Source organism: Leiobunum rupestre, chromosome 2 (genome assembly GCF_980474605.1).
Source record: "Leiobunum rupestre chromosome 2, qqLeiRupe1.1.hap1, whole genome shotgun sequence".
NCBI classification, from domain to species: domain Eukaryota; kingdom Metazoa; phylum Arthropoda; class Arachnida; order Opiliones; family Sclerosomatidae; genus Leiobunum; species Leiobunum rupestre.
Window position 1 is genome coordinate 48,699,877 of NC_143385.1, and position 58,776 is coordinate 48,758,652.

Consider the following 58,776-nt stretch of genomic DNA (forward strand, 5'->3'; position numbering starts at 1 on the left):
ACGTGCTGTTAGCGAGAGATCAAAGTTGGCCGTGCGTAAAGTTTCATATTACCAAACATTTGTCTCCTTCCGCGTTAAAAAAATAGTGCTATTTCACCCCCACTGTCATCCCCTTACGAGGCTGATGGATCCCTTTAAATATGTTTACACAAAGTATTTAGAAAGTTATTATAGGGATTATTTAATGTTATGAAAACGGTAAATTTAGAACATGGACATGGTAATGTTTTTACGGGGGGGGGGTAGTTTTATTTAGTCTCAAAATAAGAGGGGTGCCAAAAATCCCCCTTGCCCGGGTGAGAAAAATGTCTTAAGCCGGCCCTGCCTTGCATATTGCATTTGAAGGGACGTGCAAGTTTGGGTAATGGGGTTATGCGTACGCGCTCAACCCCTATGCAACAAAATCTATAAACAATGCCCGTAATAAAGGTGGTAATCGTACCGCTATCTGTATAGGTGAAGTCACTTTATTTAGTTTGCGATATCTGCAATTAAAATTCGTAAATAGTTAAGTTAAATTTTAATATTAATAAAAAAACTAGATCTGATCTGATCCAATAAATTATAAATATCCCTTAGAGATAGCTGATAGACCCTCTTACCTATTATCTGCACATTAAAAAGATATCTGAACAGACAAAAACTGTTTTTATATATTGTTTAAAAGGATTTTTGGATAGTTAAAAAAGTCTTGGAATTTTTTAACTACGGTCGGTAAAGATAAAGTAACATCAGGTTTCTTTAAAAAAATAAGTGGTCGATAAATTACCAAAAAATGTAGAGGTCAAGGTCAATTGACTGAATCTGATTAAAACCATATTATAGATATCATAGTGCCACAGAGACTCGTGCTAGCGCGCAAACAGCGTAGACAATATTCAGATATAGATGGCGATAGAATCACTACTTTTTACATTGTAACTCTCCCATGATCAGACATAAGTGACCCATGTTTTCACTTTCCTTTATTACTTAAATAACGTAGTAGTCCTTTAATAAGCTATCCGACACAACGACTAAAACGTATTAACACTCGCAAAATAACCAATCTGATAATTACGGATAGGTATTGATCCAACTTTCAATCTGAAAAGGAAATCTGATCGGCGTAGATAATGACTTCAAAATCCGAATCCGATATCTGAACTGGCTTACAAAAATCTGTTTTCGTCGGATCACAGATCAGATCTCTGATTTTGGTTTAAAGCACTAGAAAGTAATTTAGGAAAATGCGTCGTTGTAAATATCGCGAACGAGGCCCCTCGCGTAGAGCTTTTCAGCTTTGCGCGTCCACTGATGAAGTTCAACTAACAAATTTTTGTTAGTTATAGGCATCACCCCGCGATAAAGCTATTTGGATCAAACGGCGCCAGTTAAGGTTAATATCAAACGTGTTTCGACCAAAGTTTTTTTTACTTATTAAATAAATTATTTTTGTTAAATACTGTTATAAAGTCCCGTAAACCGCTTTTGTCGAAAAACGATGACTAGTATATCAAATAACAAAATACTAGAGCGGCGACTAGACGTGATCTTAAGATACCACGAGTAACAAAATCAATAGTTCTTTCTATAAAGTAACATGGCCTTCTTGTTTTAATGTAGCTCTTACGTCACTGTATTTACCTTCTCCAACACTACGAGCGCGCGCTCGCATCACGAGGAGCTTCCTATTTTCTAACGCGCGTGCAAATCGCGCTTGCTAAAATAATTCTACCAAAGCCAAGTCTTGTGACGTAAGAGCAACATGTTATACTTCTACTTTTAACAAGTTGGATAAGCGTAAAAAATTTATAGAAATAACTATTAACTATTGAGGTCCAAAAATCTATAATATCCTAAAGTTACAAACCGTAGATACTAACTCAGCTGCTTTACTAAACAAATTATTCTTGATAAAATTCAGTTAATTGATGTTAATAATCTATTGTATAAATTATTATAATTATTATCATACGCTAATTTGAACAGATTTGCTCAACCTAACTAATGATTAACTATTTTTAAATACAAATGTTCTATTAAACTAAACATTTATTCTACCCGACACAAGCGGTGCTTAATGGGTGGGCCTGAAATATTATGTATCTAACATTTTCTGTCAAACCAAAAATTAAAATACGAAAATTAAATAAAGTTTCCGTACATAAATTTAAGGTAAACGTAATTTAATTTTATGTTATAAAACGGATTGGAAGAATATGTAGGATTGTGCAATCACGGTCTGATGAAAAACTTAAGCATTGCACTAGTTTCAAATAGCGTTAATAAAATACGAAATATCACACGTTGAAATTACAATTGTACCCTTTTTCCGCAACAGTTTGAAGGATCAGAATTAAAAAAAGCTTTTTAAATGTACACATTTCTAACTGATAAATATGAATATCAGTTTGCGAAAAGGAGATACTCAGATGCTATTATTTTCGAACATGTATAGAATATATTTTTTCATTTACATTTATATAAACAGTTTAATATTTTATTTCATTTCATCTAGGAAGTTTTCTTCTAAAACTGCGGTAGCTTTGATTTTCCCCAGAGTTTTTTCAAATTTAGTCTTGATTTATGAGACATTCTTTCCCATTTTTGCAATAGCATTTGAAGTCCAATACATTTTGGTAGAATTCGAGTATTTCCTGGTCTGATTAATTCTGATCTTCACGTTAATATCTGAATTCTATTGGACATTAAGGAAAGGTTTTTCCATTTCCATATTCAGTGTAACCCAAAATTATATTTGGAGCCCAATCCCGATTTCCTTGGTCTCGCATTTCGGCAGGTTCTCCTATAAGAAATATTTGTAATCTTAGCTTTTTACTTCTCCGTGGGTCTGTGGGTCTGTGGGTCTGTGGGTCTGTGGGTCTGTGGGTCTGTCAGGCCTGCGAACGCGTTCGCATTTTCGGTGCAAAATGTAATCACTGCGTACGCAGTTTCTCAAAGGGTTGGCAAAACCACCGTGTGACGGTGAGCCTTAACGGATGCATTTGCGGTTTGGTGTATTAGGTTTTTGTAATGTTTATGCGTAGGTTGTGAGTGTTGAATTTGTTGTGTTTGTGTTCTAATGGTTGTGCATGTTGAGTCTGTTGTGTTTATATGGGCGTTTTCTCTCCAACTTCTTCTTAATGACTTTGGGACGGACCGAGTGCTGAGTGTAATGCTACCTCTCAACGTCCAATGGCAGGGTTTCCACCAGTTGTACACGGTATTCGTCTTAGTATCAATTTGCGATCGCATAGGGCGGGATTTGAACCCGAGACCTCCTGATTGACAGGCGGACGTTCTACCACAGAACCACCGACACTTGTTACGCCTTATTGAAAATTAGACCTTCAACTTTATCAGAAGCGTATTTAATAGAGTACGAAATTTTGGTTTAATTGAAATAGAATTGAAATTGAAATTATTGCATCGAAGAAATTCTAATTTAGCGTTTCTCTATTGATTAAAAACAAATGCGCCACCCAGGTTTCGAACCCAGACCATTCGGCTTGGCAGTCGAGCGCTCTACCACAGAACCACCGATAGCTGCTTAGATTCAATTAAAATAAGACAGGCATCGTAAGCATAATAGGTAATAAAGTCTTTTTTTCTTAATGAATTTATGAAGGCCTAATCTGTTTTTTTTTAAAGGTTAAATCTTGTTTTAGCGCAGTCAGCCGAGATTAGAGGGTTAAAGGGTAGACCCTGTGGGTGGTCCACTTTGTTAGTTTTTTTTGTTATTTATTTACGGGTGTTCTTAACGACCTATATATAGTTGTGTTAATTCAAAGGAGATAATTTAACGTTAATTGCTTTAAGAGCTGGCGGTTAGTCAAGTGGCTCTCTGTGCTTTGTTGATGGTAAGGTTTTTGCTTCTAGTAAATATATTTGGTGTGGATATTTGGATATCTACGATTTCTAACGCAGTCAATGATTTCTTGGGTGTGCGAGTCATTATATGATATTGGAAATTGGACAGCATTGGTCTTTTTCATGCGGTATGTGTCACAACGTCAACTGGAAGTTGAAATAAAATGAGCGTTAAAGATGCGGCAAGTATTTCGTAAGCGAGAAAAATACAAATACCATCTGTAGATGTTTCTTTCATTAAAATTTGCTTAGTATTATATTCAACTGATAAACATGTACTGTAAAAAGGGTTAAATTCAATTGTGCATTGTTTTAGTGAATCTAACTTTCTGTTGTAACTACTTAATTTATAATATTCTGAATAAATTAAACTCGATTGTTTCGTCTCAATTATTTAAATTAAAATTAAAATTTTATACCGGGCAGGGTTTGAACCGAGAAATCGTTTTTCGTAAATAACTCTGAATTGCGGACATATCTTTGGGGGTCGTATCGAGAAATTAATACCACTAGGGACCATACTTCCGAGGAGAGGTATATTTTGGCTTGCCAACTTGTTTTACTCTGATATCGAAGCTAGCTTTAATTATTAAACTAACTCGTGGCGAAATGGACACTCTCGAATTTTAATCTTTTCTTTCAATACCTATATCCACCCAGTGGCGTCGCCAGAAATTCGTCAAGGGGAGGGAGCCGAAGTATGTGAATGTTAAGAGGGGGGTTGAAATTTAGTACAGTCAAAGGTATGCCCCAAGGGGGGGTCTGGACCCGGAAACTCCCCCTTGTCTACGCTACTGTCTACACCTTTACCTCATTATTTTTAAAAATGTAATTATACCTTGGTTTTATTATTTAATGATGGAACGCGATAAAAAGATGCTTTGCTTCCATCCGAGGGGCTGATCACTCCGAGTAATCGGTGTACAGAGCCGTACCTTTGACTGTACTAATGGGATTACACGTAATCTTTGAAGTCCCTGCCTTTGGCAGTGCTAATCAAAGCGTAATCCGGTGTACAGTCTTTCTAAGAGTGGGTAGCCCCTCGCTTCCATCTCGGTTTCCCCTTAAATTTTGACCATTTTCTGGGAAATAAGTATGATAGTAACTACTTTTATTCCAAGCTGCACGCTGTCAAATACAATTGCCAAAACTGTTTGTCCTCGGAGGCAAATTAAAAAATTTAGGGAATGACGTCACACACACGTTAATTGCTTGGGCCCCGCCTAATGTCACAGGTCTATGAATTTATGTGTTTAAAAATGATAGCTTTTGAGTCTCAATAGAGGTATTTCACTGCGAAACTATGAAACGTCACACTTGGGGGGGGGGGTAAAAACCTATGCTACTGCCATCTAAGTAAGCCTTCCAATTCCAGTTTATTTTTCTCAGTTGTAAGTTCGCCATCTTGTGAGGGATTTTTGTATGTTAGATCATAGGAAATGGGTAAAACTCATCATCATTGTTATGTGGCTAATTGTCAAGGGGGAAAAAGTATCAGGAAAAGAAGAATATGTACGGTTTTTTAAAATACCAGCCATTATATAAAACCAGGGTGTACAAACTGAAGAATTGGCGGCTAAAAAACAAAGCGTTTGGTTGGGAAAGCTAAGGCTTAACTCTATTGAAGATTTGAACCAAGTGAAAAATATGTTCAAGACATTTTTACTCAGGTATGTTAACTATATTCTTCAAAAATTATAATTTTTGGTCCTAGAAATATATATATATATATATATATATATATATATATATATATATATATATATATATATATATATATATATATATATAAATATATATATATATATATATATATATATATTGTAGGTACACCCTCAAAGCAAGGAGGATTAAGGGAAGGGGAGTTGTATTGAGGCGCCTCTTATGGCTGCATCCGTAGTCAGAGACTCAGAGAGCGTGAGACGCCCAGTGGGTGGGAGCGGGAGGAAAACGTATGTAAAATACCGGCTCGCGTTCCTGTTTTGAGCGCCCTCTAGTTCAAAACAATTGTTGAAGATTATTTCGGTTTTTATTTTGAGAATTTTGCTGCTTCGGTGTTTCGTCGTGAATACGCTAAAAATGTATGTCGACTAGATTTACTTAGTAAATAAAATTCGAATTTTTTTATCACGCGAAGATTAATATCATATTACTAAAGTAAGAGCATTTTCCATATAAAAAATATTTTGAGTTTTGCAAATTGTTTACTAATTTACGGCATCAGAAAAACAAACACCAAAGCAGCCGAATTCTCAAAATAAAAACCGAAATAACTTTCAACAGTTTTTTTGAACAAGAAGGCGCTCAAAACAGGAACGCGAGCCGGTATTTTACATACATTTTCCTCCCACTCCCACCCACTGGTCGTCTCACGCTCTCTGACTACGGATGCAGCCATAAGAGGCGCCTCAATACAACTCCCCTTCCCTTAATCCTCCTTGATATGATGAAGCCCATCCAGATTGTGTACCAAACTTGAATTTGGGTTATAAACCCAATCAATCATCCAACGATGTTGCGGATAGGCATGCAAAACCTCAGAGGCACAATAAATGAATGAATCGTTTTCAATGCGTAACACTGGTTTCTTCCAAACAAAAACTATCATTATGTAATCCAAATGCCGTATCAACACCCTTAGTGCGTGTGCTTCAAATTGGCACCTTAGTAAGGGCGCATATGCTTATAAACTCCCTAGTCTCGTAGGTTCAATTATCCGATTTTTGTTAGATCATAGCACTATTTCAAAATCTACATCTACATTCTCAGAAGAAGCTACACATTATTAAATTTCCCAAGAAGTTGGTATTTCTCCTTTCTCTGATGAAGTTGGGGCTCTGTGTTAATTTCCGATGAAGGGATAGGTTCATTAGCCTCCCCAAAAAACTACCGTAGTTCAGTTCCCAAAGGTAAAAATTTGAAAATCAGCATTGGCACGCAAACATTTTCTAGTTCTATAGATAAAAGCACTAAAATAGGCCAAGAATATGTTGAAATCAGTACACAAACTGAATTAGACCTAAAGGCTTTAACCGAAATTATTAATAAAATAAATAAAGAAATGGTACATGGCTCTACGCAAGCGGGGCCATGATTAGCGGAAGGTTCTTCTCAGACTATAATCAGGGTTTACGAAAGGTTTGAGCTAGAATATGCAGAAATTAAAAATAAAGAATCTTCCGAAGAAGTTTCGAAACCTATGGTCAAATTAGAAGCCAATAGTTTGCTTAACTCTTGTAGTGAAAACATAAAGCAATTGGTGTCCGAGCTTGACCCACTAGAAGACGAGTTAGGCCAACATAAATACACTTAATTTTATTTTAATGGGATAGAGGTAATTTAAAAGTAAAGTAGTTCACTGGTCTTGAGAAATTGGAAGTTTTACTGGTTAAAGAAGAAGTTTCACCATACTTATTTCAAAATTCAAAGTTGACCAATTTTCAGCAACTCGTTTTAACGATCATGAAGCTAAGACTAGCTCTAACAAACAAAGATTTAGTTTTTCAAAATGAAAATAGAACACTGCAATAACTGTCTCCACTCAGGGCACCGTACCGAATATCTGGTTAATGACAATATTAAGCAATTATACGGCCAAGCAGAGGGACTTAACATACTGTTTAAGTTTATTTTTTTTGCTGGTTACCTCGATTTTTTACAGTCCTTTTTATTTCGTGCCCCCCTATATGGGTGGGGGACAATAAATATTGCGTTTACTCTATAGTGGTACAAGTTGATTGTTAGCTAGTAGTGCCCGTAAAGGCGGGAGATAACCGTTCGACATTGTAGAGAGGTCTACGGGTAACCTCTCTGAAAGAGAATTGGCAGAGAAAACTGGAAATCAGTCACCTCGTAGTGGTCGCAAAGGCGCGCTTACCGCTCCAAATCCCGAAGAGTAGTATTGGTTAAACTATAAAAAAGTTCTGCGGAGAAAACGGAGAAAGATAAAATGCTAATAATAAGGTTAGCTGGTAGTGCTCGATCGTAAAGGCTCGAGGAAGGTGAATTTTCTGTTGGAAATCGTAGAGAGTCCGACGAAGTAAGCTCTCTGAATGAAAAGATGTGGAGAAAAAGAAAATGGAAAACAGTTACCTAGTAGTGTCGCGCTTACAGGTTCAAATCACACAGAGCGGTATCGGTTAACTTGAATTAGACGGCTCGTCCAATTAAATATGTACAAACACTGGGATAGCGTGATTAAAGGCCTGGTGTGGAACTTTCTTATCGAAGTCGTGTATGGCCAGAAGTAATAAAGAAGTGTGGCACTTACTTATCGAAGCCGTGTTTGGCCAGAAGTAATAAATGAGTGTGGCACTTACTTATCGAAGCCGTGTATGGTCAGAAGTAATAAAAGAGTGTGGCACTTTCTTATCAAAGCCGTGTAACAGGCATACTTCTCAACTCACCCCTACAACTCCTTAAAATTTTTGCATAACCTTTTGAAAATATTAGATTTAAACGACTAACTAATAGGCCTTAGCATAAAACGAGCGATTGCATCGAACACCACCATTCTATTTTTACTGAGAAGGCAAAGACATAACCCAGTGAGAGGCTAGTTCGATAGGGTTAAATTATTTGGCATCGGTATCGCTACTGCCATCTGGTTCCCAATAAGAACCATAATAATTTTTAAAAAAACTATTTTTAACCGTAAATATAAATTAAACTGTATCAAAAAATATAACGCGATTATATAACAAACTACAGAAGCTGCCTGTAAAATTTCCAGTTTATCAAAGCAACCGCAAGAAATGGGAACGCAGAGAATAGCGTTTACCCCAATGTTAATTTTCAATACATAAGCTGAAAGACATTTGAATTTTCCTCAAAGATTGATGAAGCCGATCTTATGTTAAAAACTTGACTAGCTTTATCGATAATGGACGGTTGATTGCAATCTTAGGATTTAATATTCTAATCATTACGTCGGAAGGAAAAACAAACGTCCGCGACAGGACTCGAACCTGCAATCTTCTGATTCGAAGTCAGACGCCTTATCCATTAGGAGCTCATCCTATATTTATGTTTGGCTCTTTCCAAATCCTTTGAGACTGATTATTCGCACGTTAAAAAGCTTAAACGGAAACACTAATTCCATCTGAGCCAAAGCGGTGTAACAAAGTGTTTGTATATTTTATCAACAAATCCTTTATTATGTACTACGCTATACAGTAAAGGCTTCGAATATTTCGAAATAAGGCTTAAACATAAAAAATATCGCGATACAGAAAGGTCGCGTAGGGCATCTGAGTTTAATTTTCTCCATTACAAATGTCTCAATTAAACAACAGTGGTCATACTTACCTGGCGTCGCTGCAGCCTTGATCAATGAGGAGGCGGGCTTGGACGAGAACCCATCATTGCACCGAGATGGGTTTGACTCCAACTTTCTTTTGCAAATTGCATTGGATGGGGCGTATAATTTGTGGTAGCGGGGTCCTGCGTACGCGCTCGACCCCAAACAATTCAATTGAAAAATAAAACCGCGTAATTGTTAAACTACATAGGGTCGTTTTAGAACGACCCAAAGACTATCTATTACATAGACTGGAAACTCACTACTCCGAAAAGGTGGTCAATTTTTTCGTAGCGCCACCAAGTACTCGCTGCGCGAACTAAAATAATTGAACCACTCTGCCATCTATCTGTCAGCCTTTTCAGATAGTCTTTAAATTAATTAGTAAAATTTGAAAAATGCTGTTACAACAACACTCATTTTTCATTGCATTATCTTATTTAATTATTTTGGAATATTCGACATTGTTCGAGGTTGTAGTTTTGTTTAGAAAGTAACCATGGTGACATTTACAGTCTTAATACTGCGATACGTTAATTAACCAAAAGTTTGCGCTGATTCAACTTGGTTCTCAAGATATTGAATATTGAAGAATTTACTCATTTATTCTATATAATTGTACACTTTAAAATGATATAAAATTGTGTAACTTTTAGATAACTTAAAGTGCATGCTTTTTTCCATTCTTATTTTTAAATTGTATAAAATTTTACAAAAATAAAACATTTATTATAAATTATATTTTGTGACAAAGATTTCTTCGATAGAACAAAATGGAAAGTTTTCAAATTGCTCTTTTTTTAGATATCCCACATGAGGATATCCAAGAATTCAACATTTATAACTGAAATATGCTTAAGCTCAACAAAACGCGCTTTACTTTACTAACTGGTACATCTTCCAGGATTTTGCTGCCCTCTGTCCCTGAACCACTACTAGCGCTAATTGAATAGATGGCTGCTTGTTGGGTTGTACTTGTACAATTAGTTTCGAAATTAAATAACCATTTTTAGTAATTGAAACGCAAAGATTAGGCATCTTGATATTTTTTTTTGAGTTTTCCTACTACGACTGCTCAAGTTTGGGATTGAGTTCTGGCCCCCCAAAATGGAGTACTCTCACATCTTTACATTTTGTTGAACATTTAACATGAGTGAGCATAGCTGTACTTGGATCACCACCATCGTATTTCTCTATTATTTCCCTCGGTTCTTTAGCCAGTAAGGGCCTTGTATGTTCGAAGCTTTGGTCTAACCAACAGGTCTGTTATGGCCTAAGAGTATAAATGTAGTAGTAAATATAAATACACTAAAATATTGAGAAATTTCAGTAGCATACTTCAGGAAGATCTTTAACTTTATGGCCTAAAATTCCAACGATATGTCTCACTAAACCCCATTTCTTTTCTTGACAAGCTTTTCCATAGAGATCTTTGACCAGATCTTTAAAAGTGACTGTTCGATCTTGTCCACTAATCCTGGTTTCAAGCTTTAAGACTAATGAATGAAAAAAATTATTGTAAATGTAAAAGACTTTTTAGATGAAATCAGTTTGTATCTCTTACTTGCTTAATCACCAAATAATGCAAAATACCTCCAGTTCTTCTGTTTCGCGAAACATGGTCATTAAATCCTCTTCCCCAAACATGTTCAACGATCGATCAGTCATGGTTTTCATTCTTCGATTAGCTGAAATCCAAGTTCAATCATCATCCAGATCAGCAGTGGGAGATGGACTCCAATCCCCGCTTGAGGAATAATACGAATCAGTCTGAAACAGAGGCAATCACCCTTTCTTGGGATTGTGGGACTCAATTGCCTTTAATTTTTTAAGATATACTAAAAAATAACTACCAGTGTCAATAATAGGAGTATTTTGGACCGAAACTAAAGGAACTTCAATGTTTAACCGACTGTTTAGATTACTCAGTTCTAAAATATTCATTAATTATTATTATAAATAATTTAATATAGAATACAATGGCATTGATTAAGTTTAAAAATATGTAGACTTGTACCAGTTTCTGTATTTATACTTTCATCAACCTTTCCGGACATGGATCTAGAATTTTCAATTTCACTTAAAACTTTCGTTCTTCGAATGCGAATTCTGGGTTTTCTCAAAACTACATAAAATGAAACTAAATTATTAATTGTTCGAATTATTTAAAATATACGATATTACAGTTATCGTTGTCTTTATCTGGCTTGTTCATGTGCGTAAATAGAGACTTTTGATTTTCAAAAAAGCATTCCATAATCTTCACAAGCGAAGGTGGTCGACACGTACTTTCATTTAACTTTATCCAAGAAGTAAATTCCTATCATAATGAAATATAAATGTTTTGTTTTGTTATGCTGAATAATTTTTTTGTTTATACCGGGTCCTCATCCATTAACATATTTGCCGTTGTTGGAAGGTCATTATTCAACAAATATTCATGGACCAAACTTTTTGATAGATTTAGTTGATATCTGGTAATGTTCTCTAAGGAAAAGGATTTATGATATTATTATCCATAATTAATAGATCAAGATTTTAATTGTACCTATTTGTTGTGGAGGTTTTCCATTTACTTCGTGGAACCCAGTTGTGCTGCTGAAAGGTTCATAATTTAAGCTGTCCAGTTTTCTTCGCGAAGGTGGTGAATTAATTGTTAATGAGTCTGCCTCTAAACTTCTTTTAAAACATGAATCATTGGTCAATAAACTTTCTTCAAATATTTGATTGTGTAGACCTGCAAAATATTACATTAATTAACCCATAATTAATGTATTTTTCAAATATACAACTAGGTCACCTGGTAAGTTTATGCTATTGTCTAAAGGTTTCAAAGGAGTTAGGTTTTTTGTACTGCAGGTTTGAGTCTCAAAGTTATCTTTTACTGATAAAGGTGATGTCAAAAATCCATCGCCAGTAAATAGTTGGCCAACTAAAGCTATAAGAGTTGAATTAGTCCAGAATTCGGGTCTATTTAAATCTATATATCACCTGTTAAATCAATGGATCGCTTAGGTGTTGAAAGAACATTTTCAGTCTTTGGGTCTTCTGTACAAAAAATAAATAACAATCAGGCATTACTCAATCAGGAATTAATTTAGTTTCTTTCAGAATCAAACCCTATTTTACCATTAGAAATAATTTTCAATGAGGGACTGATAGAATTAGATGTTATTTCTATTTCACCCGTTTTTATTGTTGGAATGGCATTCCAAACCAAGTTTTTTTTGGCGTTATTCATAAAACAATCATTTTTAAAATGATTCGCGCAAACAGTATATGACTTATTTAACAAATGAGGAGTTTTCTCTTTTAAGTCACAACGCTCCGCATTGGAAACCCAAAGGTCACACCTAAAAAATAACACAATTATAAGTTTAAGGTGAATTTTTAAACAATAAACTTTAAAAATTACAAGCTCACCTTTCTTTATCTTTAGGAAACCTAAAAAAAGATATATTTTTATCTTTCTTTCTTGTATTACCGCAATAAAAAAAGCGCAATAGGTCACTCCTAAACGTTTTTCATGATCCATTACGTAAAATGCGATAAAAAATATAACTAATAAAAAGAAGACAAAGAAAAAGTATTTGGGCAACACGCACACGTGGCTTCAGTGATATCGTTGTTCGCAGTCTCGTCCGCGTTGGCCCGTTTTTAAACTGAAAAGTTCGGGCCGCCACTACTACGTGGCGCTGTTGTACCAAACAAAATCGTTCAACCTATGTCCCCGTAGAGCACTCCAGTCTATGTAATAGATAGTCTTTGAGAACGACCAGAGATAATTTATAATAGGGAGTGGAGGGGATGAATTGTAGTTCCTAAACCCCCGCGATCGCAATATCTGGCCAGGGGGGTTTCCGGTATGACGTTTTCCTGGGGCGGGTCTAGAGTGACCTGTTGAAGAAAAATATTTGAAAGCCGAAGAAGTAGGCAAGGAACAGACGAATGACCAAGCCGCGGTGTGTGAGCGATGTCTTTCGGAAAAAAAGGTTATTTATTTATTTTTTTGCATCTTACTTTAAATTATAATCATTATTAAATTCTTATATATTTAGTTGCTGTAAACCATTGTTTAAAATGGACCATCAAAAAGACGAATACCCAGAAATTGGTTTTTCGTTTGGACAAGGATCTTGTTGGCACTTTTATGAAGAATTTAAATCAAATGCTCTTGTTAAATGGTGACAGAGAAGCCCTTATTTCATACATTTCGACTGAAGTTCAGCAATTGAAATTTAAAGACATGACAGGAGAAGAGTACCTAAGAGAAACGCACACTATTTTGAAAAAAGAGAGGAAAGATCAAGGGATCGGACACCTTTTACTTACAATTACACCAAGTTTTAAAAATTTGCAACCACCACACAGAAACCTCTAGCTAGCAGAATGCTACATTTAATTGCAAACCAAAGCGTCTAGGGGTAATCAAAAACAAAATTGCTGAAAATCTCCCAGATATGTTTCCGGATTTTCAGCCTACTCGTTAATAAAAAAATGCCCTTCAGAACTGACTCAAAATATTATGAAAGAAAAGGTTCCAAGCCATGTAGAGCTAGAAGATGTAACGGAGTTTTGGACCAATAGTTTAACCAGGGGTGGATTAATTTCTGTCTCAGAACAATTCTTTCAGCTGGTGAAAATGATTAAAACTATATCGGATGTAATCTACGTCACTAATGTTTAAAAGATCACGCATCAAAATTTAAAAACCAGAGCTATCAAACACATAATACAATATGTAATTTGGCAGGCATGGAAGCTAATCTACAATCAAGATGACAGCTAGAAATGGCTTTTGAAATTTTTAGATGTTTTTTTAAACACGAGAGGAAAATGTTTAGTGGGGGACATTCTTGAGCAATACCAATTTGAAACATGAGAAGCCCTCAGAACGAAGAAAGCATTGCGAAAGAGCCTTATGGAGAAAAGCAAAGAATGCGAAAACCGAACTTCTCCAAAAAAGATAAAATCTAAAACTTGTCAGAAGAGTCCGGGTAGGGAAAATGTCAAAGCACCAAAAAAGAGAAGCATAAGGAAAAGAGCTCAAAAACAAGATCAAATTCCAACTACCGCATCAACCTTAATGCAAAGTTTCAATAACTTCCAAGACAATTCGGATTATGACTTTAAAAGGGGATCCAGATCTTGACCTTTTCGAACAGTTCCTACCTCAATGTACCTGAAAAAACCAAGCAAGGTGATATTTCAAAATGTTACTATTTTAAACATGGGGCAGTTTGATGGCCAATTTTAGGGGTTTTACCTCATGATTATTACTGAAATACTGTTCTAGCGGGTCTTGATTTAGGTGTTAAGTCAAGATAAACTTTGCTCCCTTTTTAAGAAGGAATTTTACTATTCCCACTGTTGAAAGAGCTGTAATTGAAAAACAACTTAAAATATATGAAATTGTAAAGCTCTTATCGTTGTAATTATAATAGCTGTACCAGTCATACGTAGACCTTCAATAGTTGGAGCACTTAAAAGCATTGCACTCCTTTCCTTTTTCGAAAAATCACCTGGGCGTACTGCAACGTCTTTCTCCCAGTCATCTAAATATTTTATGAAGTCAGTTTCGAGCCACTAAATTTAATACAAATATCAATTTTTGAGTCATCCATCAATCCAACATTGGGGTCATTACCTTCAAACGCTCGTCATTAACATCGTTATACACTCTTTTGTTGGCCTTTCTTTTCCTTAAACTTTCATTGCAGTTCTTAACATTACACAAGTCAAAAAAATTATCAAACGTCCGTATGAACTTCACTGTTTCAGGGTATTTCTTCCCCTTTAATTCAGGTAAATATCTAAATTTGGTAAATATTTAAATTTTGGTAAATATTTTAATTTAAATATTGAAATTTAATTTAGGTAAGTCTTTTAATTTGGGTATGAATTTAAATTTGGGTAAGTATTTAATTTTGATTAAGTATTTAAATTTGGGTAATTAAATTTAATATAAATATCTGAATTCTGGTAAATATCTAAATTGTGTAAATATCTAAATTTTGGTAAACTTCGGAATTTGTGGTCATTCCACGACAAATCGACCAAATGTTTTGGAATTTACCACCCTACCTTTTTAGATTTGGATAAAAATTAGTCTTAAGGGTTATTCTGCTCGATAAAGCCGAATAAATTTGGGTAAACATCTAAAAACAAATGGGTAAATTGGGTAAATTTACTATAAATATCTAAATTCAAATGGGTAAATTGGGTAAATTTACTATAAATATCTAAAGCTCTCAAAATTATTCGTAAAACGTTTTGATCAAGTAATTTATATTTCTGTATTATCCGATTAATTTTTTGATAAATTTGTAAAATTAATCGGAAAAATGAAGTTTTTTTCCGATAAAAAGCTCAAATATTAACTGGTAAATTTCTTTTTTACATATCTTTCCCGAAAAAAATCAATTTAATCATGGATAATGATTAACCATCCCCGACCTCTAGAAAAGCTTTATTAAGTACGTGTAAAATTCAAAGAATTTAGATAGTGAAACCATTTTTTAAACAAATATTATATTTAAAATTAAACAATATTGTTTAAGATAATTTTTAGTTTAAATGAAATATTTGAATGTATTTATTATTATATAGAAAAAATTTAGACATTTACCCAAAATTAGATATTTACGGAAAATTAGACATTTACCAAAATTAGATATTTACGCAAAATTAGATATTTACTCAATATTAGATATTTACCCAAAATTAGATATTTACCCAAAATTAAATATTTACCCAAAATTAGATATTTACCCAAAATTAGATATTTAAGCAAAATTAGATATTTACCCGAAATTAGATATTTACCCAAAAATAGATTTTTACCCGAAATAAGACATTTACCCAAAATTAGAAATTTACCCAAAATTAAATATTTACCCAAAATCAGACATTTACCCAAAATTAGATATTTACCCAAAATTAAACATAGCGGAGGTTTAGGAGCCACAATACATCCCCACCTGCCACTCCCTATTATAAATTCTCTCTGGTCATACTAAAACGACGCTGGTTAGCTAAAGAAATACGCTGGATTTCCTACCATCAGTTTTATTTATCAATTGAATTGTTTGGGGTCGAGCGCGTACGCAGGACCCCGCTACCATAAATTATACGCCCCACCCGATGCAATGATGGATTCTCGTCCAAGCCCGCCTCCTCATAGATCAAGGCTGCAGCGACGCCAGGTAAGTATGACTATAGTTGTTTAATTGAGACATTTGTAATGGAGAAAAGTAAACTCGTATGCTCTACGCGACCTTTCTGTTTCGCGATATTTTCGCGTAGTACATAGTAAAGGACCCCTTGATAAAGAGCGTTTTCACTCCGCTTTGGCTTAGACGAAATTTGTGTAAATTTTTTAATAAGGAATCATCGACCCCAAAGGATTTGGCAAGAACCAAGTATAAATAAAGGAGGAAATTTATAACCTATGACGTTAAAATAGTTGAGTAAGTGGTCAACTTAAAGCTTTTACGAATATTTAAGTTTCAAATAGGTTATTTTACAAATGCAAAGAAATCTGCAAAAATTAAAATGTTTATACCAATTAAAATCTGTGACTCACGTTAAATTAAAAAAAGGTGGGGTCTTCAATGACTCTAAGCCCACTACAACGGGTTTTTTTTAATAGGGCGATATATTTGAATAAATTGATTGGGCATGCTCATCCTGCCACCTGGGAGTATGAACTTCCATACTTACGAGAAATCAAGAAATTCTAGAGAAAAAAATCCTATCATCAGTGACGCTCTGCGGCCAGGAGGAAGTGCCTTTTTAGAACCGACGGATTTAGACGCAAAAATTGGAATTGAGTTCAGAGAAATGGCTAGGAAATGTAGGGTCTTGTTTCACAATAAACAGATTGACTAATAATTTTAAAACACCTCAAATGAGATGTATCACTTCTTAAAAATGTGGGATTTAGAGACGAATCGTCATATTCTTCTAAATCCACATCATAGAAACTACAAGAGGAATTTCCGCTTGAATCTAATTGGCCGTCATTTCCAAAGCTTCTTTTTGATTGGACCAGAGATAACCGGAAATGAAGGGAGAACCTTTAGCCCGTGTCATCTTAGTAAAGCACGTACAAAGGCAGGGCCTTCTATTCCTGTGGTAGTTTCTATGCCCACATGGATTTTTCTACCTGATAAATTATATTAATCCCCTAATAAGTGTCATTTTGTATTAAGATAGTTGGGGTCGAGCGCGTACGCAGGACCCCACTGCCAGAAATTACACGCCCCATCCAATGCAATTTGCAATAGAAAGTTGGAGTCAAATCCATCGCGGTGCAATGATTGGACCAGAGATAACCGGAAATGAAGGGAGAACCTTTAGCCCGTGTCATCTTAGTAAAGCACGTACAAAGGCAGGGCCTTCTATTCCTGTGGTAGTTTCTATGCCCACATGGATTTTTCTACCTGATAAATTATATTAATCCCCTAATAAGTGTCATTTTGTATTAAGATAGTTGGGGTCGAGCGCGTACGCAGGACCCCACTGGCAGAAATTACACGCCCCATCCAATGCAATTTGCAATAGAAAGTTGGAGTCAAATCCATCGCGGTGCAATGATTGGACCAGAGATAACCGGAAATGAAGGGAGAACCTTTAGCCCGTGTCATCTTAGTAAAGCACGTACAAACGCAGGGCCTTCTATTCCTGTGGTAGTTTCTATGCCCACATGGATTTTTCTACCTGATAAATTATATTAATCCCCTAATAAGTGTCATTTTGTATTAAGATAGTTGGGGTCGAGCGCGTACGCAGGACCCCACTGCCAAAAATTACACGCCCCATCCAATGCAATTTGCAATAGAAAGTTGGAGTCAAATCCATCGCGGTGCAATGATGGATTCTCGTCCAAGCCCGCCTCCTCATTGATCAAGGCTGCAGCGACGCCAGGTAAGTATGATTAACATAATTTAATTTAATTTAACAACTGTAGAATTTCATGGTAATAGTGTAAAGAGCTGTTGGCTCGGGTGCCATGAAGGGTTCGCCAACACCCCCCTATGCATTGCAACCTGGCCACCTCATTTAAAGGCATCAACAGTCGCTTTATGACTTGGGCCTTATATGGTTTTTTTTCCCCATTTCCACCTCTTCTGCGCGTATATCTGCAATTTACCGGTTTTGTCGTGCAAGACGTCAACTTAGCTTGAGAGACTTTTAGGCCTTTTTTGGGTCGCGCTGTAACCTCAACCACTGGTCGTTTTTTACACACAATCCTAAGGATTTGTGTGTATTAGTCTCACGTACAGTGTAGCCGTTGCCGCCGATGCCGCTGATGCCGATGGCGCCGTGTCACGCATACCTCTTCAACGGCTAAGGCTAGAAGAGTCAATGATATCTCGTTCGAATGTAAATGGATTGCCATTGATAGCCATTCTAAATTTTTGAAATCGAAGCCCAAGAAGTTGGCCATTTGCCCAATTTACCGTTTTCGGTAGTTTGGCTTTGTGTGGTTGATATTTTGTTAAAAATTAAGTCCGGTAACATTAAAAAAAATATTATTGGATAGGTTAGGATTAAGTTGAACTACAACTTCGGTTAAATCAGTAAATATTAAATTTAAGTATAGTTTTCGGGGTTACATAACGTTCCTTAATTTAAGTCCGACTTTCATGAAAGTTATATTTTTGAATAGCTGTGGTTTCCATATAACCTAGAATTGCAATTTCGTTGCTTAATTTTAATTCTTAGTAAGGTTTTTTGGACAGCGTTTAAGTACCCCCATCAACTCCAACATTGGAAATACGCGTGGTTATAGAGACTTTACGCGAATTTCTCTCTGGAATTTTCCAAGGCCGTTCTAATATGACCCAGAGTAACAAATAAGTGTGACACTTATCGGAGGCCGTTCTAATATGACCAAAAGTAACAAATAAGTGTGACACTTATCGGAGTATTACGCGATGCTTACAACGTATGACCTGAAGTAACAAATAAGTGTGACACTTATCGGAGTAATGTGCGATGCTTACAACGTGTGACCTGAAGTAACAAATAAGTGTGACACTTATCGGAGTAATACGCGATGCTTACAACGTGTGACCTGAAGTAACAAATAAGTGTGACACTTATCGGAGGCCGTTCTCACAACGTATGACCTGAAGTAACAAATAAGGTTAACACTTATCGGAGTAATATGCGATGCTTACCGCGTATGACCTGAAGTAGCAAATAAGTGTGCCACTTATCGGAGGCCTTTCTAATATGACCAAAAGTAACAAATAAGCCTGAAAGTCGGCATAACGTTCCTTAATTTAAGTTCGATTTTCATGAAAGTTAAATTTTTGAATAGCTGTGGTTTACATATGACCTAGAGTTGCAAATATGTTCCTTAATTTTACGTAAGGTTTTTTGAGCAGCGTATACGGAGCCCAGCAATTTCCAACATTGTAAATCCGCGTGTTTATAGAGGTCTACGCGCCCGTTTCCCTCTAGCGTTTTTCAAGGCCGTTCAGAGTGGGTCACGCTTTCAATGTATGGCCAGAAGTAACAAATAAGTATGAAACTAATTGAACTAGTCTTTGTCGTATAATCCGAAGAAATAAGTGTGACACTCAACGGCTGACTAGTAGTAACAAATAAGTGTGATCAGAAGTAAAAAATAAGAGTGACACTGATCGAAAGAATCTTCGATGCTTTCAAAGTATGACTAGAAGTAACAAATAAGTGTAAATATGTATATATGTGTGACCGTAGATATATTTTGGTTGTGATACCGGCGTTGCTGGTTGCTGTGAATAGCTCAAACAAACTTAACACATTAGAAAGATTGTGTGTATTCTGACCGTCGTACGTCTTGTTAATTCTGTAAACGAATTAAAAATCAGCGTGTTTCACTTCATAGGCCCGTCTTTTCACGATTTATAATTTAATCAATAACGCCGAGAAAATATAAGTTTTTGAAGCCACGAAATTACGGTTTAGAGGCCTTCATTTTATCTCAAGTTTTGAATGGTGCGCAACGCTGCGCATGCGCTACAGGAAGTTCGTTTTGGGGGTCCTTCATAAAGAACGTAAGTAAGTGTTAGTTTGTTGTTGGGTGATCCATAAATAATCCTTTGTATTAAAGTCACATGTTAAGATTGACAACTATGTTTGAGTGAAGAGAAACTTAATTTTCGAGTTTTAATAAATGGTTATATATTATCAATAATGTATTTATTTATACTCAGGGAGAATGAATATGTCGAGACTATCGACGGACACGTTGAGGCCCTAACCCCGTCACGCTAAGAGGGGGGGGAAGGGGCGGTCTTATTTTTTGCGTCCTCGCAGCGGCGTTAAACGCGTCGAAAAACGTAATTTTTAAGAAACAATGAGATTGCAGTATTATTTGATTTTATTAAAGCGGAGGAGCATACCGGGGACCCAACGGGTGGAATTGGAGAAACGCTAAAAATAATCTCGACATATTCATTCTCCCTGAGTATAAATAAATACATTCTTGATATTATAACAAGAACTGAAAAAACTGTTTAGAGCTCTTACCAGATAAAACCTTAAAGGTGCAAATATTACTTTTAATCCAATTTTATATCTTTAATTATTTAGTAATATAGTCAACCATACATTCAGTCTTCCAACTGACAAAGACCCTATTTCTGGGACCGATGTCTATGGCCATATATAACAATAATGATAATTAAACTTTATGAATAATGTTGATACATCCAGACTTTCAACCTATTATTCTAGAAAACAGATCGTGGTAGGGATGTGGAAAGGTTTTAAACTGATCTTGAAGATTCGCTCTAAAATATGTGCCAAACGCATTTAATCAGCCTTTTTCAACGCAAATCTTTAAGATTCCTACACATAACAACTTTAGCTCTATCGATACAAAACAACCTAAAAGCCATGCTTTGATAAGACATCGTTTTAAATAGTTTTTCTATATACAGTATATCGATGTATATGCCGTTGACACCTGGTAGTATATGTTCCAAGCTAAAGAGCAAAAAGAATAAATAGCAATAGATGGCAACTTGAAATTTTAATATGTTAGGAGGATTTTCAGTTCACACAGTGAATGGTACGACTACAGAAGCTTAACCCCCCACCGAGGAAAGGGTGTCGGAGATAAGAAAACGGAAGATGGTTCGTGCGGGGTACTATCCTACTTAAATTGTTTTCAACAACAAAATATTTCATTGGCAGCGGTGGGATTCGAATCCACGCCTCCGCAGAGACTGGTGCCTTAGACCAGCGCCTTAGACCACTCGGCGACGCTACCACAATTTTAACTCATAAAATTTCCATATATATTTTTCTATCAACTATATGTTATTCATTATGATTAATAACTAATAATTTTTATTACCAACTGCTCATTTCTTTATCAATGTGATTTGTAAAATTGTCAATTTACAATAATTATTAGTTCTTTTTAAAAATGTCATTTAAAGTTTGTCACAATAATTTACCGGGTCCTTTGACAATTCTTCAACCCAGTGCCATTATGCGTTTACGAAATATTGGACTTCCTCAAGACCATTATGCAATCTCGTAAAAGCAGCTTCACCTAATTAGATAGTGTTACGATGGTTATTCATATTAATACTTGGTTTTTAGGCTTATTTATATGGGTTAAGCACGTAGGCAGGATCCCACTAATGTTATTTCCAGCTTATTATATTATATTAAATTATATTATATAATGTAATATAATATAATGCGATGTGATGTAAAAAAACATATAAATATCAAATTATAAAACTAACTACAGAATCTTCCTGTAAAATATCTTTCCGATATTGTTTACCCCCATGTTAATTTTGGTTTTTAGGCTTATTTTTTTATATCGGGTTAGGCACGTAGGCAGGATCCCACTAATGTTATTTCCAGCTTATTATATAATGTAATATAATATAATGCGATGCGATGTCAAAAACATATAAATATCAAATTATATAACTAACTACAGAATCTTCCTGTAAAATTTTAAGTTTAACAAAGCAATCACTTTTAAAATATAGGAGCGCAGCTAACCAGTCATTTCCCGATAGCGTTTACCCCCATGTTAATTTTCCATACATCAGCTGAAAGTCTTTGTAATTTTCCCCATAGCTTGGCGAAGCCGATATTGTGTTACAAACTGGACGGTTGAAACTTGATTGCAATCTTCGGATTCGAAATCAGACGCCTTATCCATAAGGTCACGTGGGTGATAAGAAATTTTCTCCTTTATTTATACTTGGCTCTTGCCAAATCCTTTGGGACCGATGATTCGCATATTAAAAAGCTTTAGTGGAAACGCAAATTTCGTCTGAGCCAAAGTATATTTTATTAAGGGGTCCTTTATTAGGTACTACGCTATACAGTAAGGGCATCTGATATTTCGAAATAAGGCTTTAACATATAAAATATCGCGAAACAGAATGGTCGCATTGGGCAGCCGAGTTTAATTATCTCATTATAAGTGTCTCAATTAAATTATATAAATCATACTTACCTGTCGTCGCTGCAGCTTCGATCTATGAGGAGGCGGGCTTGGACGAGAATTCATCATTGTACCGAGATGGGTTTGACTCCAACTTTCTATTGCAAATTGCATTGGATGGGGCGTGGTATTTTTGGCAGCGGGGTCCTGCGTACGCGCTCGACCCCAACTATCTAAATACAAAATGAAGCTGATTAGGGGATTAAAATAAATAGTTTACAAAATCCATGTGGACATAGAAACTACCCCAGGAATTGAAGGCCCTGCCTTTGTACTAGCTTTATTAAGATGACACGGGCAAAAGGTTCTCCCTTCATTTCCGGTTATCTCTGGTCCAATCAAAAAAAAAGGTTTGGATATGACGGCCAATTAGATTCAAGCGGAAATGAACGGAGAACCTTTTGCCTGTAACACTTTTCATCGACTCTTTCTATTCCTCTTGTACTTTCTATGATGTGGATTTAGAAGAATATGACGATTATTCTCTAAATCCCACAATTTTAAGAAGTGGTACATTTCATTTGAGGTGTTTTCAAATTATTAATCAATCTGTTTATTGCGTTATCATTCGTGAAACATGACCCTACATTTCTTAGCCTTTTCTCTGAACTCAATTCCAATTTTTGCGTCTAAATCCGTCGGTTCTAAAAAGGCACTTCCTCCTGGCCGCAGAGCGTTACTTATGATAGGATTTTTTCGAGCTAGAATTTCTTGATTTCTCGTAAGTATGGAAGTTCATACTCCCAGGTGGCATGATGAGCATGCCCAATCAATTTGTTCAAATATATTGCCCTGTTAAAAAACCCGTTGTAGTGGGCTTAGATCCATTGAAGACCCTACTTTATTTTTTTAATTTAACGTTTGTTTGTTTGCGTTTTTGGCGGCGTATTTGCATTTGTCGCAAGGAAACGGTCGTACGTCCGAGTGCCGGTCCATACTGTTCTTGTGGTCCGTCGCGTAGCTACATTCGGCGCCGCGAAATCAGAGTCCCGGCGTCTTGTCACTGCTACGGGTAGCCTTGGTTGAGCAGCGCTTGGGGGCTATCCGTTTCCGGTCTTTGCCGACACGTGGTGGTTCGTCATCAAAGTCCGAATCGCCGCTGTCTCTGGCGAAATTAAAATCCGACATTGTCTACACTTTTAGCTTTCTGAGGCGAAATTATAAAAGTTAGGATCGAGATGGAGCCCATTTTCGGGCAAGGCCCACGGTCCGCGGAAAGACTAAAATAGTCACCTGATTCGCGTCCTACCCAGCACAAAGGGTCATTTGAAGGGGGGGGGGGGTTAGAGATGCGGTACATATGCCACGGGTGGTTCGGAGTGCAGATGGCACGTCGAGAGCGGGACATTTTTGGGGACACTTTCTTTCGTAGGCTTCAAAGTTGGATGTACTAGAGAGAGAGAGAGAGAGCGGTTAAGAAAAGCTGTATCGAGAACGTCAAAGTGCTTGACATCTCTGCTTAAACACCGTGAAGCCTGGAAATTCCCATTCTAGTCGTCAATCCTGAAACCTCTAAATCCCATTTCTTTTTTGCCCATAGCCAAAGACTATATGAAATACTTAAACATGAAGTACATTAATCAAACTCGTCATGACAAATTTGATAAAAAAATTTGCGAAACTTTACCAAAATTCTGGCTGAATGCCCCGAACAAGCAATTAAGTGAATTAGTTCTAAAAACTTGCGCTTAATGGCGTGGCGATGAAAGAATATATATTGAATTATATTATATGTAGTTAGTTACAAGGTTATTTTGGGCTAGAAGGGTTACCGTTCGAAGGGCTTAGGAATGTTCCTACTAAAGAAAACAAAATGTCAACTTAGCGATTTTGGCTCCACCTTTAATTCTTTTGTCGAAACATTCATTAGCGCAGATTCATCAGACCATATGCTCCAGTTATGCACAATGTCATTAATTGCGTCCAATGTCGAGTAAAATAAAAATAAAATTGAATTAGGTTACTAACCATGTCAGATATTTGTAAATCAGGCCCGGAACATTGAGTTAAAATTTCAAAGCTCTAGAGCTAACCGTTCTCGAGTTTTTAGGAACATGACATACAAATAAATAAATAAAAGGACGAACTTTAAGACTTATAGTTTTAGATTCATGATTTTATGCTACCTGCTTAAATGGAATACAGGCACGAATAAATATTAACGCCTTCTATCGCCTTCTTGGCGAACTTGTTTATCTACTAATAGCCTTGAAAAAGGCTCGACGAGGATTCCGTTGGAGACGAATTGAACGCCAAATCCAGGATGTGAAAAACATTTACCGGCTCTATTACTTCACCTAAAGATGTTTAGTATACAAATTACTCCGCGTAGGGATATTTACTTATTCATAAAGCATATTTTTAAGATGAAATGGTATTAGAAAATTAAAGGTCTTTCACAATTTTTTTTCCCAAACATTTTTAGTAAATCATTTGGAGCATGCGTAGGAACAAGTTTCAAACGAAAAGCATTAACAAGATAGGTAGATTAATACTTCTTTAGTATGAGATATATTTTATTCTTCTGGTTTTCTGAAAAGTATCGTCTTGTTACCCTTCTGGTTTTATATTAATTGCAGTATAAATGAAGTCAGATCAAATCGAACCTTCTGTGTTTCTGAGCTCTGAGTTCTGATATTGCGCTACAGGACGTAGTTTCCAATTAGACAGTTTTACGACCGCGAATCAAACGAAATTAAACCTATGCATAGGTTGGTGTTTTTCAACTGCTTAGTTTTTCCTGAGAAATATTTTCCCCGCGACTCTGTTAAAGATTGCGCTAGGCGACGCTAGTGGACTTTCCGGGGTCTATCAGTTCCGTATTAAGGCAATGGCCAAATGCGCCCTGGTATTTAATGTTCATAACCACATTGGCGTCAATAGAGTTGAAAAGTATCTGAATTTGTTTAGGGGCTACAAATTCTACTTTGCACTAACGGCGCCACGCATGATTGACGACAAGAGTGCCTTTTTACAATGTATGGATTAATTCGAAGGGAATGTTTTGCACAATAATGATAAAATGTCCTTCTATTGTTCGTCTGCCTATCGTGCACATTATCACAAGCTTTCATTCGCCGTTTCGATCATCTACCTCGACGGAACAAAAATAATGTCTGCTAAAATATTTAATGGGAGTTCTGGCTCATGTTTTGATGGTTTGGAAATTTTTATTCATTTAGAAATTTTATATTTTATATTTCAAAACAAAATATAAACAGATACAACAAACAAGGTATATTTTGAGATTTCAATACTTTTCTGACTATATTAAATACTCCGTTAAAATATTTCTTTGCGTATTTAAATATATTTTGTAGAAGTTGTAGTCAACCATACACTACAGATGCTTTGACTAAAACCTTTCTAATGGTTAATATCTGTTTGATGGTGCCTCTAAAAAATGGTAAATTTTGTAAAGGATCTGAAATTTTCTTACTTTACAATATTTGTTTTCATCGATTACGTGTGAAATATTTTGTTATAATCGTTTAAGTCGTGGTTGCATGAATATTTAATTTGACGTGGAAGATGAGTTGGGAAAGATTAAGGACGTGTTCCCATCTGGCTTCCCTCCTTTCAATATCTCTCGTTTCAACATCACAAAAATAATGTCCTTCGAAACGAGTAGCAATCTCGAATGGAATAATTCCTTTGCAACGAAATTCCTGGAGTTTTAGCCTTAACAGCGCTTATTTAGAAATTACACAAATTAGTTCAAACGTTTTCCGCTTAGAGGCGTTGAAGCTTTGTCTCACGCCGAAATGTGTGCACGACGATTCCGAACAAACCATGTTATTAATATGGCAAGAAAGTTATAGAAATAAAATACCAATTCCTGTTTTAATTTGTATTTTCCAAATAACCAGAAGGTCGATTATTTTGTTAGGTATTTTTTAAATATGAACGAATTTCTAAATGGAATTTTCATACAATCAATGAGATAGCATTAAATAACTGCCGGTTGAACATTTATTTGGAATTTTTTCTGATTCCAAGTTAGATGCCTTTTACGCATTCCTACATAGCACTGCTTTCCACCTCTCGTCCGCCATAACTTATTCTTCCCATTACGCGTAGTATTCGCCCGGTCCTTGCCATTTCTTGAAATGATGATACGGAGATTAGGGGTTGAAATGAGAATAACCAAATTAACCTACGGTTATAAACTTTAATTTGTTCTTGATATTGTTCATCATTTTTTTAAATGTAGCCTTTATTTTTCACTATTGTCTTCATCGAAGACGTTTGCTAGTTAGAAATATTAATGCAACGTACAGTAAATCCAGAAAAGGAGACGTCACACAGAGCATCGGCGTTTACTTTTCTCAATATATACGTTTCAATAAATTCCGAACTTATATACTTACTTTGCGTCGCTGCGGCCCTGATCTGTGAGGGGGCGAGCTTGGACGAGAACCTGTCATTGCACCGCGATGGGTTTGACTCCAACTTTCTTCTGCAAATTGCATTGGATAGGGCGTATAATTTATGGTAGCGGGGTCCTGCGTACGCGCTCGACCCCAAGCAAATAAATTTAAAAATTAAACTAACAGTTAGAAAGTGTAGCACACTTCCGAGACTACCCCACGTGTCTCTTAAGAATGACGATTTCACGGTATGTCCAACAGAAAAAGTAGTTCGGTTCTAAAAATTTTATCGCGTGATAATTTTGAAATAAGAGTAACGGTAATTTATTTTGTATAAGAGCTAGAACGCGATCAACATATTTTCACTTGGGGTAAGATCTATTGTTTGACTTATTATCGCCTAAAATCGAGAAAACGAAAGATGTTCAAAAGCTGAAGCACTCGGTTATGCTAGTTTTTAACTCGATTTTCATGTTCTTTAGGGTCGATTTGAATAGGAAAAGTGTAAACTAATTTTCGTCCAATAGTTAAACGTTACAGCCGTGTAAATTATTTTACGGAAATATACGTTTCAATAAATCATCCTCCAATGAAATCGCCCAAAAGTAATATTTCCGAGAGCCAGGACCTGCAAGTCACTGTTTATATAGTGCTTGTTAAAATAATGGAACTTTTTCACCTTTACGGCAGCAACAAGCGTTCCCTTTTAACCAGGTAGCGTTTTTGACATATTAAAGCTTTGCAAAAACACGACTTTCTGTTTACAGGTGAAAAGTTTCCATTATTTCAACAAGCACTATATAAACAATATTACTTTTGGGCGATTTCATTGGAGGATGATTTATTTAGGCGCCTATTGGGTTAAAACTAATTTCAAATTGAGTATCGCCAGTACATTGTTAAGCTAATATGTTAAAAAAGCGACTCGATAACAAATCTTACTTTACATATAAATGTTAGAAGCCATAAACGTCAGGAACTGATTAATTTAATATAACGTATAAACATAACCCCAGTAGCATTGTGTTTCCGTATTTTAGTCGGTTATCAGTCGAAACAGTCGGGTAGGAGTCGAAGTCGGCATTGAGTCGGTGGAAGACCTTAAAATGGCGTGCAGTCGAAGTTCGACTATTACCCGACAGTCGGGGAAGAGTCGGGTTGCGACTCAAAAAAGTCAATGCGGAAATAAACAAGTAGCGTGATTTTGATTTTACTTTGGGGACCCCGTAGTCCCTAGCAGTTAGAAGTCAGGAGAACAAAGTTACGAGACATCCTATAATTTAAATTTTTTATTTCAAAAGTTTTTTTAACATACGTCAATGGGTTTATTTAAAACTGAATTTCCATCAAACATCAGTGGGATATCCTATGCAAAATTGAAATTACAATCAAATACAATTTGTTCAATAATTTGGAATGGAAATTTATAAGTTTTAGTCCTTGTGTCTCTAATTTGATTTTGGCTATCTGGCAACGCTGCTGGAACAGAGTTGTTCCATCAGAGAGAATTCATATAGGGAGTGGCAGGTGGGGAGGAAAATGTAGCTCCAAAAATCACGTGATCAAAAATTCGGGCCAGGTCGGTTTCCGGTATAATTCCCTCCCTCATGGGCGTGTCAAAATCGTGAGCCGTTGGCGAAAAATTTAAACTTGGAAATGGCTACTCCCTTGAAAGGTAAATTTCTTAATTTTCAAATTTATTAACAATTTACTGTTAATATTGTTTTAACTTATATTATCAATTATTTAGCTGCTGTAAACCATTGTTTAATTCTGACTTTCAAGAAGCTGGGTAGCAAGAAATTTGAATTCAGGTTAGATAAAGATGCTGTTGAGCCTGTTGTAACATTTTTAACAAGCTTGAATGATGGAGATAAAGAAGCTCTTCTGTCTTATCTTCTGAGTAAAGTGCAATATTTAAAATTAAAAGACACCACAAGGGATGCTTTTTTAAAAGAAACGCATCAAATAATCAAAAATGAAAGGAAAAATCTAGGTTTTCTACATCTGTTACAACGAATATACCCAATCTTTAAAAACATTTTGGAGACAATTCAAAAAAAAATTATTAGTCATATCCTAGATTTGCTTTTCCATGAATTAATGGTTAAATTAGAAATAGGGGTTGACAGTTCTCTTCAAAGAGAAAACTCCCAAACTGAAAGAGTTCAAAAGAAATTAGAGCTTCTTGAAAGAGTCAGTCATAGACCACTGTCAGTTATAACCAACACTAGCGCTCAGGAAAACCTGCCAGTCACTAAATATGTAGCTGGCTTCACAGCTTTTTCGTTAGTTAAAAGACAATGCCCACCTGAACTGGAAAAAGCCATCGTTAAAGGGAAGATGTCAAGTGATCAGAACTTCCAAGAGATTGTTGCCAATGACCCAGCAGATGGTTGGACTGCCAAAATATCAAGAGGTGGTCTAGTTTCTGTTACAGACCAATTTTTTGGAATCGTCAAAATGGTAAAATCTATTGCAGATTTAATTTATGTGACTGATATAAAAAAAATACGACACACAAACTTAAAAATTAAGACCATTAAACATGTGGTCCAAAATGACAATATAATGAAAAGATGGACCACTATGTATGGAAAAGCAGATAGTAAAAGGTGGCTGTTAAAACTTCTGGATGTTTTTTTAAATGTCAGGGGGAAATGCCTAGTCAGAGATATATTGGAGCAGTTCCAGTATGAAACTAAAGAAGCCCTCAAAGCTAAAAAAGCCTTACGAAAGAGTCTAAAGGAAAAAGTCCAAGAAAATGAGAAACGAATCTCGCCAAATAAAAAAAGCCCTGGGAAAACTCGAAAATCTTCTCCAAAAAAAGAAAACAAAAATAAATCTACAGGTAAAAGCTGTTTTAGCCAATTTTTACCTTTAAGAAGTATTTCACAATCCCAGGGCCCCAAGAAATTTCCTCCTACAATTCATCTACCTGAAGATATGTCACGCCAGAGTACATTGCACAGCGAAAATCATTCCGACTACAACTTCTTAAATAAGGACCCTGATCGAGACCTTTTTGAGCAATTTATACCTCCAGGAAATTTAAACTGTCAAATGGTAATCCCTCCAACAATTCATGTTTCTAAAGATGAAACCGTAATCTCATGCCCAAATCTGTTCCACCTAGAAGAAAATTCTGATTATAAGTTCCTAAAAGGGGATCCCGATCTCCAACTTTTTTGTCAATTTCTTCCTACGGAAGTTGCGGATGGGGCCCCAATTAATGTATTAAAGAGTATTTAGTTCCTAACTTGTTAAATATATTAAGAGTAGCTATAATGTGAAATATTACACTACCATGGAATAATGGTTGTGATAAACTATACCATTAGTGCAAAAAAATGTTTTTTATTCCACATAAACAAATTTTGTTGGGCAATGCATTTGTTTAAAAGTAAATTAACATTATTAATACATTTTCAATTTTAAAACTGTGATAATTTGAATTTAATAAATCAAAAATAAATCAACTTATTTTCTTGCCAGAAATTGTAGTGTTGCCATTTAATGCTTCTGTAACAAGTCCAGATAACGCTTTTAGTTTATCCATATTAGCTTCAAAAAGGGTAACTGAAGGATTACAGTTTCGTCCACCCGCACATCGCTGCCTACCAAAATACTGTTCGAGGGGGTCTTGATTCAGGTGATTAGTCAACACATATTTTGCTCCTTTTCTGAGAAGGAATTTAACAATATTGACTGTTGATAAAGCTGTAATTACGGAACAAATTAATAACTAATTTCAGAGCTAAGAAGGAAAATTGCTAGATACAAAACTAAATGACTGTAGCCATACCTGTCGTTTTTAAACCTTCAATAGTTTCAGAACTCAAAAGCATCTTGTTTCTTTCACTTTTTGTATATTCCCCTTGCCGATTTGCAATATCTTCCTCCCAATCCTCTAAATATTTAAGGAAATCTTCTTCCAGCCACTAAAAATGCATACTAATATTATATTTAACCTACATAGAAATATTTGTAATTTGGTTTCATTACCTTCAATCGCTCATCATTTTCATTTTCATAGACTCTCTTGTTGGGTTTCCTTTTCCTTAGAGATTCAAAATAATTCTTGACATTGCATAGATCAAAAAATTTATCAAATATCCGAATGAATTTGACAGTTTCAGGGTATTTATTTTCTCCAAAAAGAACTTCTATTCCAGATGCCATGGTTTAACTGCTAAGTTTACTTTCATCATTGAATATCCATTTAAGAAAACATGAGCATAAGTTAGCCTAGACACATTCTTGAATTGCCCTCTCATTCTTAATTGTGTGTAGTATAGATGTTCAATAACTTTCCAAGTCATCTCCTCCCCATTTCTCCACATATTACGAGTCCTGGAATGCGCTCCGGAGTTACTGAAACAATTACGTACAGTTTTTATGAGATGTGGTGGATCAGACATAAAGAACAAATCTCTGTCTTCATCAGCTGCATATATATTTTGTGTAACGAACGGAATGTTTTTTTCTTCCTCACTGACACACATACGGAAAAACTTGCGATTTGTCGCAGCACCATCTCCAATAACGGCTAACACTCTAAAACCATTACTTTCCAATAATGAAATAGCCTCCCAAATGAGCGAGTATAGTTGGGCGCTTGTAGCTCCATTTGTCAGGAAATGGGCAAAAGGAATTTTAATATTGCTCGTGATGCCACGAAGCATAAATTGTAGAATATGGGTTGCGAGTGGTGGTGTAGCTGTCCCCTTCATTTCCCGCTCCATGTCATCAAGCATATTATGATGTTCATTGATATCAGTAAACCCAGTCAGGTAACCGGTGTCTTTATGGCAAATTAAATCCGGCTTTATTGACATTTCATCCAATAATAGTGCGAAGTATTTCTTGTACTCGGGAAGTTTATCAATGTTTGTTATACGAACCATTTCACTAAATGCGTCTTCATTAAAGCCAGATTTATTTTTTGTGGTATGGTCATGATTATATAAGGTTCTGGTTGAGGGAAGTTGAATGATTCCTGACTTTCTTAATGCGTCGTAAGAGGATTTGGACTTATTTTTAATATAAGAACACCATTTGAGAAAAAAACCGTCCCACCTCATTCCAAATTTTGATGTTTCCAATGATTTCAATTGTTGTTTGATGAATATGCACATAAAAGATCCTGGTTTTTCTTTTTTAATTTTTTCCTTAAATAGCAACTTTAATCTGGAAACTTCTTTCTTTGAATTCGATGATGTGACCAACTTGGTTTTCATTTTTTTCTTGGTTCTTTGGGATGTATTTACACCCTGTGCTTTCAGCTTAGCCACAGCTTTACTACGCAAACGCAAGGTTCTTAAGCTAGACCGATAGTTCTGGCACGCAACACATCGTGTTTTGTATTTGTCAATTAAACATTCACATCTGTTACTGTATACTGTTTTTAAATTATCACAGTAGTTACTATTAGTTTTATGTTTGTTTGGACATCTCTTTTTATAAAGAGTAACCAGATCTTTGTCATCATTGCCGGGGCATATTTTAAAACTATTTAGCCTTGTTAAAAAGTTAAATACGTCGGTATTTCTTTCAATTTTCAATTCTTTTTCAATTATTGAGTGCAGTATATTTTTACCTAATGCGTTGATAGTAACACAAACACGCTTCCTAACTATTTCATTACGAGTTGGTTCGTTGTCATACAATTCACCAAAACTAGTTACAATGTTATTCAATTCAGTTGGAATGGGTTCACTTAAAAGGAATTCACATGATAAAACGATATGTCTATTTTTATGTTTAGTAAAGGCAACTCCTCTCTCCAAATTTTGCATTGACCAACCATTTGGCGGTGATAATCCTTTAAAATCTAATTTGTTGTCAAATGAATTACCACCAGGTACCTACAAATGAATTATTAATAGTTTAGTTTTAAGTTGGTTGTGAAGTTAATTGCTTTTACATTTCTTTGATCATCCTTTTCTGGCTGGTCTGTCATATGTGTTGATTTTACATTTCTCTGATCATCCTTTTCCAGCTGATCTGTCATATGCGTTGTTTCTTTCTGCTAAGATATATAAATTTTATGTATGCAAAAAGATTTTGGAGCCAATAGATTTTCTTACCTCATTTATTAAATTTTGAAAAGAAAAATTAGGGTCCAAGAAACTAGATAGTGGAATGGGATCTGGATGGGTCTCAGTTGGTCCGCTTAAATCCAAAAAATGTCTCGAACAAATGTACGTGCCACGAGAAACATTAGACATAGTGAAATCCTTTCGTCCACAGGCATTAACCCACCGTTGACATTTATCAGTTTATTTCTTTGATGAGGGAAACTTGATGAAATGTACTCCCGGAGCTCCATTTACTTGCCTGTTTGTTGAATTTTGTTTGGAAGTGCAAGACCCATATTTGCAGGCTATTCTCTGTGGCATGATAGCTTTGGCAGCCTGAGGCTCAAACCTAAGCCTTGGACTTGGTACATAAAAACAAAAATTTATTAAAATTACTAAACCATCTAAACTATTATTATTATTAGTATATTTTAGTACAATATTGTTTCAATATTTACCTTTGGTTTTTTAACTTTGTATCTCGTTACTAGAATGGTTTGATTCGATTATTAAATAACAGAAAAAATTACAGCAGTCGTGAAAAGTCTAAACTAGAAAGAAGCGGCAACCAATAGGACTGATAGGACTCGACCAGAGATAATTCCGCTGCAACCAATAGGATTCGACCAGAAATTTTGTTTTTAAATAATTGTCACGTGACCGGAAACCAGAGTGGCCAGAATTCGAGTTTAACCCCTCTTCGACCCCTTTTTTGAGCGACATCCTTTATTGCACTACAGAAGGCAGTACTTTCCACTCCCTATATGAATTATCTCTGGTTCCATCATCCATGTGCGCGTAATTTGTCTTTGTACTGGACTACTGGAGGAAGTTTCATGGCCTTCGCATAAAGGTCCTTTGTGCACTTGCGGGATTTAAGGTAAGATTGATTATTTTATTGCTTAAAACCTATTTGTTGAAAAGCAGGTTTATGATGTAGGGTTTTCGATAAACATAATTTTATATATTTCTTGTGTAAGGCCTAACATTTGCCAAATAAATTCATCTTGCTAAGCCTATGAGACCATAATTTTAGACCCGTATCGCATTAAGCCTAACTGTACAGTAACGGTAGGCCACATGGGTGAGTTCATAGCAACCTAGATTAATCTAGGTTGCCATGGTGAGTTGGTTAAAAATTTTACAAAACTTCAATCTGTATTTTACTTACACCTGTTTCTTGATTTAAAATATCTAAGGCCATGATCTAGCTAAATAAACTAAAAACTGGTTTAAAAAAATTTATTTTCTGTTTTTTAATCTTACCTGCTGACACCCAGTTATTTTTATATGTTAATTAAATATCAGGTATAATTAATAATTTAAAGTCGCGTATACTTAAATAGGTGTATGGATATTTTGGAATAATTGGTAAGAAGTTATGGAACTGAAACAGAAAAAAGTAAGTCATTCCAAATCCTCCGTTGCACACAAACATTTTAAATTTTCTAAGATTCAGTCTACTTTATTATGCCACAATCAAATTTTAAGGGCCTTTTATATTTCTGGTCTGATATATCAGTCTGTAACTGAGAAAGCTAACATATTTTAATGTAATAACTCAATTTATTTAAATTTTTAATGTAAAAATGACAAATTTAGATTGTTAAGAATAGTGTATTTAAACAAGTCCAAATATAATTTTGAGGGTTAGAGTTGATATTTCTGGTCTGATATATCAGTCTGTAACTGAGAAAGCTAATAGCACTTTGTGTTAGAATTAATTTAATTTCTATTCTCCAAATTTGAAAACTTTAGTTTGTTAAATCCTCCGTCGGACACCAAAATTGACAATTTTCCAAGATTCAGTCTACTTTATCATGCCACAATCAAATTTTAAGGGTAAACTATCATATTTCTAGTCTGATATATCAGTCTGTAACTGAGAAAGCAAGTAGCAAACCTATTTTAATGTAAAAACTCCATTTATTTAAATTTCAAATGAAAAAATGACAAATTTAGATTGTTAAGAATAGTGTATTCAAACAAGTCTAAATATAATTTTAAGGGTTAGTTGATATTTCTGGTATGATTATAACAAAAACATACTAAATATATTAAGATTATTCTAGTATAAAATAGAGGGAACAATATTTAATTTAATCATTTTAATTCACCCATAAAGTATCTTTTATTTTTAACTTTTATCGCAATCATACACAGAATTGAAACTAAATAAACTTTTTTGTAGACGCTGTACGTTCTAACCACAAATGTCTTCGTGCAACCGACAACGAAATAGAGCAACTGATTAAGGATTGGGTAAAGCACTCTAAGGACAGAAATGGCGGAAGGAAGAAGCGCACAATTGTCGGCATATCTCAAATTTGCTGGAAATAAATAAAAAATAAAGAAATTTTGTTTTAAATTTTTGTCTATTTTTAACTTTTATTACAATTTAAAAGTTGGCTTGCGTTCTTAAGAGTAGTGGGTAAATGCGTTTCTAGAGTCGGTTTGAACTTGGTAGGCTTTTAAGCCGCTTTTAGGCAGAGCAATAAATGAATATACTTTTTAAGTCGGCTCGAAGTCGGAAAGTCAACTATTAGTCACTCAATCAGTATAAGTTTAAACGTCGGGTCAAAGTCGATCAGGCTTCTGAACAGTATCTCAGCCGACCACTTTATTAGTATCCGTTTTAAAGTTGGATCGAAGTCAACAATGGATGTTACCAGATTCTCTGCCGACTTCCCATGAGTAGTTCTTTTCGAGTCGGCTGGAGGTCGACAAGGTAACTCAACGGATTCTCAGCCGACCACAAATAGGACGTGGCTTTAAAGTCGAGAAAGAAACTTCACGCATCATTACCGACTGTGCATTAGCTAGTCGTTGGCTTGGACATCGAGTTCAATGGCCCGACTTCGAAAATCGCAGGCCCGCCGACTTAATTTGAAGTAGTCGGCCCGACTGTTTTTTGCTACTGGGGAAGTAACATAATACGCCTAAGTATGACATTAGGAAAATGTTCTACTACATCTTTTCTTCACAGTGACGTCAAAATTTTTTCGAAATAGCGCCACTCGGTAGCGGCGGCATGAACTTAACTAACCCAACTTCCGGGAACGTGATTCCCGCGGTTTTAAAAACCGTCATTTTTAGACTTAAGGCGTATAGCCGCACTAATTTCGTTTTCGCCACGGAAACTTTAATAACGGAAGAAATTAAAGAAATTGTATGTATTATTTCCCCAACAATATTAAATCTTTATATCGGGCAAATGGTATTATATTAGAAATTCACCAACAACTCGAAATTTGTGGATCACTAGTGTAGTATATTTGGTCAATGTTATGCACCAAATACTGCAGACCTTAAAAAACCTTCAGCTTGTTACGTTTTTAATGTAAAAAAGTTTCTCATTTAGTTGACGAATATTTTATCACAACTTCTTCCAGATTTTTACTATTATAATTTGAATATACTTGTATTTTGTACCTGGATGAATGCCTGGTTTTGTCCGCTGTGATCAAAATAAAAATGAATTGATGAATTAAAATGTAAGAATTAACCTTTTTCCAACTTCTGGAATAACTTTTATAATTGCTAATTACGAAATAAAAATATTTTTTCAGTTCAATTTTTTTCAGTTCAAACTTTGAAAATAACCCTAATAATATTTAGGTATAATTTTCGGATAGAATTAGGCCTAATTAGCCGACTACCATAACAGCGATTTTATTTCTTACATTTCGTACCTCATAATATTTTGTAGCGCTACATGATTGGCTAAATTTTAACTCTGACTCCTTTTTGATGACCAATAATAAATCAAATCCCAAAGAGTATTAAACTTCCGGGTGAAGAAAGGATGTAGTAATAGAAAATGCACGAGCAAGGCTACAAGTGTCATACTTAGGGGTATTATGTTACTTATGGTATAAATAATTGAAACTAAAAAGGTAAAAAAGAAAGAAATAAACTGTAAAAAGATAAAATATAAATCTAATTCCTATTTTGTGCGACTAAAAGGAAAACTGGCGTGCCTTTCTTTAAATTTGTATTTAGTTACGTGTAGATTTCAGGCAACGATAATTGATTTATGAAATGATTTTAAAGCTTTAGAAAGAAATAGAAATATCGCTCCCTACACTTGAAATTTTTAATGCCAAAAGCTAATTAACAACAAATGAAATATGTGAGTGTCTGTCTTTCGTATCAGGGGTAATTATATACAGATGGTTTTGTCGTTCATAAGGGCCTAAGGAGCCATTTATCCAGTAAGTCAAGAAAGGTTTACTACTTCGACCAGGAGATTTCTAAAGAAGTTCTGAACAAATATAAACCGCGGCGATCTATACTCAAATCATCTATAGCCACGACAAGTAAAGTAAGTGGACATCAATTAACATTAATAATCATACGCGTAGTTCATTAACCTATCAGAAAATGGCGTTAGCCATTGTTTTAGTGCCGCTAATTCTAAATGGCCGTGACCACAGAACAAAAACTGACGGACTTTGCACTCAAGCTTGTAAACAAAAATCAAGCGTTATTCTTTGATTACGTATTATTTTAAAACAAGATTGTCAGATTCTTTTTAAGAAAGGTGCCGTTGCTATATGAAATTCAACGATATTAACGAATCCTGTACCTACATTTAATATAATACTACAATACAAACCAATAAACACAGATAAAGCTACAGCTTCCATTCCTGAAGGTTTATATTCCATGATTTAGGTTATACACTTGTTTTTGGATATATTTGTCTGGGGTCGAGCGCGTACGCAGGACCCCACTACCATAAATTATACGCCCCATCCAATGCAATTTGCAAGAGATAGTTAGATTCAAACACATCGTACTGCAATGATGAGTTTTCGTCCAAGCCCGCCTCCTCATAGATCGAGACCGCAGCGGCGCCAGGTAAGTATGATCCTCTAGATTTTATTGGGCCATTTATATGAAGAAAGGTTAATGCAAATGCCCTACGCATCGTCTCATTTTCTCGAATTAATGTATGTTAAATTATTTTTCTAACTAGCAAATGCTATTGCTATGTACAGTAGTGCATACTAAAGGTTGCTCTCAAAGAATGATGATGAATGTGAAAATAACAATAAGGGTTTCTAACCTTTGGTAATTCCCATTTCAAGCACCAGTTTTCGCGTCATCGGATTCAGGAATGCCCAGGACAGGGCGAATACTACTCTTGAGAAGAACACGTAATGGTGGACGAGAGGGGAAAGTAGTGCGATGTAGAAAGACGTAAAACGGCTGGGTAACTATGGATGAGGCGTCTCACTTCGAATCAGAAAAAAAAACATAACAAAATCGTCTATCGGCTTTAAAGCATTTTCTGGAAGGATGTTTTCAGTGAGACCCTTGGTCAACGTCGAATCTTGCTGAATTATTTTCTTCGGCCATTGCTAATATTGTAAAACGCCTGAGTTCAACGCACCAAAATTTCAACGTGCCCAATTATTTGCATTTTGTGTTTTCGTAATATAGCATATTTCTACATGAATCAATATAATTATCAATCAAACCATTAAGTTAAGCTACTGCAATTTATGTTCGCTACATTCTTGGCTTGTGGTGACATCATTACTTCGAAACCCGAAACGGAAAAAATCCGTTCTGCGTTACTGAACGCAGCCGTGATGTACGTTAGTTAGCACTTTCGCCTCGCAGCAAGAGGAGCCGGGTTCGATCCCAGCTAGTGGCACTGGGTGAAAATCCGCAACCACTCCTTCCGCGTAGAGTTTGTAAGTTCTCTCCCCACTGGTTAAAGGGGTTTTCCACCGAGATCTTCGGTTTCCCCTTCCCATAAAAACTTGCTGAGGTTAACGGTAATAGTTAATGTAGGGTGCTGTTGGCTCGCGTGGCATGAAAGGCTTGCCACCACCCTCCTACGCATTGTAACCCGGCCACCTGTTACTTGATCACGCACAAGCAACATTGCTTATGTGGTCGAAGGTGGTGCCTTGGGTATTAGCTCTATTTAAAAAAAAAATAGCCAGAGATCATTAGCCATGACTGAAAAGAACCACTTGACGGGTGAAGGACTAATAAGAAATTTTAAAAGTCACACTTTCTTCTACTCGTGATCACTTCAAATGGAATGGGTCAACCCTCTTGGCGTTGAATATTTGGAGAAAGTTCTAAGCGGAGATTGGCATTTTTGCACGAAGAAAGTCTTCGCACTAAAGATGAAAAAATGGAATCAAGGCTGTTTGTTTTATTTAGATAAACGTCAATATTTATAGTTAAAAACAAGTATTCGAAGAGCGGGAAACCATCACGATTTGCCTACCCGGGGAAAATTTTAACTCATTGATAATTAGTTAAATAATAACTGGACCATCCGGTATCAGGTTCCAAATTGTTTTTGATATTTTAACAAGTATGAATAAACAGTTCTTACTATATTTTGTTATAAACTATAATTATTAAAAATTAAATGCTATTTATGGGACCGGGTTGAAATGATTGTGACCAATTTTAAGTGAAATTCATTAAAACGAACAGATGATAACATTTATAAATTGACTATTTAATTGATCACATTGATATTGAAATGAACAGTTAATAATAAAAATGATTGGTTATTAATCATAATGAGTAATATATAATTACTGGGAAAATTTATTTTGAAGTTAAGCTGATTACTCTACCGATATGTGGTAGCGTGGCCGAGCGGTCTAAGGCGCTGGTTTAAGGCACCAGTCTCTGCGGAGGCGTGGGTTCGAATCCCACCGCTGCCAATGAATGGTTTGGTTGTTAAAAACAGTTTAAGTAGGATCGCACCACCCGCGGAATATGTTCTGCCTTTTTATCTCCGACACCCTTTCCCCGGTGGGGGGTTAAAGGGATCCCTCACTCACAACAGGCAGGGGCGGCTGAAGGGCCGGGCAACCCGGGCAACTGCCCGGGGCGCCAGTTTGAGAGGGGCGCCGAAATTGAGTTGCGCGCCTTTTTGGTTTACCAAGAATTGGATTTGTTTATAAAAATTTTAATGAAAGCATAGCATAATTTGAAAAATCCTTAGCTAATTAGAAATACAAATCGCTTTCCCAACGAAAATGTCCAACATCATCGATGAACTTTTTTTCTCTACTATTTACTTTGACGGATAAGGCATTTTCCTGGTATTTTCGTTATAAACCAGAGTATATAATATGAATAAGTGATTGGGCGATACTACAACAATAGAAGGAAGCCGAAAGGAATACAGTACTTTAATGTACTTGCTTGCTATTTCGTTGTCGTTTATCCAGCTTTATGATAAATAAACTAGCAGGCCATCTTCAAGAATTCTTTTTGTTTTTTAGGCTCTTATGAACCGGCATTCAATCTACTAAAATGCAGTTAAACCATTTTCGATGGCTAGTTCCAAAGATAGGGAATAACATAGGATTGGCCGGTTTTCAAACCACGGGGGGCTTGCATCCACGATGATATTGTATGCGCGATTGGTGAAAGCGCCACATTCGCTTTATGGATGATGGAGTTTATCGCCACAAGACGTTTGATGCGGCGACGCGACGCGAGAGTGCGCCAGTTAACATTCTTAAGTACTTGTGAGATACTGATGTCCCACGAGTACCCGACCGATGTGGCAAAACAGACGGCTTTTCGTTGAACCATTTCGAGTTTGTGGGTTTTCGCCGTGGTGTGAGGGGACCACACGGCTGAGCAGTACTCCAAAATCTGAGTGACGTAGGTTTTTATGGCTGATGCTTTCGTGGGAAAGGAGAAGCCGTGGAGGGTTCGGCTGAGGAAGCCGAGAGCTCGGTGGGCCCTAGAGACAGTCATAAAAACGTGGACATCCCAGTTAAAGTAACACTGAGATACTTGAACTCTTGAACGTGATCGATGGCCATGCCTTCAACTTGGTACCCGAAGGAGGAGGATTTAAACCCTGAGCGGTGAAAGCTTAGCACTTTTCATTTTTGGAGTTTAGTTTCAGCTTCAGTGGCAGCTCCAGAGCATGATTTGGTCGAGGTCCATCTGCAGGGTGACGTGATCGCCAGGGCAGCAAATTGCTCGAGACAGGGCGACGTCGTTGGCGTAAATGGACAAACGAGAGAATACACCAGAGCCTACGTCATTGACACAAATTGTGAAGAGAAGAGGGCAAAGTACTGAGCTCTGTGGTAGACTGAAGTGACGGGATACCAATCTGACCCGGCACCAGGAAGGACTACACGGAACTCATGCCCCTCCAGGTACGAGGCTAGCCACCGTAGAGTGAGGCCACGTAAGCCGTAGCTATCTAGTTTCGAAAAAAAAAGCTGATGAGGCATCGTGTCAAATGGCTCTCTGAAGTCTAGGAAGACCACATCCACTTGGGGGTGGTCTGCAGACCGGTTCACCAAGCGTCCACGCTGGAGAGGAGCTGGCTTTCGGTACTGTAACCGCGGCGGAAGCCGTGCTGGGCTGGAGTAATGGCATTATGGAGCTCCAAGTGGGTGGTGACGGAGGAGGTGACAACGTGCTCAGCAACCTTTAGGAGTTGGGCCAACACGGAGATATGTCTGTATTCCTTAGGATCATCTGGGGGCCCTCCCTTTGGAATCGGAGTTACATTGGCGCGCTTCCAGTCCTGGGGGAGTGTGGCCGTGGAGAGCGAGCAAGCAATCATGTCCGCCACCGGAGAGGCAAGCGGTCCCGCGCAACGTTTCAGGATTGCCGGGTGAAGTCCATCGGGCCGTGGCGCTATATGGGGATTTAGCTGCTGAAGGAGCTTTAGGATTCCCGTGCTTGAGATTGTGATATCTTCCATAGGGGGGGGGGGGCAGACCAGGGGGAAGAGGGGGATACCGAATCTGGATGAGATGTTGCGTGAGGGGTGTGACGTTAGACCGCCTCAGAGAAGGTAGCCTTAAAAGTGTCCCACTTGTGCGGTGGGGGGGGGGGGGGGGCAGTCTAGGTGGTAAGGGGAGAGCCGGCAGAGTGAATTGAAATAAGTCGTGGTCCCCGAGACTTGGGCTGCGTATCACGTCGACGAGACCTGGCCTGTGTATAACGTCACCAAGAACCACTGCGGGAGACGAGAGCGCTAAGTCGAGAATGCTTTCACAGGAAAACGTAGTTCTGGTAGCACTAAGAACGTGCTGCGTGTAGTTGCACGAGAGCACAGTGCACAAGAACTTCGAATCGAGAGTTAAAGGGGTTTGTAACAGATCCCAGATGGATTTATAGTAGAAATCGCCAACTACTAGGATATCAGAGACACACTGGGACAGCTTTTCAAGTAAGGCGTTGACCCCGGCGGAATACGACTTATTGGACGAGGGGGACGATAGAATTAGATTAATAGCACAGTCAAAATAAAATAAATTTCCAGTGAACCAGGAAAGAAAGGGGTACAAGCAACTCTCAAGGGTTTTGGGTTCTAAATGGTCTCCTTATCATGTAAAAAAAATTATACCACTTTATGCGAAGGGGAACATGTCTAAAAATGGCCGCCATTTTGTAAATTTTTAGTTTTTTGACGTTCTGCGTGAACGATACTACATAGGTCTATAGTTCCTTTGGCAAAGTTGTGCAGACAATAATTGTCTATCGTGTCATATCTCATTTGTTACCATGGCATGAGCGCCACCTGGTGGGCATAGACTGAACATTGTGTAACAACCGAAATCTACCATTTTTTTAGTTTTTTTTTTGACATTCTTGCGTGAACGATACCATATTAGCCAATACCTCCTATAGCAAAGTTGTCCAGAAACACATTTGCTATCGTTTGATATATTATTTGTTAAAATAGCATAAGCACCTCCTGGTGGGCAAATGTGGAGGCAAGGTCCATTTTCGTCTGGGATTTAGTAGCAGAAATAATTAATATTTTTTATTCATAATAACATTATGTTATTTACGCATTTTAGTATTATGCGCACTTGTCAAATTTTATATAATTTTAAGTAACTATTTTTAATTTTATAATTCTTCACAATCGGACACGTCTTCATTCGGTTCCTCATTTTCTTTATAAGAGTTGAGACAGGCAATTCCGTTGCATTCACCGCACATGGCCGAACAGTTTATGCCATATTTTCGACCAGAACAAGCTTTACAGTTACTAACTTTACATCCACAAAATATAAGATGTAAAATCCTTTCCGGAGCTGGAGCTACTTTGGAACGAATAGGTTCCAAAACGTTATTATTTATTTTCCAACCCCATAATTCGGGTTCCAAACTTTCCCCTAGCCATTCTTGGGTTTGGTAGTATACCCTTTCGATATGATTTTTTGCAGCTTGCGTCGTGGAAGGAAGCGAGGCTAATTCAAAAGAACTTTTCAAAAGTTGCTTCGAAGCGAAGTTGTTGTACTTAAGAAATCTATGTTCGTGAAGAGTTTTAGTTCTAGCATTTGCACCGTAAAGTTTTAAAATAATTTCCTCTCCAGCTTTCATAAGCTCTTGACGATCTGAGTTTCTTATGTTGAATAATTTGGCATTTTAATTAAACTTGGATTATCCACGAAAAGTTTAAGGACTTTATTCTTTCCTTTCTTATAAAAAGAAGACGTAGTATCGCAACCCGAAAAGGCATGGATAAAAGGCAGAATTTCAGCTCTATCTTTTAGTTTCGTCTTCAAACTGTGGATATCTGGAATTTTGTCAGGTTTGGAATTTTTTCCAGGTCTTATCATAAAAAATCATTTTTTTACAATAATATATTAGCAAAACCATTATATCCGTGTCGTCAGCAACAATAAAAACGTGGTTATTTCTTCGTTTCAGTCCCAACGAAGTTGTTATTACTACAGTATCTGCGTTAGAGGGAGCGTGAGTGACATTAATTTTAGCCTTCACCAATTCCGTAGTGAGTTCTTTTACGAGTGCCCTTTTGTTGTTCAAGTTTGAGAGAAAATCACTTTGAGGTACTGAGCAAAACAGTTCTGGTTTAATAACTATATCTGGAATATTTTTTGCTCTCTTTAGGTGTTCTTTCGACTTCGTACTTCTGTGTTCTAAATCATAGCCGTCAAATACTACTGTAATATTCGAATTATTTGATCCGTGGTGATATTTTAAGTAGTGAATGTACTGTTCTACAATATTGGAGTAAGTTGAAGGTCGGTGCCAAACAACTTTGTATAGTAAATGCCCTCCATTAATCACATAGATGTTATTAATATTGTGTATGACCGAATTAGTTGGAGTTTCAAGTTTATCTAGTTCCTTTAAAAAAATAGACTTGGTGGTTTTTTTCAAGTACCCATCAACAAAATTTAGGGAGGGAATGAAGCCAGTTCGTATTTGAAATATTCCTTTAAATCTTCTGTAGTTGTGTTAGTACAAATAATACGATTGAAAAGCTGTGAATGGTTGATAGGGACCTTGCCTCCATCTTTTCCCACCAGGAGGCGCTTACGCTATTTTAACAAATAATATATCAAACGATAGCAAATGTGTTTCTTGATAACTTTTCTATAGGAGGTATTGGCCAATATAGTATCGTTCACGCAAGGATGTCAAAAAAAACTAAAAAGGGGTAGATTTCGGTTATGTTACACATGTTCAATCTATGGCCAGCAGGTAGCGCTCATGCTATGTTAACAAATGAGAGATGACACGATAGACAATTATGGTCTGAACAACTTTGCCAAAGGAACTATAGGCCTATGTGGTATCGTTCACGCAAGAACTCAAAAAACTAAAAATAGACAAAATGGCAGCCATTTTTAGACATGTTCCCCTTCGCATAAAGTGGTATAATTTTTTTAAATGATAAGGAAACCATTTTGAACCCAAAACCGTTGAGAGTTGATTGTACCCATTTTTTTCCGGGTTCCAATACAACTTGACTGTGCTATAAATATGTTTACACAAAGTATTTAGAAAGTGATAAAAGGGATTATTTATTGTTATGAAAACCGTAAATTTATAACAAGGACATGGTAATGTTTTTTTACGGGGGTGGGGGGGGGGGGGGTAGTTTAATTTAGTTTCAAAATAACAGGGGCGCCAAAAATCCCCCTTGCCCGGGTGAAAAAAATTACTTGAGCCGGCCCTGACAACAGGGGAAGGCATAGGGGTCACCAAAAAACTGGTTTTGAAGCACACTGCAAGTCTGGATTTTATGGGACTGATATAGATCTTAAAAGAAATTGATTTGAAAAAATTCAACGGTTATATTGTGTAAATTGGCGCGTGCTTGCTCGGAAGGGATAATCTTATTGGCTAAGACAAATGGGGATAAATATTGCTAAGCCCACGTGATTCTATTTTATGATCAGAATAAATAATTACACGTGCGACGAAAAAATGGGCGATATCATCGAGATTCACGCGTTTTTAATTTAAAAACCCTTCCTTTTGACGGTTTTTATTTTGGAGTGAATAATTTCTTTTAGCGTCTATTGATGGCCGTTCTTCGATCCGAGAGCAAGGTTAACGATCTCCTTTGCTCTAATTCGAACACGAGCCAAAACTTCAAATCCTCCGCGCGTGTTATACGTAAAGAGAGTCGATTTTTATCCATATTAAACTAACGAATTTTGTGGGCACGTGCCGTATAAAAATTATTCCAAACTTTTATAATGTTGGCAACTTTTTATTTAGAATAATTGAAAATGAATAAATAAATAAAAAAAATAGTAGTAACGGGAAACGTGAACGCCAGAAAGGCATGGAAATATTCCACGGTCGAGCGCAGGTATCGGAACTCCCTAGCCAGACAAGTCTCGAATACCCAAAACACAATCTCTGGGTGACCGTGGAATTAATAATAAAACTAAAATAGTCAATCAAATTTTGAAAACATCCGAATTCCACGTTACAAGCTTAATGGTGCTACGACTGTGTGTCAGAATTTATAGCCCGGTGTACCTAGTAACAGAGACCATACCACCGGAGGTCTATCATCATAGTGCACTACGCCAGCGTCGAACCAGGCCGGACAGGTGACAAATCCAGCATGGGTAGCAGTACCCTACTACTGATGGTCGCACCTTTGACGCAAGCCACTCAACCCAGCAGAAGGGGAGCAATGGGTGGACCATTTCCCACTTCGCACACAGCAGTGGGATTTAGAGTGGATGCTGTAGCAACTCCAGCCGACACCCTACCTACTAAGAGTCAAACCCTTTGGAGTTAGCTCCTAAAGGGGAACGACGAGCACACAGCAGCCCAAGTAACCCGGCGTGACTCCAAAAGTGCGGGAAACAGGACCGCCGTGTCCTCATACGGAGGCCCGTCACCCCACAGCAGGCGACCCAATCCGCCGAGGTGGCCAGTTTGCACGGACCCTCTCCGTTAGCCTGAGCCGAAACTCAGTATCCAGCCCTTACCTGACCGAAGTTGGAGATAGGAAATGGTGCTACGACTGTCAATAACGCTAGTAACTTTGTTTTTGGATATAATTATTAGGGGTCGAGTTCGTACGCAGCACCCCACTGCCAGAAATTACATGCCCCATCCAAGGCGATTGGCCAGAGAAAGTTGGAGTCAAACGCATCGTGGTACAATGATGGGTTCTCGTTCAAACCCGCCTCCTCATAGATCGAGGCCGCAGCGACGCCAGGTAAGTATGCCCTTGATCATTTTTATCGAAACGTTTATATGAAGAAAAGTTAGGATTGTGTGTAAAAACCGAAGGTCGTACCCCGGTACAGAGTTCTAGAAAGGGAGAGAATTCCCGCGTTTCTTGTCAACGCGAGGTCAGGCGTTTCGGTCTTGCTGTCACAGGTTATTGTTCCCGATCTATCATTGCATTTTCGGCGCACCCCATATGACGGCGCCCGGTCGCACCGTTCGCACCGCCCTGGGGCCGGCACTGAATGCAAAACTATCTAAACGAAATGCTTTGGTAACATACATTTTTATATAATATTACTTTACTTCGATGCATACGCTGGTGCCACCTGGTGGTAGATTTCCAAACTAAACAGCCATAAAGAATAAATAGCTACAGAGTAGCTTGAAATTTATAATTGCCGGAGTTTTAGCTTACACAGTGAAAGGTGCCAGTACAGAAGCTTAAACCCTCTCTGGGGAAAGGTTTTTATAATATTAACTAGCTCGGTGTTTTTTCCGCACTGGCCCGCCCTTGCCCGACTATACCACTGCTCGCGCCCGTAACGCGCGCGCGAAAAGCTTGAGAAAATCGAGAAATAAATCACCGAAATTGGTTAACGAACGAACCTACCTACCACCCAACCCACAGCTTTTTATTATATAGATATTAATATTTCAAAGCAAATCTTCCAGATCAGTTTAAAATAGTGCTCCGCAGATCCGGATCCAGGGTCGGAGACGGAGCCGGAGCCAAAACTCGGCTCCCCTAAAAAGCCGGAGCCGGTGCCGGATGCGAAATCCTAGAGCCGGAGCCGGAGCCCGAGTCAGGAGCCGGCTCCGATTGCACTTATTATTTTTAAGCGCATGTAAATATTAAGATAACACTAATATTTCTGTGAAAGAATACACTTTTGTGTTTCAAAAGCTAATCAAAGCGTTAAATAAACTTCACAGCATCATCATTCATAAATACTAATAATAATATTTTATTTTATTTTTACACAAGATAGAAAACAAAATTACCAGTGGAGTGTACCACTGCTACTGCTAGGACTTATATAATTAGTATTTACCAAATTATCAGTGGTGTCTGCTACTGCTAGGACTCGTAAATTCATAACAAAAAAGGGAGAGTCCATTAATTACGGGAGGCGATTTTTGAGATTTTTTGACCCCTCCCCCCTTGGTGAGAGGTCGTGAGATTTGGCGTATTCAAAAAGCGTATTTTTAGTGTAAATACGTAAATCTGTGTTTGATTGCGTTGGATTTATTTAAAAAAAAACATAATTTGCTTAATTATTTATATTTAAGACTAGTTAAGACTAGTATTATATGGACAGAACGTAGTCTAGAATAACAGTGAGAAAATCAAACAATAAAATACTTAAATTTTAAGTAAGGAACTATTAAAATTCGTAAAAGAATATTCATTCTAATTCAGTCCACGGGGACTCATGTGTGGTCTCAAGAGTGACTACTGGAACCAGCATGTCCATGTGATTTTCAGTAAAATCATCTGCTCCTTCAACCTCGCTCTGATTTAGCTCCCTTTAAACCGTTGTCGCTTGCACACAGAAGCTCAGCCGGAGCCGACTGGAGCCGATAGGGTTTAATGCGGAGCACTAGTTTAAAAAAATCCCAAATGCCTACCATGATTATTAATAAAGTTTAATTATTATTATTTTTATATCTGTTTAGGATAATTGATCAGTTCATTTTCTGTTTCACGGAGATGTTTCTCGAAATTGGCCATAATTGTGACATTGATTTAATAATAATCAGCTAGGCTAATACCCACGGCACCACCTTAGGCCTAAGTCATCAATCGTCTTTTGAAGCCATTAATTCAGGTGGTCGTGTTACTTTGCGTGAGAGGGTGGTGGCAAGCCCTGCATGCCACGCGATCGAGCCATCAGCTCCCTACAACGCCGCCGTCGCCGATATTTTATTTGGCGCCGACCACCGCCGCCGAGTCATTTACTTTTCAGTGCGCACCGCCACCGAAAATTTGATCCCACCACCAAATTTCCAAAAAGGGGGATAAACATTTGACTCTTCCCGCCGCCGCTGCCAAAAAAATTAAAAGCCGCCGAGAATTTTTGAAAAATTGTCTCGCCCCTACGCCGCCGGGTGATTTTACATCACGCCCGTCTTTGAACCAAATCGGCAATAAACACCTCGGGTACTCTCCTTGTCAGTGGAATCGTTATGTTGAATAGCTGAATTGCTGTTCGATGTCCAAGTACTTTTAATAAATAAATTATCATCACTAGATGGCGACCGCTAATTTGTGTAGCCTTAATATGATTTATCTTTAATTACTATTATTAATTATAATTTAATATTCTTTGGTCTTTCAATAAGAATATATTTGCATAATTTTAAATGTAGATACAGGATTCTTTATGTTTCTGGAATTTCTAAGTGGGCCGTGTAGCCATATTTATTCAGACGCCTTATCCATTTGGTCACGTGGGGGGGGGCTTAAGGGGTTGGAGTGTGCAATAACTGGTGGCTCTTGTAACCAACTCGGAGATGTTAGCTCTGTTAAAATGGTCCTATTTCCACCTCCGACTTCGGTCACGTATGGGCTGGAAACTGGGTTTCGGCTCAGGCTAACAGAGAGGGTCCAGGCAAACTGGCCGCCTCGGCGGATTGAGTAGCCCACTGTGGGGCGTCGGGCCTCCGTATGAGTGGTCCTGTTTCCCGGCCTTTTGGGACAACACCGGGATCTCCGGTGCCAGCTGTGCCGGGTTACTTGGGCCGCTGTGTGCCCGTTGTTCCCCTTTAGGAGCTCTTTCCGAAGGGTCTGGTAGGGTGTCGGCTGGAATTGCTATAGAATCCGCTCTTATTCCCACTGCTGTGTGAGAAGTGGAGATTGGTCGTCCCATTGGTGCTCCTTCTGCTGGGTTGAGCCGCGAGGGGCTTGCGTTAAAGGTGAGACCGTCAGGCCTGGGGTAGGGTTCTCTTGCTGCCTTGGCTGTTTTGTCACCTGTCGGAGCTGTGGACGTCGGCGTAGGGCATTATGATGATAGACCTCCGGTGGTGTGGTTTTAATCTTACCGGTACACCGGACTATAAATTCTTACACATGGTCTTTCAATAATAATATTGTTGCATTAATTTAAATGTAGATGCAGGATTCGTTAAGTCTCTGGAATTTTTAATTGGGACGTGTAATCACTTTTTTCCAGATTTCTTATCAATAAGGTCACGTGGACACGGTGGGCGATAAGAAATTTTATCATCTATTTATACTTGGTTAAAGTTTTCCAAATCCTTTGGGACCGATGATTCGCACATTAAAACGCTTTAGTTGAAACGCACATTCCGTCTGAGCCAAAGTATATTTTATCAAGGGGTTCTTTATTAGGTACTACGCTATACAGTAAGGGCATCTGATATTTCGAAATAAGGCTTAAACATATATCCGAGTTAACTTTTCTCCATTACAAATGTCTCAATTAAATCATTTTAGTCATACTTACCTGGCGTCGCTGCGGTCTCGATCTATGAGGAGGCGGGCTTGGACGAGAACCCATCATTGCACCACGATGGGTTTGACTCCAACTTTCTTTTGCAAATTGCATTGGATGGGGCGTATAATTTGTGGTAGCTGGGTCCTGCGTACGCACTCGACCCCAAACAATTCAATTGAAAAACGAAACCGAAGCTTAATAAACTCAGCATATTTCTTAGCCCTAAAGTGTTGAATATAATGCCGATTTAAAGAAGACCAATAATTATCAGATTAAGTGGTATTGTTCGTAAAGTCGTGGCGCGTGTTAATTTTGAAATGCAAGTTACGGTAATTTATTTTGAATAAGATTTTTGGTGAGATCTATTGATTGACTTGAAAACGAAAAATATTCAAAAGCTGCAGCGCTCCGTTTTGTTCATGTCGTGTCTTTAAATTTCAATTGCTGAACTTCAGTCGAAATGTTTGAAATTAGGTCCAACAAGATCCTTCTCCAAACGAAAAACCAATTTCTGGGTATTCATCTTTTTGATGGACCATTTCAAACAATGGTTGGCAGCAACTAAATAAATAAGAATTTAATATTAATTATAATTTAAAAGTAAGACGCAAAATAATAAATAAATAACCTTTTTTCCCGAAGGACATCGCTCACACACCGCAGCTTGGTCATTCATCTGTCAACGGCTCACTCTAGACCCGTCCCCATACCGGAAACCCGCCTGGCCAGGTATTGCGATCGCGGGGGCTTAGGGGCTACAATTCATCCCCCACCTTTCTATTAACTAACTTTAGTCGTACTTAAACGACACTATATAGTTAAAGAATTACGCTGGATTTATACTACCAGTCTTACATTTCAATTGAATTGTTTGGGGTCGAGCGCTTACGCAGGACCCCGCTACCATAAATTATACACCCCTTCCCATAGACATAGGAACTATACTTATACCTAGACGGAGTATTGCAGAATCTCAAGGCACTAGCGTTTTGTGCCCGGTTTTCCGTCCCGCGCGCGTCTCATGTGTGATATGGACAAAATTCCGTGGCGCCACCAAATCGTTTGGTGGAGAACGGAGAAGCTATAAAAAGCGGAAAATTCGAACGCAGGACGCAAAAACGTATTTTCTTAGAGACTTGTAAAAATTGTTTAATTTACGAAAATAAAGTTAGTTTTTGGTAAAATACAACGCGAAATAAAATATTTTACGTAAATTTAAACTTCAAACAATTGAAAATGGTACAAACTTGTGTGGTTCCCAATTGTAAAAGTCGGTCACCAAAGGAAAAAATACCATTTCACAAGTATTTCTTGTTTTTATCATAACAATTTCATATCTTTGTTTAAAACCTTGTATTGTCCATTTTTTATAATAAAGATTACCTCAATCTAACTTAAACTTGTGCTCAAAATGGCTTAAGGCAATAAATCGTTTGAACTTAATACCCGGAAAGTATCACTTTGTTTGTGGAAAACACTTTAAAGAATCGGATTATCGTGTTGGCAAAAACGCGAAAGATCTCACGCGGAAAATTCTTAAGGAAGACTCAATTCCTTCGGTTTTTGCGAGGGGGAAAAGTGATCTAACATTTAATGAAACTGGGACAAAAGTATATAATTCAGTGTTTAATAATGTTAGTGAAATAGGTATATTTACATAATAAACGATTTTGTAGCGGAGCTATAGCAAGCATGAAGCAATGGAAACTTCAGATACCCTGCAGTTTGATTCCAGTAACCAGCTATCGGAAATATTAGATGTCGCAGCGTCTCCAAGTGTGTCAGAGCAGCCAGATCTAGATTTCGATGCTCTTGAATTAGACATACTATCCAACGATGATAAACACTCGGAAGTAAGTATAGTTGCCCTAATAATAAATATAAAATTATTTCTGAAAAGAGTAAGCTTGGAAGATCTACACATACTGTGGTTAATATTTTTTACACTTTGTAGTCTATAGTGATTGGCGATGAACCTATCCAAGTTAATGGAACTGAAGATGAATGTATGCATGATGTACAAGAAAGTGTTTACTTTGAAAATGCACTGGAAAATGCAAAGAGCAATCACGATCATGTGGGTAGTTAGAAATTTTAAATACTTACCTAGTGAAGTTTATTTAGAATTTGTTTTGTCAATTTTGTAGACATATTTCAAGGAATCCAGTAGTGTGAATCCTCGATTGCTAAAGAAAGAAATTAAAACTGTTGAGGTAAAATAGAAGTATAGCACAATATTAAAATTAGATTTAATTAAATTTTTCCCAATAGAAATCATGCCAAACATCTACCCATTATGTTATGTTCCAAAAGGCTTTAACCCAAAGGAGAAATAGAGTTCAAGCTCTAAAAAAAAGTTACCAAGCAAGCCATGAAACACAAAACTTTAAAACTTTCTTCCCTCAAGCACGTACTTCATCAAATGAAGAAACAAAATCTTCTCTTAGAAGAAAATGCACTGGATATTGAGGAAAGATTCGGACCAACTTCAATTGAATTGTTTACATTTTTGCGTCAAACAGGACCCAAAAAATCAGAAAAAACAAAAATACCCTCAGCTAATTCGAAGCTTTGCTATGACGGTGCATTTCTATTATCCAAAAGCCTACTATTTCTTGAGAAAACATCTTTGTTTACCTCATCCTAACACACTTCGTGAATGGACGAACAAAGTCAATGGTCAACCAGGCTTCACGGCTGAAAGTTTCACCTACATTAAAAATGAGGTTAATAAATTTTATTATCCGCTGCTAGTAGCACTATCTTTGGATGAAATGTCCATTAAAAAACACACCGAATGGACTGGGAAGGAATTTTCTGGTTATGTGAATTTGGGGTTGGATCACGATACCCAAGATACTGATGAAATTGCGACATCTGCCCTCGTATTTATGGTTGTAGCCATAAATGGCCATTGGAAAGTCCCTGTCGGATATTTCTTCGTCCATGGCACTCCTAGCCATCTGTTAAAAAATTTGGTAAAAGAGTGTCTCTTTCAAATCTATAAAACAGGGGCCAAATGTATTGCTCTTACATGCGATGGACTTAGAAGTAACATTTCCATGGCTCAATCTCTTGGTGTTGTCATAACGGAAGATTTTATTCAATGCAGTTTTCCCAACCCTGGTAAAAACAAACTGAATTTGTTCTGTGATTGCCATAGATAAATGAAAGTATTAAAGTACCTTTGGACAAAAAAATAAATCAAAATAAACAATTCTACCTAATCAGCTTTCCATAAAGTGTTTCATGGACAGCAAGTAAATCTTTTACCGTGGAACACTCTACCAAAATCATAAAACTTTCATATGTTTATCATAAACAGTTTATGGTGAACATAATCTGTTCAAGACTACAATGTTATATCTTTTTTAGCGGATCCAGGTGAAGTTGTCCATTTTGTCCTTGATGCTTGCCACATGTTAAAGCTATTGAGAAATCTATGGGAATTTTACGGTGTTTTGATTTACCAACGGACTGGTGAAGTAAGAGAAATTCACCTTAAAAAGTTATCAAGGAAATTGAACAACATTTAATGTAAATATTTAGAAATTCGAATGGGCATATATTGCCATCCTTCAGAGCTATCAAGAATATGAAGGATTAACGTTGGCTAACAAATTATCAAAATTTCATATTAAGTTTAAAACTCAAAAAATGAAAGTCAACTTGGCCGCACAAACAGTGAGCAGTTCTGTGGCAAAAAGCATAGAATTTTTGAAAGAGGCTGGTGATCCAGTGTTTCAAGGAAGCGGGCCAACATCTAAATTTATATCAAAAATTGATCGGTATCTACAAAAAACAATTTTTAAGCAACTTTTCTAAACAATTTTGACACCATATCTGACCTCACTGTTCCTTGCAGTTTGTTTGATGTATTGAACTCTCGAAATCCATGGGCTAAAGGTTACAAGGCACCAATTCGGCTTTCCAACCTTGAAATAACCAAACGTGACATAATGAAGACTAAAGAACTTCTATTCAATTTAATAGACTTGGAAGGCAACTTGATTTTTAAAAGCCAAAGAAAGACAGCCATTATTGGTTTTGGTGTCACAATTCACAGTGTTTTGGACATTGGAGAGAAGTACATTGTTCGCCCTGATGGACCACTGAAGTATATATTTTTTAAATACACTTAAAATTTTTGGCAAATACCAGATTTTGTAAACCATTGTTTATTTTTTAAGGTACCTTTTAACTTACAAACTTTCGCAAGACCATTTAGAGTTATATTTTAACACAATTCGTCAGCGAGGAGGTTGGAACAACAATCCTACTCGTAGAAACTTCACTGCCGCATACAAAAACACGTTGGTCACTAAAATTGAAACATCAAAAAGTGGCAACGTAATTGCTTTGGATAACACTCACGTTCCAAATTTGTGCATGTTGCCAGTTCCAACCAACGAACTTAGAGTTATTGAAGAAGAATCTCTAGAGGAAGAAATGGATGACTTTATTATGTTTCTTACTGATGAAACATCAACATCCAACATCTTTCGAGAAAACATAATCCGTTATATGGCTGGTTTTGTTGTAAAGAAATTACGAAAAGTATTAAAATGCCAAACATGTTTACACGCTTTAGACGAAAGGCATTCCTCACTATCAAGTCATAGCTATGCAAAGGAGGACCCAACCAAACTTCTACTCCTTTTAAAGGACAATGGTGGATTATGTCATCCGACAGCTAGTGTTCTCAAGATTTGTAGCTTGACTGAGAAGGCAGTGAGATACTTCGGATCAATCAAAACTGTGGCTAAAAACATTGACTTAAAAATATAATGTTTGGTTCTGCGCCAGTTAGTAACAGACGATATTTTTCCAACTCTTACTGATCATATGTTTGATGACGAACTTGGATCACAACACCACGTTAATGTTTTGATGAAAAAGATTATCAAAATATACGTTAACATAAGGCTGAGGAAAATAAGCAGAGACATAAACGATCAAATGAAGAAAGAAGCTATTCGAAAAAGACTCACCAAGCTAATACTTTTTCAAGGGCAATAAGAGTTCTTTAATCCTTTATCAATGTGTGTAGAATCCCTTCCACAATTATACCTCCCTTTTTTTTGCTTTTACATCTTTGATTGCAATGTCAATGGCCAAATACTCAGACACTGTTTATTTTTATTCCTATTATTTATGTAGTTTATTTTATTTTATTTATATTAATATTGAAACTAATATATTAATTTACATTAACAGATAAATATCATTAATATTTACTCACATTTTATTATATAATTTGGAAATTTATTGGTACATTCCTCCATGCTTCCTTTGTTTACATTTGACAGCTGACTTACTTTTTTAGTATAGTCAAGGCTATAGCCTAGGTATAGTTAGCCGCACGTAGACGCCGTAACCGGCGCTATGTAAGTTTGTCCATATCACGCATAACAAAGCGCCATTGCTCAAAACCGGCCTCAATTTCGTAGATCCAGCAGTTTGTCTAGGTATAAGTGTAGTTCCTATATCTATGCCCCTTCCAATGCAATTTGCCAAAGAAAGTTGGAGTCAAACCCATCTCGGTTCTCGTCCAAGCCCGCCTCCTCATTGATCAAGGCTGCAGCGACGCCAGGTAAGTATGACTACAGATGTATCATTGAGACATTTGTAATGGAGAAAAGTAAACTCGGATGCCCTACGCGACCTTTCTGTTTCGCGATATTTTATATGTTTAAGCCTTATTTCGAAATATCCGAAACCTTTACTGTATAGCGTAGTACATAATAAAGGACCCGTTGATAAAATATACAAAAACGTTGTTACTCCGCGTTGGCTCAGATGGAATTTGTGTTTCCATGGATAAGGCGTCTGACTTCGAATCAGAAGATTGCAGGTTCGAGTCCTGCCGCCGACGTTTGTTTTTCCTTCCGACGTAATGACTAGAATATTAAATCCGAAGATTGCAACCAACCGTCCATTATCGATAAAGCGAGTCAAGTTTTTAACAAAAGGTCGGCTTCATCAAGCTATGGGGAAATTTCAAATGCCTTTCAGCTTATGTATGGAAAATTAACATGGGGGTAAACGCTACGGGGAATAGGCTATATAATAAAGTAACGTGGCCTTCTTGTTTTGATGGGAAAGGCCACCTTTCACCTTAGACCAAGAAACACTTGGTCTAAGCTTTCACTATGCTTCCATTAGCTTTCCCACCAAAGAGCCTATGAATTCATCCGTAGGCTTTAACTGTACTACTTCGTTATCCCATTTTAACAAGTTGAGCAAGAATATCTGACTTTATAATATCGCCTATTGACTGATTCTCTGCGTTCCTATTTCTTTAAAGCGGTTGCTTTGTTAAACTTGAAATTTTACAGGCAGCTTCTGTAGTTGGTTATTTAATCGCGGTAAATTTTTTGATACAGTTTAATTTATACTTACGGTTAAAAATTGTTTAAAAAAAATTATTATGGTTCTTATTGGGAACCAGATGGCAGTAGCGATACCGATGCTAAATAATTTAACCCTATTGAACTAGCCTCTCACGGGGTTATGTCTTTGCCTTCTCAGTAAAAATAGAATGGCGGTGGTTGATGTAATCGTTCGTTTTTGCTAAGACTTAGTTAGTCATTTAAATTTAATAAATAAAGATGAGTGTTTGTATATACAGGGTGTTTTAAAAGGTTATGCAAATATTTGAAGGAGTTGTAGGGGCTGAGTTGAGAAGTATGCCTGTTTTTTTTTCATATTTTCCTACGATGAGTTAATAGAGCGCCAGAGAGCTTAAAAGTATGGCCTACTAGCAACTGGAAGTAGGCTGCTACCAGCACAAAACCAAGCAGCAGGGAAATACGAATATTAAGGTTTGAGTTCGTGTGATAGGTAAACAAGTTCGCCAAGAAGGCGATAATATTATTTCTTTCCATTATTCCAGTTAAGCAGGTAGCAGAAAGTAGACCCCGACGCCGCGAAATTTTTGTCGGCGGCGGTGGCGCGAACGGCGTGCACTGATTTTTTTTGTCGGCGGCGGCGTTGGCTTAAAATACATCGGCGGCGGCGGCGTGAGCCGGCGTTTCTTTATAAAAAAAATATTTTTATATTAGAAACTCAACCTACCTGTGGTCCTGCTCCTGGTTTAATTTATTCCAAGTATAGGCTTATTTTATTTACGTTAGTTTAGAATAATAATTAACAGCATATGTAACATAATTACTCATAAGTATGCCACTAAAAATCTTCACTAACGGTTTGTTTCACCACGAACCAGTAAAAAGGTGGACTACGTTAGATTTTAACCTTTTTATTTATCCTAGTAATTTTGGAAGTCACACTATTGGCTACTGACATATGTAATTAAGCCAATGGAAAACCTTTAAATTGAGAAGGAATTTTTTGTATCGGAATTTTAGTCAGCCCAATCTAGCTTTATTGAAATTTATAAACTCTCTCGGTTTGTGCCGATGAAGTTAAATAATGAGTAGTTTAGAAAAAGAAAATGTTGGGGGAAAATGACCAATACGGTTCAGTGATCGCTTTCCGAAAATGGAACAAGTCATCGAAGTGGGATATTCCACCAGCGTTATAAAAAACCCATACCAAGCCTAGAAGAGTTAGGCCTAGGCTCAAAAGAATCTGCAATTTACATAATTAATCCAAGCCACAATCTTGAAAGAAAAAAACAGCTCAACCTGAATTTTAAATATTTTTTCGGGTAAACCTGCTTCTTTTATTTGACCCTGGATAATTAATCCAAGATTTGACAATGAAAATTTATTTTAGAACCTGAGTTTCGAAAACTTTATTAATTTGCATATTAATTGCATTAACAGCACTTGACAGTATATTGTAGCTCATTTTAGCTCTTAAGCCTTGGTTGTTCAAACCTGTTTGTTTACTAAAATAATGGCCGTCGGTTTTTCAAACGTATAGCTTATTGTGCGACGGCATAATCGGCTTTTGAGATTCGATGACGTCAAATATTACGTAGGATACGGATGACGCAATATCTGTGAAACAAATCGTTAGTGAAGAAATAGAGCTAGTGGCCTACTTATGAGTTATTATGTTACATATGTTAACAGCATATAATAATTCCGTCTTCATAACGTTGCAATTGTCCAAAGTAATTCCAAGCTTCACTACTGCTGAAAACCGAAAAAACCGCGTGGCAGCATTTTATACAGAACTAATCGGCGTCGCGCTGGAAAATAATCGGCGGCGGCGCGCCGACTAAAATTTAAAATCGGCGGCGGCGTTGAAAAAAAATCGGCGTCAGCGGCGCGTACTTCGGCGGCGTCGGGGTCTAGCAGAAAGTCATGAATTGGTAATAAACTTTAAATTTGAGTGAAATATTACTTCTGGCCATACACGACTTCGATAAGAAAGTACCACACTTATTTATTACTTCAGGCCATACACAACTTTGATAAGAAAGTTCTACACCAGGCCTTTAATCACGCTATCGCAGTGTTTTATACATTTTACGAAAAGGAGGAAGACAATTTAAGAATTTTCCCCTTCCGACAGCAGCAGGCGCTAAAGCTTTTGAGCTTTTTGAGGGAAGACAATTACTAGAACCTGAAAATGCAATGAATTATTGAAACGCTGCTCTGAGTGAAAATGTCATTTTAATTGATGTCAGAGAATGTTTCCCAATTTGTTTTGTGTAAGAAATTATCCCAAAGGAGCCTTAAACGTATTTGTTCCTGGGTACGGAAAAACGAGAAAGGTTTTTTAATAAAAACAATTCTACGCTTTCATTTGTAAAACTAGCTTTTCGTGGCACTGTCAG

At 37.0% G+C, this 58,776-nt stretch overlaps 1 long non-coding RNA gene and 8 other non-coding genes across 9 annotated transcripts; 5 read left to right on the forward strand and 4 right to left on the reverse strand.

The window, feature by feature from the left end:
- Positions 1–9,151: 9,151 nt before the first annotated feature.
- On the forward strand, positions 9,152–9,315 carry LOC149957732 (U1 spliceosomal RNA). Its single transcript, XR_016478698.1, has one exon. It is a non-coding gene; the product is annotated as a U1 spliceosomal RNA (small nuclear RNA).
- An 8,608-nt stretch (positions 9,316–17,923) lies between these two features.
- On the reverse strand, positions 17,924–18,087 carry LOC149957733 (U1 spliceosomal RNA). Its single transcript, XR_016478802.1, has one exon. It is a non-coding gene; the product is annotated as a U1 spliceosomal RNA (small nuclear RNA).
- Positions 18,088–21,340: 3,253 nt separating this feature from the next.
- On the reverse strand, positions 21,341–21,422 carry TRNAL-AAG (transfer RNA leucine (anticodon AAG)). Its single transcript has one exon. It is a non-coding gene; the product is annotated as a tRNA-Leu (tRNA).
- A 1,210-nt stretch (positions 21,423–22,632) lies between these two features.
- Positions 22,633–22,796, forward strand: LOC149957735 (U1 spliceosomal RNA). The gene has a single exon (XR_016479627.1). It is a non-coding gene; the product is annotated as a U1 spliceosomal RNA (small nuclear RNA).
- Positions 22,797–26,990: 4,194 nt separating this feature from the next.
- Positions 26,991–27,154, forward strand: LOC149957736 (U1 spliceosomal RNA). The gene has a single exon (XR_016479505.1). It is a non-coding gene; the product is annotated as a U1 spliceosomal RNA (small nuclear RNA).
- A 10,631-nt stretch (positions 27,155–37,785) lies between these two features.
- Positions 37,786–37,949, reverse strand: LOC149957737 (U1 spliceosomal RNA). Its single transcript, XR_016479470.1, has one exon. It is a non-coding gene; the product is annotated as a U1 spliceosomal RNA (small nuclear RNA).
- A 1,751-nt stretch (positions 37,950–39,700) lies between these two features.
- TRNAL-AAG (transfer RNA leucine (anticodon AAG)) lies at positions 39,701–39,782 on the forward strand. Its single transcript has one exon. It is a non-coding gene; the product is annotated as a tRNA-Leu (tRNA).
- A 10,243-nt stretch (positions 39,783–50,025) lies between these two features.
- Positions 50,026–50,189, forward strand: LOC149957739 (U1 spliceosomal RNA). The gene has a single exon (XR_016479527.1). It is a non-coding gene; the product is annotated as a U1 spliceosomal RNA (small nuclear RNA).
- Positions 50,190–52,657: 2,468 nt separating this feature from the next.
- On the reverse strand, positions 52,658–53,192 carry LOC149957740 (uncharacterized). Its single transcript, XR_016478632.1, has 3 exons — positions 53,059–53,192; positions 52,819–52,987; positions 52,658–52,734 (listed from the first exon to the last, which is right to left on the reverse strand). It is a non-coding gene; the product is annotated as an uncharacterized LOC149957740 (long non-coding RNA).
- Between the last annotated feature and the right edge of the window lie 5,584 nt (positions 53,193–58,776).